General features: G+C 43.7%; 1 protein-coding gene across 5 annotated transcripts; it reads right to left on the reverse strand.

Annotated features, from left to right (window-relative positions):
- Positions 1-22,926: 22,926 nt before the first annotated feature.
- Positions 22,927-55,387, reverse strand: TFAP2B (transcription factor AP-2 beta). 5 transcript variants are annotated; one of them, XM_056344624.1, is made up of 9 exons: positions 55,172-55,387; positions 49,821-50,279; positions 44,516-44,576; positions 36,718-36,792; positions 36,234-36,453; positions 33,437-33,555; positions 30,738-30,879; positions 28,410-28,669; positions 22,927-27,039 (listed from the first exon to the last, which is right to left on the reverse strand). In XM_056344624.1, the coding sequence occupies exons 1-9, from the start codon at positions 55,250-55,252 to the stop codon at positions 26,999-27,001; spliced, it is 1,458 nt and encodes a 485-aa protein (XP_056200599.1). In that variant the 5' UTR covers positions 55,253-55,387; the 3' UTR covers positions 22,927-26,998. The 5 variants fall into 5 exon arrangements, with proteins under 5 accessions (XP_056200599.1, XP_056200600.1, XP_056200603.1 ...); XM_056344625.1 differs by having other exon boundaries at positions 22,927-28,669; XM_056344628.1 differs by lacking the exon at positions 36,718-36,792 and adding an exon at positions 51,512-51,538 and having other exon boundaries at positions 22,927-28,669; positions 55,172-55,386.
- Between the last annotated feature and the right edge of the window lie 16,702 nt (positions 55,388-72,089).

The following is a 72,089-nucleotide window of genomic DNA, read 5'->3' on the forward strand; positions in this document are numbered from 1 at the left end:
CAGGTTAAAAGAGACCCATGGTTTAAGGTACTGGTGCTCAGCATTTCTTTGAAAATCACAACCATTCCATTAGTTCCCTTTAAGATGAGGGCCTACAGCAATATTCAGGTACTGAAAAAAAAAAAAATAAAATTTCAAGGATCCTCAAGAGAGCACAAGACATGATTTTCAAGGAAAGGCAAAAGGCTTCTGCAGCCCTCTGAAAATCCCACCATTCTTCCAGAGTATAATCCTTGACAGCAATACTTTGCTACCCCCCAAGATTTCAGCATGATTTGTGATGCTCAGCAGTTTTGAAGAGATCCTCAGACAGTAGGGACAGAGAGGGGCAGTGATTATAATGTCAGTGGAGTTGTGAAGGGACCAAGATCCATCCCTGTCCTGTATTATTGCCTTTCCTCGTGATCTCAAATAGGATGTTAGGCCTGATTTCTTAATACACTTTAATTTCCATCGAATTTGATTGTCCTAACGCCCTCAGCAACATGTTGTGAAGATAACTACACTGAAGATTGTCCAGCTTCTGTGGCAAGAAGTCATACATAACTATTGTAAATCAAACACGGTCAAACAGAGAAATCCTTTGTATTGTCTCATTTAAATAAAATGGAAAGCTTAGGTGGAATTCATCTTACCTGAGCGTGTTTAAAGTCTTGAAGACTTAAGTTATACTAATTTACTACTTAATATTTATAGTAAGCACTATATATAACTATATATATAATAGTTAGTTACTACTAACATGCATACCTAAAGTGTAGTGATTACCTGAAGTAATAACTGCAAGTTCCTTGACTAAGAGAGAAAAACAGGCACTTCCAGAGAGTTGGTCATCTCAGCTCTGTTAAATTCTTCCTTTTGGTCTATTTATCTCAGGAATTACCTGTCTTCTCCACTGGATACAAAGGGAACCCAGAGCAACCTCCTTAGATTTTAGACTTCTAACTTGCAGACACCTAAATTCCACCTTAAAAAAGCACTGAGGCATAATTTAACGTTTTAAACTCTAACCAGAAAGAAGGCTGCAAGCATCTTCTAGTAAATATTTACAATAAAATTTTTGTTCATTAAAAACTACATTTTTTAAGAAAAAAAATTAAGAATGAATGCATTACATTTTATGTTTTATGGGTCTACAAGGAGCTAACAGAATGTAACATTTTGACTAAAGATTTTTTTTAAGGGCAATCAAACCAAATGGATATTAAATGAGGATACTGTAAACACATTCATAAAATATTATTTCTTTGTACATGTGCACTATCTTTATTGTTGCCATATACCTGAGTATTAGCATTTTTGCCTCTAACTCTTACAAAATCTCAGAGTGCTTTATAGTGATTAATTAATTAATTATAGCTCAAACTCATTTTCTTGGATAGAAAACTACCTGATGGGTTCCCTGAGGCACAGAGTCCCTTATGGTTAGAGAACAAGTGGGTGGAAAAATTAAATCTTTTTACCTCCTGCTTTACCCCCAAGAAGACACTTATATAGGGCACCACAGGGCTCAGGCTACAATTTTTCATCCCAACCAGTTTGACCAGTTACCTGTAGATATTCTGAGGCTTCATGTCACCATGCATTCATGAAACGAAGAGCAGCTTCACACTCCAACAAGCACATGGTTTTAAAATAAATAGATACTTCACCCCTGTTTATGAAAGCCAACAGGAATTTGGAGACAAACTAGCATTTCATTTCTTAAAGAACTGGAGATTCCTCAATGCATTTAAGGTGCTTAGATTTCTGGAGCACACATGAAACTCATCTCACTAACACCTATTAAGGGTAGCGCTAATCACACTTAGGTCTGTGTTAGGCACCTGGAACCAACCAGTTATCTGGCTTCTGTGTATGGGTTCAGTACAAAAGAGGTAGGAACCTCCAGACAGTGATTTATTCAGTCCTAAAACAGGTTGCCAGTTGGTTAACCAAGATGAGGTGTCTAATCTATAGACAACCAACATGAAGTGAGCTTAATCCCTTCATAAACAGTCAGCTACTGCTATAATGCAAGTCTTACCCAAATTAAATCAGTCTTTTTTAGTACCAAGTCGACCAGACTACTTGTTTCAAGCCCAAATAAACATCTCCGGTAACAACCAAAACCAAATGTGAGAATTACCAACATAAACGCTCATTTCGATGAAAAAATAAAACCCTGTTTTCTAAGGCTGTTTGGCTTAAATCAAACACCCAGCTAACCCTTGAACCAGCACTGGGAAGTTTCCATTCCAATGAGAGCTCTAGGAACACATGCCAACAACCTACACTCTATCCCCAGTTGGCAGGACGTTGGCAGAGATACAAAAAAACATGTTAACAATGATGCTTTTTTTCTATATATACAGTAAACCTTATGTGTATCAACATACTTGTTTAAACAGCTTTTTGAATCTGACTCACAATCTTCATGAATACATAAAAAGTTCCAGATGTTAAAATGTCCCAGGACGTGCATTTTAACCAACTTTGTTCTGCATTTGTAGCCTGACATGCGAAGGGGGCATATTGATTAGAATTACTGGCATACTTACTGCTTCAGTTTTCCTGCTTCCTACTGAGTGGTATTTGCCAAGGAATGACTAGTCTTTGTACTATTTATTCCTAGCTCAGTGCTCTTGGGATCCTGGATGCTTTGGAAATTCCCTTTTCATCAGTAGCTGGAAAGCTAAAAAAGAAAAAAGGAGGGGGAAAGCAGTCTGAGACTTCACAGGTGCAATAAGGGAGAGGTCGAGGGGAGGAAAAGAAGAGGGTGAGAGAGAAAATCCATTTTCCTTTCTCTGTCATCACAGGTACTGAGCAGATCTGTGCTCAGCTGCAGCTCACCATTGGCATGTCCATCGCAAAGCCCTTCACACTGGTGCAAAGTCACTGTTTGCTTTAACTCTTACCCATTATTAAATTTAAGACCCAGAATCCCCTGTAGCCATTTGCTTTTATTAACAGTGAGCATGTGTGCACCGCCAGAAAATCCAAGGCCTGGGAGAAATAGACTGCAGAATGTTGCAGCTTCAGAGAAAGCCCATTAGAAGCCAGGTATCCTGGATAATTTGCATGGGAATTATCATAAGGTCTTAGTGGAGCTGAAAAAATGGATTTTGTGACTGTTTCTGACCTTGCTTGTATTGATGTTATACCAGTGCCACTTTGCTGATTTCAGTTTAGCTACTTCTGAACACGAAGAAATAAAGTTTAGATGCATTTTTCTGAGGTGCTTCCATTATTCTGTTTTTTAAAATGAAGAAGCACTTAGCTGCAGGTCCATAAAGGTTTGATGGAGCCTGTGCTCCTCTGTACTGACTAGGATCTTAGAACGTTATCCAGATCATTTACTACAAACACTCAAAACAGGCATCACAAAAAGCAGCAGGTATTCACTAGACAGGGTAATCCAAATGATGACATTTAGGCTACCTGACAAGTCAGCAGGCACCATCAGGGCTGATAAAGAGCTCTCCAGGGACTGTGTACAGGTTTTACTCTATGACTTTTCAGTGCATAGATGACAACAGGAACTCAGGAGTCTTCCATCCGAGCGCACAAGCCAGCTGCAGAGCTTTTTTCCCTCTTGTTCCCCTGGTTCCATAAATTTTGCATTCCTTCCTGCAGAACAGCTTACACCTAGTAGCAGGAATGGAGGATAAATCCCTATTCCTTTCCTTTTCCTCCTTTGCATCAAATCTCAGGCTACAGAAGAGTTCTTTGTGTGGAAGATGCTTCCTGGTCAGGGGGATCAGTGTCTTCTTCAGGGCCATAATGTTTTAGCCAAACTCACTCTGGCAGAGTTAGGCACAATCTGTGCAAGGCTGGCTTTTGGGGACCTGACACCACAAAGAAGGCACAGCGACAGTTGGCTCAGCAGAGACACGCACAGCTCTGGGTATCATCTGAAATAAATGAGATACAAGCAGCCGGGAGGTGGTTGGAGCTACACAGACTTGGCCACAACTTTGAGTGTATGGCATTTTTCATTTGGCCTCTGAACTCAAGCTTCTGGGGTATCAGATTAAAATTAAATGCAAGCATGAGCTGGCACCCTTTCTATGCTCCACTGACAATGTTGACTACTTCCATAGTAGGACATTTAATACTTGGAGTGCCCATAGGCACCTGCATGTTAAATACAACATTCAAGTGCCTTAACCTCTAACTGAATCCCACCTCTCTTTAACTCTACTTTATGTATCAGCATGCTTGGTTTCATCTGGCACTGGACTGTAGGCAGTGCCTAAATACAGGCACAGGATTTAGGTATCGTCCAAGTGGTGCGAATGTGGCCTTGTGCCCCATGAATTTGGCTATTGGTGCCAGAGAAAGGATGGATGTGGGAGAGATGATGGAGAATATTGTAGCAATATAATTAATGCTCAAAGACTGGAGATGTACAAAAGCTTGAGTAGCTCAAAGCCTTTGGCTTTGTAATGATTAGGTTAGCAATGTAACCAAAGGCAACTCAAACACTAAAGATATTTATTCAGATTGGAGGTGTTAACCTGGAAGCACAGGAAGAGTGAATTCACCTCAGCTAACTTTAGCCCTCAGAAAGTTAGACATCTGTCTACACTATTTAATAATTTCCTCTTATAGTCAGTGAAGAAAGGCGCAAACCTCTAGAAATGGCCTAATCCGTCCCAGTACGAGTGAGATGAACTGCTCTCTGGAGGATCCTGGCTGCTTCCATTGGCTATTGAAAGATGATCAACAGCTTAGACAACTAGTTTATATTAGGCACCTACCGTCTAGACGCTTAACATTACATGAGACTAATCTACCCCCCAGATATTCAGTATCTCTTTAGAAATCCCATGAGTGTTGTTGCAGTAACAAATAGTGCTTTTTCATATTTATGCTTCCCAGAAGCAAGTTTTCATTTGCTAGTGTATCTCTTTTCCTTCAACAATGATTCATTGTCATTCTCCTCTTCCCCTGTTTAAACACATGTATATGCGTGTGTATATGCATATACATAGTATACGTATGAACTAATTGTAACTGTGTATGTAATGCAACATGGATGTATTTTATGGCTTTTTTTGTTTTGTTTTGTTTGGTCTCTTATGCACAGAAAACTGGGAAATCTGACAGTCTCCAAGTTCCTGCATGCGAATTCTAGGCATGGGATACTTTTTGTGTTACCTATTGACCATGGGAAACTTCTGGAACTCAAAAGCTTCACCAAAATATTGATTTTATATGCTTAAGGGTTATTTTTAAATCACAGTCTTCCAGGTGCTGTAGTTAGCTTGTTCTGGGATACTGAAGTCATATTAACTTTTGAACCCGTCTCATCTTTTCCTCCAAACTTAGTCAGCTGAGGCTTTTAAAGTTCACACTTAAAATTAACCTCTTGTCTATTGAGTCTTATAAATGTCCTAATTTATAGTTTGTGGTTCTGACCTACCGTCAGTGACTGTCAGCTGCACAGCTGAAATAATCGGCTTTTTTCAGCATTTGAAACCAGAAGAAGAAAAAAGAGAGGAAAAAAGCTGATGATACATATACAGTCTGTTTGTATCCTAATAATATCAGATGGACTTTTTTGCAGGAAAATAAATTACCAGATAAATAGCTTGCTTGGATACTAAACAGATTAGCCCTTCATGCCATTTAAAGGAAGAAAACTACTTTGTAACAGGAAAATTATTTTTATATCTCCTATCTCACCTGGTGCATTTCCCTTCCATTCTACTGATAATTTCAACATACTTTTTATGAAGAGCAATTCCAGACCCCATTATTGTTCCAAGCTCTGACATTCACATAGGAAATGAAAAACTGCCCTAACCTTCCTTCCTGCTCATAAAGTCCTGGAAGAGGTGGATAAGACCACAGAATCTTTTGACTTAGGGTACAATTTTTTCTGCATTTGCATAAATCCCCCAGGCAGGCAGGAAGAGACAATATTTCAAACCCAATCCCAAATATTTCATTTGGAGCAGTTATCTCATAATTACAGAGCTGCTGCCAATTAGCAAAAAAAGAAATTTGTAGAATAATTTTGTGCTGTTAGACATGGAGGAAGGGATGGGGCTGATGGGCTTTAGAATGTATTGTATGTAGATATACAGCCCTGAACTGAAATGGGCAATGCCACAGAGTGACCAGTGATTTCTTAGCCTGGAGGGTACACATACCCTGTACACATCAATTGAAACACCTTTTCCTCGTGAAGATGTTTTTTGTTGTGGGACAACCATTGCTGCCACAGTGATTTAATAGAACAACGCAATATTATAGGCAATCTGAGGCACAGACTTTATTCACCCACAAAAAATTCACAGAGAATTTAGAGAGAATATAATTATCTTTGGCAGGGGATTAGTGTCCACATGCAGAACTTCCCTGGGAGCCTGACAACTGCAGAGAAAAAAAAAAAAAAAGCCTTTCCTTTAACATCACCTGAAACACAATGTCTGCAATAGCAAGCACCCCCAATGTCATGTGGCTCCAGAATATAGTGAGATGAAGAGGAGTACCTCTGGGCCATCTGCAACTCCTGCTGAGCAACAGCTTTCTCTTAAAACATCTCAGACTCCCCATTCCTTCACCAGCAGATCAAACTTTGTGGTCATTGCTATGTCATGTCTTATTCTTAAAGGTTTCCAACCCACTCAGTTGCTTGTTTGCACACATGCTACTTAGATTTGTAGAACTGATAAAAATGCAGGCTGCTCAAGACTTTGGCAGATGAACACAAAGCCATGGTACACGGACATGAGGATGGGGCAGGAGGCAAGACTGAAGAACTCTTCCACCTTTGCCATATATTTACCATTTATGAACCAGACATGTCTTGTGATATCTCTTCAAATAAAGAACCTCCATGGCATTTCCTGCAAGTGAAAAATTGAGGGTGTTTTTCCCCACTTTAACATCAAACCCTGTCCCTGGATATGAGGTCAGGGTTCCCTTTAAAAAAGTCATTATTTGCCTTTTGGCCAAACAAATATGTGAAGCATTATCTCACTCACAGAAAAGGTCCACTCATCGCTTCTCAGGCTCAGGGATGAGGAAGACACCTCTAAAAGCACAGCTATGTCTACAGCAGGTTACAAGTGGAGCTGACATAAGCATAGGAAGGTTCCTGTCCTCTGTGCCTTGCTAGCAGCTCCAGTGCAAGCTCCTTACAACCACTTAATGTGCCTATATACCACATTCATGCACAAGCGCTCCAGCTTTGCATGGAGATTTGGTGTCAGAAGGATGAGCAAATGTAACCTTCAATGTCACCTCAAGGGCAACCCGAATGAACAGCACAAATTATCAGCTGTTACTGTATGAGATCCCTGATGCAGAAGAAGTACCACGTCACCACTGCTTGACAGTCAACTCACTTATGTCATGGTTCCAGAGTGCTTGAAATGAGCTGGTTCTCTGGATGTGGTTGGATAAGAGATGGAGAAACTCTGTAATTTCTCAGACACTGCACGGTATATAACTAAGTAGGTTCATTCATGCAGTGGGTTGAGGATGTTGAAGGTCATAACCAGTACAAATCTGATGACTGCAAATATGTCAAAGCAGGGACGATAAGACTCCTGCCTGTTAGCCTTCCCTAACTAAAGAAAGTCCACCTGTAAGTGTTTCCAACCCTACCCCTGGTGGTGGGTTTCTGCCTACTAAATCCCTGGCCTTATGTGGTCATAATCGGAATTTGACTTGGTTACTTCCAAGAAATCCTCTTTTTTCCATACATATTGTACAGGGAAAGTTATTTACACATGACAATAATAAAATCACAACCTTAAAAGAAATCCTTATGACACATTGATTCTGACTCATCCCAAATGACAAGGGTGTGCCCTTAAAAACTTCAGGAACATTCTGTGTTGCTTCAAGAGGGCAGCAATATAAATCAATTACTTTACAGCGGACAGCACTGAAGAAATTAAGGCCAGGCCCTGTTCCTACTGAAATCAATTAGAATTTTGCTACCAACTGAAATGAAAGCTGAATCAGACTTCATAACTACTTTTCTGAGTACTTTAATAGCCAACCCTGTGTTTTTATAATGTCTGTATTTAAATAGCTTATTCATTTAACAACATCCTTTCTCTTTTATTTATGTTACAAATAAACAGAAAATGTTGAGCTGATGCCTAAACAGGAAAAAAAAAAGTAAATATTTGCTACAGTAACAACTAAAAAGTAGGATTCACCTCTGGCCCTGCATTTGTTAAGGATAAATTGGGTCCAGGAATTTTTATTGCACTCACTATAAAACAGACCACACACTAGTTTCTTTTAGAAATATTTAATCAGGGCTTTAAAATCATTTGCATGGCTCCTAGGACCTGTAGCACCTTGGGATGTACAGAGGGTATCTACCAAAAAGGCTCACCACTTTCCCTTCTGATCTGTTCAGAAAAATACAATTACTGGTACCATTACAAAGAGGTGAGTACTGGAGGCATCTCCTACCACCAGCCTGACACCAGAAGGTGTGATATTGTCTACGTTTACATCAAAGTCAAGCAAATGAAGAATAATCTGCCCCATATGGATACCGATATGACTAGATTGTGCCATTTGGGCCTGATGCCAAGCAAGTAGGGCCTGATAGCTCCAAGCTGTCTGCTGTAGAGGACAGATTTATAATTCCTTATGTTAGAAATATAATTTGAGTTTCCTACTGTTTGGGTCTTCTTGTCTTTTTTTTTTTTTTTTAATGTCCAGAAAGGATCATCAGAATAGACACAACCTGGCATACTTATCTTCTGTCTTGTGAAGCTTTTCCAATGTCTTTTCCACATCTCCAGGCAAAATGACAGTTGGCTAAGTGCCACCCTGCATTTTTTTAAATAGACTATGAAAGCAAAGGAAAAATAAAATGGAGGTGGAAAAAAAAGAAGGAAGAGCAATGAAAACAGGGAAATAAGATCTAAAATAATATAATTCACAAACAGGGAGAAGATTCAGAGGTTGCTAGGATAGACTAATTTTTTCACATTTTAATTCAAGTTAGTCAAAAGAATGGAAGAATTGAGATGGAAAGACCAAGAAATTCTTGCAGCTGTTACTACTGCTCTTCCCCAGATCCAGGCCACACTTCCCCTCTTCCTTGTTCACTGCATTGTGTTCTCCTGCTACCTGGCAGAGCAATGAGTTAGTTAATGTTGGAAGGCAAGCCAAGGTAATAGCTGTTGTTCTATACAAATGCTAGATGTTGGTTTTACCATGTGAAAACCGCTGCTCCATTGATCTCACCAGATGAAAAGGGAGCCTGGCATGCCTGGGCTGGGGATACAGCCCGAGCAGTCAAGCTGAAGTCACACATGTACTGTTGCATAGGTGCTGAAGCACTGTGCCAAGGCAAGGTCTACAAATGCAATGTATAGTTTCAAACCATGGGTCATGGCCAGCCTGTGGAAAACTTGCTCGTGTTTCAGCCTGTGTTGTTAACCAGGGAGATTTGAGGGAAGGAGGCAATCCTGTCCCTGTTCCTAGTGAGGCTGCCAAAAGCTCCTGCTGCAGTTTACATCTCCAGAGATCATTGGGGAAAAAACATCTCACAAATTTTCGGCTGATGAGTGCATCAGGAAGGCCCTTGCCTGTCTCACTGCCACCATTCACACCCAGAGTTACAGTCTCTAATAACCTTTCACATGGCCTGAGAAAGGCCTGGCCAGTTCCTCTATTTTTCCCGTAACAAGAGAGAGCAGGAGAAACTTTGGAGTTTATGGACACAATAATCTCATTAAAGCTTCACCGTGGCTTCCAGAAGTTTTAATAAACCAGCTGGTTAATCACAATAATATCCCTCCCCCCTTCACTTTATGGAAAGATCCTGCGGTCAGGAAATATAAAACTCTCAACACGTTGACCACAGCGAGGATTACAGCCTCATGCAGTGACACTTTTCCAACTGTAGATCTTGTGTGCTGCACAAACCTCAAACAACCTCATAAACAAGTTTGAAGCAGACCTAACGCCAGGCTTGCCAAGGAGAACATCAAGAGTGATTCTGTTAATGAGGTCTGGCTGGAGCTGAAACACCTCTCCTAAGTGTGTTATTTTTAATCAAGTCATTTCCAGCAGGAACCTTTATAGAAGTGTGCAGTGATTCATTCCTTAAAATTTACACTTGAAGGCCCCAGTCTTGGGCCACTGATGTCACTGAAAGCTTTAGCAGTGACGGATGGGTGTTGAATCAGATACCACGAGCTCGACACTCAGTGACTTAACACCCACAGATCAGACTAGAACTCATGTCCTCAGACTCTCGTACCTCAGAGGGAAGGCTGGGAGAGAGATCCAAGAGCTCACCTCTATGACAGATGAGGAGGTTAATAACAAATCAGATAACTGTTCTTGCATTGCCTCACCACTGTCCTGAGCTGAGCTAACGTGCCACCTGCCTGAGGCTCACAAGTGGGGTGCTCCTGAGCACCACGAGGGGGGCCAGTCCAGTAAGTGTGCTCTGACCTGAGCAGGGTGGGTGAGCAACAAGGGGTGTCACTTCCAGTTCATGACCATTTTTATTCAGAGTGTAGCTGAATGGGCTATGAAGATGATTAGAGGGACAGGGGCATCTCTCTGATGAGGAAAGGCTGAGAGAGATGGGCCTGTTTAGCCTGGAGAGGAGAAGGCTGAGAGTGGACCTTGTCAACATCTACAAATATCTCAAGGGTGGGTGTCGAGGGGGTGGAGCCAGGCTCTTTTCAGTGGTGCCCAGCAACAGGACAAAGGGCAATGGGCACAAACTGCAGCACAGGGAGCACCATTGGAATATGAGGTAGAACTTGTTTTTTTGAGGGTGATGAAGCACCAGAACAGGCTTCCCAGAGAGCTGGTGGAGTCTCCTTCTCTGAAGACATACAAAACCCACCTGGATGTGACTGTGCAACGTGCTCTAGGAGAACCTGCTTTAGCAGAGAGTTGGACTAAATGATCTCCAGAGGTCCCTTCCAACCCTGACCATTCTGTGATTCCGTGAAGCAGGAGCTGCTTTTGCCCAGGAAGAAGATTTAAGGTTAGTGTCCTGCTCCTCTTGAAAGATTTCAGGCCCCTGTCTCCCAACAAAGTCCCTTAAAACACCAGGCTATTTTAGAAAAAGATGAAAGAAAAAAGTAGAAAAAAAAGTCTCGCTCCCTCATGCTGTGATTACGCTACTGTGAAACCAGGAATGAGGAAATAGGAGGGAGTATGATTTCCCTTCAGATAGTGATTTTGCATCCTAGACCTGCCTCCATATCACAAATGGTGGCACATGTTAAATGTGGAGACTACATTCAAAGACCTTCTGCTATCAGTAAACATTGCATTCCTCCTATCAAAGCCTACAAATCCAAGCAGAGCATGACCAAGCACCTGAGACCGTGTCAGAGCAAAGTGGACATGGTGAGCACCTCTGTGACTCTAAAGATACTGTGAAAGCTGAACTCATGCCTTACCAATATAGCCCTCAAAGGCTGAATCCTCCTAGGTCAAACATGCTACAATTTAAATCCGCTTAGGCAAAGAAGCACAAGACAAGGAAGGAGTAATGTCTACAGAGACTTCTGGGGAAGTGCAGAATCTGAAGACCTCAAAGTGCTTCTCAGCATCAAACAAGTAGCAACGATCATCTTTTTACCACTTATTTGTGGCTAATTTAGCAACTGTGTCAGACGTGCCTTCTTAGTTCATTCAGCGTATCACTAAGCATAAAAAGCAACTCAACATCTCCTTTGAGTCCTCTTAGTGCCTGTCATCCCTGTCCATCGAGACACAAAGACATACGGATGATGTTCATCCAGGCCATCTAGATACGTGTGTCAGGACGGCGCAAGGCAGCTGCTGGAAGACACTCTCTCTACCCGCATAGAGGGAACCTCTGCAACTTAAACAGGTGTCTACCCTATCGACAAGTAAAATCTAGTGAGATTAACTTCAGTCTCTTAGTAAACAACCAGAATATGGCTCTCTTTCCCCATTTATATATATAAAAAATGAGGGATAGAGCAACTGTTCCAGCAGAGCTGAGAAAATACTGCACTTTCCCCCTCACTCCCATGCCATGCCTCTACTCACTGAGCCATGTTGTTTCTCTAACGGTTTTCTACTCCTGGAAATTTACTATTTCTGGATAATGGTTCCCAAGTAGTTGTTTAATTAAAGCCCCCATGTAGCCAATTTTATTCCAGAATTCTGGAATAGCTATTCTGGTAAATTCTGAAGTGTCGAGAAGCCCTAAGGCATGTGAAGAGAAGTGTGTGCCTGTCTCAATGAGAAGCTGTTAAAAGGAAGGTGAAAATAATAAGAAACTTGCTTATATTGGTAAATGGCAATGAGAGTGTTGCTGGTAGCATCATTTTAAATCATTCTGGCACACAAACAACTAGAGCTGTACAACTAGTTTAGAGGGGGAAAGAAGGATTGAATTAATTCAACTTCTTTTTAGATTCACACGTGGTCTTTAAGGTTACAATTTAGTCATTATTTGAACTCTCATTCCAAATAATTTCTTTGAGGCATCTTGGTCTCAAGCCTATGAGTTGTTCATTGTATATGTTTGATATATGAAAATCAAGCTGGGCTAATTAGTTTTGATTAGATGCATAGTTTATGATGTGTTAGTTCTTTGCCTTGATTGGGTTAATTTAGTTCTTAGAAACACGTGTTACATGTGAAAAAGGTATTTTCAAATACCTTTGCCACAAATATCCTCTAACACTGATTGGAAATTCCTCGTTTGTACAAACTTTCCTGCAGTAAACTTGAAGGCTAAACTGCATGTAAAAAAATTAATTCACTGGGAGCATGAACACAGCAGAAAATACGTATAGGATTTTATGTGAGCAAGTAGTCAGTGTTTTGTAGACTAGCCCAGCACCATTCACTATTGGGTTCATTAACTGCATCCACTAATTTTGTAGTCCTTGTTCCTGGTACTGAGCACTTACTCATGCATGTTCAGCTGCAGTAAAGTCAACGGGATTGCTTGTGACTTTGAGCACACCAGCAGAAGGGCCACCCCAGCTAACACCACAGTTTAGAAAAGCCAGGCTGCATTTTGATTACACCCCACACGCTCACCTCTCACACGCCTTGCTCCAAAAGCAGGCTTTCAACTGATCTCTTGCGGTCCTACTGCTGCCGCCCTGCTTTCTGCGAGTCCGACTGCACACCAGCTCCACTGCATGCACACCCAGCCACACTCACCTTCAGCTTCAATTATGCCCTCTTCTCTCCACTAACATGTACTCACCCAGACACTTTCACATTTGGTTACATACCCAACTTCTGGCACTCACATTTGGTTATGCTTAGAGTGTTACACCCACACTTAATTACAATCACACCCTCACACTCCACATCCAGTTACACCATCAGTGCTGCCTACCTTCCCCCACACTCAATTATAATCACATGTGATTAAAGCTGCAATTCTGCACCTACGGTATAATCCTTCACTGGCATTCGCATCCAGTTATGCTCAACAGCCTTCCCTGGGATGCACGTCTGCTCGTCACATTCATGCATGCATGGAAACACCAGATTTCTTCTTTCATTGTGACAGTAGAGTGGGTTTTACTTTTTCTTTCAGCAACACAAACACCACTCACTTCTTACCGAGGAACATAATAATCTCCCGGTCCTATGCATCCCAGAAAATCACTTTGAGCCCTTATTTTATACCTCCTGCAGAATGTATGCTATGGTTGGGTTTATTTTAGTACCTAGTAGGAATTGAAATCAAGGTGCCATTTCACAAAATGCCAGGCACTTGAAACAAAAGACAGTTCCAACCCTAAAGAGATTAGGCTGTATCTATCAGCTGGAGAAAATGACAAGAGTTTCTTACGGAGGAATATGAAGGTTACCTACTCAATGCCCTGTTGGATTTATGGAGATGTTATAAAAGCAAATTACTGATATTCCTTAACACGTGGCCAACTACTCACCACTGCAGTGACTCGCTGTCCAAGCAGCCTGCAGTCGTCTGAGACAATCTGTATGTATAGTCTCTTCTGCATGACCGCACGGCCATCTTTTGCAGTTTGCTAATGGCAATGTGCAGGTGAAATCCTTCTTCTTCTAAAGTCAACAAAAAGGTTGTTTCAGTGACCTGTCAGGTCTTCCTGATGATAAGATCCACCACAGAGGTGTGTAAAGCCCACACAAATGCTAACAAGAAATCCGGGCTGCTATGGGACTGTTTTCACCAGATAAATTTAATTTCAGGAACACTAACCATAGTCATCACCATTAATATAAGATCAGAAAAAACAGAGAACAGAAAAAATATTGTGCATAGACACTTTAGAGGTGCAAACAAAGCAAGCATCATCTGTACCAACCCATGTGCACCCAGATGCACAGACATCTTATTTTTTCCCGTATTTAAAAGCCACAGTCAGTCTGAACCAGACTTAAGAGGAAGCTCTGATAATCTGAAGTAATTTCTAAAGCAGGTTTTCATTTAAAAGGATAAGGCAAAGCTCTGACTAAGAAGCCAATTTTCCAATTGCGCATTCCTGACAGGCACTTGGACTTGGGTTTTCTTAATCAAGACATAAAATGAGAGTCACACCAGTTCTTCTAGAAAGAATGGCAGGTAAAGGGTTGGGCGGTGGGATAGAGAAAGAAGAAAATAAAAATAAAAATAACAAAACCAAAACCACCCAAACCTAAAAAAATACCCTGCAGGATAAGACAGACTCTATGGATAAGTGCCGGCCGCCACAATAGGATACATATGGCCCGTTCAAAGATGCCTTTGCAGGGAGCCAGGCCACAAATAAAACAAGACATGTGGTGTGGGGTTGAATTGGCCACTTTTTTATTAAATAAACAATTGATCCAAATCAAGTAACTCTAAATCATTTAGGAGGTCTTTGTTGATCCTGACCAGAACTAATACGTGCAGATAAAGACTTGCACTTGGTCTAATAATTACCATTCCCTGCACAGCTACCACCCGTCAGAAATCCCACTTCTGTGTATCTCAAGGAGGCAGGAGAGAAGATGAGAGAGAAGACAGGGAGGGACACAGAGAGGAGGAACAATCTCTTTTCACCATCCAAGCATCTTAAGCAGTGTCTGAATCTGAACAGATACAAATGACAAAGACATGGGGGGACCAGTCTCAGTGTTATGGGGCTGGCACCCCCATTCTGTGCCTACCACCATGTGTTGTGCCCAGTGTTGCATGCAGGGAGAGCTAAAATACCATGACTGCTCCTACCATAATTCTTGGCAAAGTTGACAGGAGGGGCTTAGGAAAGTTAAGAAGGGCAAAATGCATCCTACAGTTCATTCGTGGAAAGATTAAAAGCCAGATCTTTGCTGCAACCTGATGACATTAAAGACATTCTTTCTAACGGAAACTATAACACAACACAAGGAAATTGGAAGGTATTTCACCACAGCAGTTGTCATAATCAACAAAGATGAAAAGGGCAACACAGAAAGAATATTTTGACTAAAAGTCTTGCAAAATTTTCCTATTTGAAGGGGATGAGGTTAGGGCTAGGCTGCTGTGAATACTCCCACTTTCACTCATGTGATTATTGTGGCTGCAGGTAAGTTATTTTGCTCCACTGGTCTTGGATGACTTTCATTAAGTCAGAGACCTTTTGGTCAACATTTTTCAAAGCTCTATTGACTTCTTGCTCCTCATTCTTTTTCAGGACCCCATATTTTAACCATCTTGGAGAAGGAAACCTTTCCTTAGAAGACATGCAAAATGTCACCATTTCATAGGACAGTCTCATCTACCCTGCAAAAATGGAAGCATTTGGGAAAATGCAGTTTGATCCTGATGTAACTGAAATAACACCTGTGAGTTTCTGCCATACACAAGGGAAGGATTAGGGTGAAAAAACAAAGGGCTGGGTTCAGAGGAGTGAAAAGCATGATGATGACAAGAAGGATTACTATTATGTCATTTGCTACTAACATGAAAAATAGTTTGAATGGTGTCACCACCTAGGACGTGTAGTCTTCAGCTGGTGATCAGTCAGTGCTAGAGATGAAGGTGGTGTCAAAATACGAAAAATGCCTTCAAAGTAGTGGTTTTCTGTAGTCCTGATCCCGATGGACCAGTCCCAGCCCTGAGGGTCCCTCAGGGTCTCAGCAGTGTTCCTGTGGCACCATCGGCATCCCAGTGCTCACTTAACCTTCTCTTGTGAGTGTTTTTGTGGATTTACACCCAAAATGATCCAGACCTGACGTTTGTGGTGGGTTCATTTCCTATGGAGTAAAAGCAGGGGGAAAAAAGCCAGCAGCACTATCTGTGCCATTATTAAAATCAAAACGATAACCAGGATAGATCAGAGAGAAACTTTACAATAAAAAGATCCCAATTAAGATTTTGGGCTTACACCTCTCAAACAGCTTGTGGGAAAATAGTAATAGCGACAACAATAAACACAGGAGCAACAAAAATGTGGGATCCCAATGCCTGCGCCCACAGTGAGAATAAAAAATGCAAAGCCTGGGCCACCTCGCCTTTAATTTCCTAACTGCTGTTTTGTAAGGCTGTGTCATGCTTCTCAGTTCAAACACGCTTTGGCTCTTTATTATTCATGGGCCTTTTTCTCAGTCAGTGGTGTTGAATAATAAAACAGCCCAGGATCAAATGGGCCAATTCTCCACGCCTGACACCAACTGCTACTGTTCGCTGGGCTCTGCCAAGCGTTGCCTCTGATAATGAGTGGGATTTGGTTAAACAGTAAATTAATGAATAATGAAATATCCAGGTTGATCAGTTAGAGAGCACGCTTGCTTTGCCCCTGGCCAAATGCTGGGGGCAGAAATTACTCTCAAACGGCACTTGCCTGTGTGCTGGGCTGGGTAACTATTTTACAGCCTATTGCTTGACAGGATGTTGGGGAGGGGGCGAGGGGAAGGGGGGAGGTCGGGGAAGCAAAGCGGGCAGGGCAAGGTCCTTATCACCCCGCACGGAGGGGAGAAGGGGCCGGTCTGGGGCCGTGCGGACCCTCACTAGGAGGGGGAGAGGGTAGAAGAGCTGAAGGGACTCGGTGGGGGGAAGGATGGGCTCCCCTCTAGGTCTTCCTCACTCCCAGCTTCAGCAGGGGGTTACTTCAGCAGGGGCTTACCTTGACCCTGGCTATCGCTGGGGTTAACCCAACATTTCTCTCCCCTCCCCCCCCCCCTTCCCCGCCCCCGCATCAGTGTCAAGCCTCGCCCCGCAGCAGCCTCCTCCAAGCGCGGTCCCGAGCTGGGCCAACCCTCCTGGCAGGGGTCGTAGCCCAGCCCGCAGCAAGAGCCTCCCGGAGCCGTGTGTCAGGTGGTTTTGGCAAATTTTCACGGGATGGGGCAACAGCTTATAAACAGAGAACTGGAGAAAGCGATGCAGCAAGGAGAAAACACCCCCGTAGTCTTCATTTTCTGCACCGGGAGAGATAAGTAGCTGTAAAATATTTCCCGCAGGTCAGTAGCACAAGCACGTATATATGTACACAAACACACACGCACGGTTTGCACAGCTGGAGGAGGGGGGGAAAGCCCTGCTTGGCTTTCACACTCACCCTCCAGAACTGCTCAGCACCCAGCCGGGGGGGGATGGGGGGGGGGGGGGGGGGGGTGGGTAGTGAGGGGTTGAGTGGGGGTATTGCTCCATCGAGAAACCCGCTCGAATTACCACCTTTTTTCTCCCAGAAGGGAAACTCTCCGTAACCAACTCAGGGGTTCGTTTAAATGATTATTCTGTCCAAACTTTCCAAACAACCCCCAGCTTTTCCAGCCGAGCCCAGAGCAAGGAGGGAGGCGGGGGGGGGGGGGGGGGGGATAAATAAATAAATAAATAAAAAAGGAGGCGGGGGGGGGGGGGTGGGGAGGTGCGGGTGAGGAAACCTCGCTGATCCCAAAATACGAGTTTACATGTCGGGGCTCAGTTACTTTGGCTTGTCTCATGTTAAAGAAGCCTCTGGAGCACAGGGAGGGAGGAGGTCCCTGTCCGCCTCGGCCAGCGCCCCGTGTCCCCCCACTCCGAGCACAGGGAAAGGCTCCGGGGTCCTGCCATGGCAAGGTCCCGGGAGAGCAGGACCGGAGGGGCTCTGAGGATGCTCTCCTTCCCTTCCTCAGCCTTCCTCACTCATCTTGCCTGCAGCGTTTGGCGAGGGCGGCTCCCCGGGGCAGGTTAGCGCCGCTGTATGCTTTGCTTGTCAAACAAAACCATCTCCCACATTCACCTTCAAATGTTGATATTAAGTCCCAGAACTTTTCGTTTTTAAGTATTTCCCGCTCGCTTTAGACCAGTTTTAAAGAGATTTTTAAATCCAGCCTATTTCCATGAAAAGCATTTTTGGATAAAAATTCGCAGCTCTTCCACCACCAACCCACCCTTCCCATCGTTACCAGTTACTGGACTGTGATTTTTCTATGCAGAGCTGGAAACGGATTCCCTTTTTCCCAGCCAAAACAGGATCCACTCTGCACTGAAATAAAGCCGAGGATGGGGCAGACCGGGGCTTACTGTCATCCCGATGCTGCTCCCAGCTCTGGGAAAGAGCTGCAAACAGCTTTCGGTGGATTCACTGGGAGTTTTACAGGAGCAAAGGCTGTCAGGTGATGCTCTGTGCACCAAGAGCCAGGTAAACTATTGTTTGAGCTGGTTTCTTCCTGGTACTTTGATGGATTTTTGCAAGGGGGAGAAATGTCCACACGCGTTTCATTCACCTCGGCGTTTTAATCGAGTAAAACCTACGGATGTAACTACAACTGTACCCAATGCTCTTTGTAAAGCTCAACACGCACTAATTTATCACCTGAAAAGAACTAAACGTTTCTGCTTTAAAGGACATGTTCTTCTCGACCTGAGGAAAGCCCCCTCCTCGCCTGGCGTCAGAAGGTGGCGGCTATTCCGCGCACGCCACTGTTTATTTAATAGCACTAACAACCACCGTCACAGCACCCCCGGGAGGTCCCACCGCACCGGGGACCGCTCAGGATGGTGTTTGCTTTCAAAACACCTTGCCAAGCGTTACACCCGGTTTTGTTGTTTGGATTGTTGTTGGGGTGGTTGGTTGTTGTTTCTTTCTTGATTTTTGGGTTGGAGGGGTTTTTGTTTGGGGTTTTTGTTGTTGTTGGGTTTTCTGGGGTTTTTTGTTTGTTTGTTTTTGTGGGGATTTTTTCATTTGCCCCATCCCGGGCAGATCTGGATGGTAAAAGGATTATTGTCTGTGAAAATTCGGGTGAAAAATACACACGCAAAGGCACACGCACACATACTCCTTTCATCCGAGTGTTGTTTTGAGGAAACCCCGAAGTAATTGCGTAAGATTCTGGGGTTTTTTTCGCCTTCATATTAAAGAGAGAGTATAAAGACACTATTAACTTGTGAATCCCCAGTGACTCCCTTCTCCCCTGCTCCGAACGTGTCCCCCAGCAGAGGGGTGGCTGGCTGGCAGGGAGGTGGGGGCAGCCCTTCCCCGCTGCCCCGGGGCGCAAGATCAGGCCCGGCCGGGCGGGGAAGAGGGGGCTCCGCGGGGGGGGGCGCGGAGGGCAGAGCCCCGGGCTGGGGGCAGCGCGCCGGGCAGGACCAGCCCTTGGCCGCGGCTGGAGCCCGTTGCAAGGGTTTCATTCCGAAGGCAAAACCCAAGAGTATTTTTCTTTTCCCTTAACTGATCCAAGTCAGTAGCGGTGTGGGGATGGGACCGGCTGCGCACGACGAAGCAGAGCGACGTGAGGTTGTGACACACAGTGTCCTAGGCCGGCTGTGCACGGACACACATACAGCTACGGGGGGAAATATGTGTGGGTGCCTGTTTGCGAGACAGACAGAGAAAACAATGGAATTCAGTGAATATATTGGTACTGGGGATTATTTAAGACATTTGACTAGTTCCATCATAGGGACACCAGATGTTATTTATGAGGTCTCATATAAATGTGGGCCATACCATGCAGGTGGGGAGGGAAAAGGGAAAAAGAAAAAAGGAAGAAAAAAAAAAGGCAAAAGGAAGAAAGAAAAAGGAGTTCACCCCAAAGGGATGAAAGACAAAAATTATGTTTATGACTATATAAATCAAGGTGAAGTTTCGTAATGGAAAGTAGAACTGCCTAGAGTTTGAAAAAGAGAATGGGGCAAGGAGAGCCGGAGAGAAGGTCCCTGCTGGTCATGACTGGGAAAGCAGATCATAGCATCAGATCGGTGGGGAGGGGAAGTTTCGATGAGCCAGGTTACTGCTGCTATTCATTTATTTTTAACCTTAGTTGGGGGAAAAGCTAGAAGAGGAGAAAGACCAGGAGGTAGAAAGAGAAGAAGGGGAAGAAAAAGAAGAAGGGGAAGAAAGAGAGAAAGAAAGAGAGAAAGAGAGAAAGAAAGAGAGAAAGAAAGAAAGAAAGAAAGAAAGAGAGAAAGAGAGAAAGAAAGAAAGAAAGAAAGAGAGAAAGAAAGAAAGAAAGAGAGAAAGAGAGAAAGAAAGAGAGAAAGAGAGAAAAAGAGAAAGAAAGAAAGAAGAAAGAGAGAAGAGAGAAAGGAGGAAAGAAAGAAAGAGAGAAAGAAAGAAAGAGAAAGAAAGAGAGAAAGAGAGAAAGAAAGAAAGAAAGAAAGAGAAGAAAGAGAGAAGAGAGAAAGGAGGAAAGAAGGAAGGAAGAAGGAAAGAAGGAGAGAAGGAAAGAAGGAAGGGAAGAAAGAAGGAAATAAAAGGAAAAGAAAAAAAGAAGGGAAGAAGGAAAGAAAGAAAAGGAAAAGAAAGCGAGTATCTGATCTTGGCTTGTTGAAGACCGTTGGGGAGGTGCGGTGGAGCAGAGATCAGCAGGAATATTTCTCCTTCCCTGCCACTACCCCTGCAGCCCCGCCGGTGTGCCCCCCACCCCAGCACCGCTACCTGCCCGCGGGGGGAGCAGGAGGAGAGCCCGGCCCCGGGGGAGGCAGGGCTCACCGGCAGCCTCCCGGAGCTGCTGGTTGTAGTTTATCATAAATATATACATATATGTGCCTTGAATTTGCAACCTTGACACTGTCGCCGTGAGCCTGGGAAGCTCGGGGTGAGACCTTCCTCGTCTCGTCGGGTCCCGTTTTAAAGGGAGCCCTCGGTTTCCACAAGCGGGTGCTTCTGCTGAGTTACAAAAGAGCTTTCCCTGGTGCATTTTTTTTTTTTTTTAATCCTCTTTTTACATAACTGTTGCACAGTTCTGGGACAACAGAGAAACTTCCTGATTCCCTCCTCGTCCCCCAACAACCCTCTCAGTCTCCGCCGGGAACTGCGAGAGCTGCGTTGAAAGGTTTCATGCAAAACGTATGCTGTACTAAAAATAATGTCATCGGTGCGATTAAAACAAAAGAAAACAAAACAAACTCAAAAAGCATGGCATGCACCCTGGCTTTTGGAAATCAGCTCCGGTGTCGCTGGGCTTCCCAGCACTCCCTGCCCACCGGCACCTTCCCCCCACCCCTGCCCGCAGCTGGGTCAGGGGGCTGGGGGAGGTTTGGGGGTCCCCACTCCTTGCCCTGCAAAGCCCCGGTAAAAAAGAGGAAAGGGCGGGGGGTGGGGGGATTCCCTTTTTTCTTTTGCTTGCAGCTCGGCTGCTCCCCCCACTTCATTTTCCCCCTGCTCGGACCTCGGGCGCTGCTGCCACCGTTCCGCTCCCCCCCTCCATCCCCACCCGCTCTCTTCATCCCGGGCCCCCCGAACTTGCTCCGGGCGGTTTTGCCATCACACCACGGAGGGAAAGTAGGTCACGGCTGAGTCCAAGCCTGGCTGAAGCCGAGGCAGCCGAGCCTCCAAAGCTTCCCCATAAAACAGACTTTGGGGTCCTCGTTTGCAACGTTGTTGGGGCTTTTTTATGATGATGATGATGATGATGATTTATTTTGGACACCTTGGACGATCAGCTGAGTCGGTTCCTGTAGTCCAAGCTGGAAGGAGAGGGAGAAGGGAGGTAGTTTGGGAGATGGAGGTGGGAATGGATTTAGTTTTTGCTGTTCCCCCACCCCCTTCGAGAGAAATGTTAAGTTGCAAAAACCGATCCACTGCCTGTTACAGCTCCTGCATCTCCCCGCCTGTCCTCTTAAACCACCACTGTCTCCAAAAACCAAAGGATAAAACCCAACCCAGAAAGTCTTCAGAGCGGGTATTCAGCTAAAACAGTTCACCGCAGTAAAGGAAATGCTTTAAACCGGTTTCCACCCTCCGGGTTCCCTGTTTGAGCACACGTGTGTGTTTGTTTTCAGGGTGACTGTGCGGACGGTTATATTGACAGTCCCTTTCCAGCCTCTGATTTACGGGGGGGAGAAGAACAACAAAAAAAAAAAAAAAAAGAAAGGTTCTTTCTATAACAACATTGAAAAAATTATTAATAATCCTGAGGCCCTAATCTTCCCAGTCTTCCCCCTCTCTTCCTTCACCCACTCGCAGGGCAAACCCCGAGTCACTCCGGAGTGGCTCCGGCTTAGCCCAGGGGATCCGGATCTCCTCTCAGCTCTGCTTCACGAGTGTCGATTACAAACCTAAATAAAGGCGATTTGGGAACGGAGGGGAGGGGAGGTGGAGGGGAAAAAAAAGTTGTTTTGGTTTGAATATTTCCTTTTGCTAATTAGCGGTGCTGCAACTGTAGACCTAAAGGTAGAAAATAATCCCGCGTTGTGAATACGAGCATCACTCCCCATCTGTATAGAAGAGCACACACACACTCACATCCATGAATACATAAGGGAAACATATAGTAACAGTAACACAGCGGGGGGCGGGAGGGGGAATGTTTCCTGATACTGAAGGCTTACATAACATTAATGGCTAATACTTTGAAAAGAAAAAAGGATTTGCTGCTAATTCAGCTGGTAAAAGCAAAATGAAACAAAAGCTCACGTTCACATGACATGAGGTTTATTATAGGTCTGCTTAGAATGAAGAGGTAAGAGTGGTAAAAATATGGACACTTTTGAGTCAGACAGAAATAAAATACCAACATTTCTGAGAAGCAATATTTATTGTCTTCTTTTTTTTTTTTTTTTTTTTTTACTGTAGAGACATGTCCTGAATTTCCCCAAAGCCTAGACTGGGAAAATAAAGACTTCTTGGTGTTATAAGTAAATCCGTCTGCAGAATCGAAGCAGCACCAACATTCAAAAAAACTGAAGAGGAAAATACAACAAAACACAACAATCTCTTTTTTTTTATTCTTATTCTTATTATTTATGTAAATCAGGTCATCACTGGACAAGAAACCAATTTCTACCCATTACCATAACAGCTTGTCTATAAAGAACAGAAAAGATTCAGATAGGATACTATCTAGTCAAGCGGGATTTTTTTTTGTTGGTTTTGTTTTTTTCTTTTTTATTTGTTTTTTTTTTTTTACTTTTTCTTTTTAAATTCCCCCACCCATTCACAGAGGTATAGATTCACAGATAAATAACCCAAAAACTACTTGCTCGCCATATTTACACATTCCCGTTAAATTAAGCATAAATAAATATATACAAACTCAATACTGAATGCCTCTCCACATTTCTTCTCAGGAAGAGTCGATAAACTGATATTTCTCACTGCATGGTCAGATTTTTCAAGAAGAGGGGGTTAAAGGGATAGTTTGGGGTATAAAAGGAGAATTATTTTTTTTCTACCATCTTTCCAGTTTCTCATTCGCTTTTTCAGAGCTTTGCATTTGTTTGGGTTTCATTTGGTTGTTTTGTTGGGGTTTTTTTTTCCTTTATTTCTCGCTGACACACAATGTTTTGTCTCTCTCGAAATGTTCAGGCGTTTGCCAGTGTGTTTGGGGATATTTTCTTTTACTTCTTCCCTTTGTATAAGAAAATATACTATTTGTAAAAAGCCTACGGTCTCTCACACAGGGAAGCCGGAGGGGGCAAGGGGGTTAGCCGGATCGATCTGGCAATGCTTACGGCAGCTGAAACGAGCACCAAATTCTCCGAGAAACGTATTAAAACAGAGCTGAACAGGTCTGCGTGATAAACTGGTCAGAAAGAGATGAGCAAGGGAAGGGAATAAGCCCTTTGGGCACAGCTAAAGGTCTTAAAACCATCCTCCCCCCTCCCCCCCAGCCCCAAATGCAAATTTGGGGGTTTTGGGGGAGGTTGGTCTGGGATGCAAAGGGACTTGAAACAGCTTCTCACAGAGAATTTCTATTAGGTGGGACAAAACACAACCCAATTTTAAAGAAATCATCGGGTTGTAAAAGGATTCCCATCAAACTGGCTTCTTGTTTCCTTCACACCTTGTGTGAATAACAACCAGGGAGAAAAACAAAACAAACAAAAAAGTCAGGGAACATACAAAACCAAAGATCTTTCCAACGGAAAATAGAGAATTGTTATTAAAAAAAAAAAAAAAAAAGTGAGACTAAAAATTAAATAAAATTTACAGCAACCCACCTGTTTGGTTTGAAAACAAACTTTTCATGGTCTCTCCTCAAACTTTTCCCTTGAGTTAAAAAGCAAAGCTGCCGTGTTAATCCTCCTGTTTATTGATTTATGATCCCGAGGAAACCAAATCTTTTAATAACTCGATTATCAGATAAACGTCTGAGGTGCCCCGCCGACACAAGTAATCGGGTTGGGAAAGTTCAGGGGAGCAGGAAAACACCTTCCAGTGGGAGGCTGGGCTTAGTTTTGGGGGGACCTCAGTCCTTCGCACTGCTAGGAGCCACCCAGGAACGGATATTTCCCTCTGGGACCAGCACTAGACTAGGGGGAAGAACAGAGATGGATACACTCCTGTGCCGTGTTTTCTCCCTGTTTGCATTTAAATCAGAAACCTCATGGAATTTTGTCTCCATACATTGGGGAGCAAATGTGGGGCATCCCACTGAAATCAATGGGAATCTTAATTGGCTTTATTTTGCCTGAGCGAAGCCCAGTCTGGCATTTGCAGTCTGTCTCTTCCAGGTAGAAGGCACGAGGGGCAGATCCAAAGTTGCCAGGAGTAAGCTGAAACTCTTCCCTCAACTTTCTCAAGGTTTAGGTCCTGGTCCAGGTGACCAAACCTGTGCCTAAGGGAGATTTTCAGCAACAGCAGAAGCAGGATTGGGCCCTCACACATGCATGAACATGTGCGTGTGTGTACAGGTCTTTCCCCAAGAAGTTGCAAGTGGTTCCCTCTCCTCATTCACACACAACGGTGGTGGGATACTGTCTTCTGCAGTTAAAAGGAGCATCCCCAGCATTCCCCCACAGACAAGGAAGGAGCATCCCCAACACCCCCACCCCCGCCAAGCCTTCAGCTGGAAGCTCTTGGGGTGGCAGGGAGCAGGACCCCATGTCCCTGCATGTGCAGCTTGGGAGGTGGAAGACAGAGCTAACTTGGGGTCTCCCCATCCGCAGCAGCCCCCACTGGGCTGGGTGATGTGGGGAGGCTGGACCCATGGGCTCCTCACCAAGGCAAAAGCAGAGGCCAGACAAAGCAACTGTCAACGCTTTGTGCTCTGCTTCAATAAAGAGAAGGTTCTCATCAGGCAGAGAAGGGAGATGTGCTTGCAGGTGGTACCAGTCATTCCTCCCCAGATACACACACACACACACATGTACTCCTTCCCTTTCCCACACATCACTGCTGGGGTATGCCCTGTGCTGGAGCTTGGGTGGTCCTTGCCCAGGGGCCTGCTGAAATTGGAAATGATTGGCAAAGGGTAGACTTTGGAGGTCCAGGGCCTGCCTGGGGGCTGCTTTTCAATCTGGGGGTCCCCTGCATACTGGTGAGGGATCCATGAGATCTACATTACCCAGGGATCCACACCTTCTCTGGTGACATCTGCAGGGGCATGCCAGTTACCAAACCCACTGCCAGGGTAGAAGAATGCCTCCAGCTCATCCCAGCAGCCCATGGAGAAGGCTGCCTGCCTCAGTTTCCCCCTTTTTTCATGTGACACTCTGCCCCACAGCACTCTGCCCCAGAAGCACCAAAGGTATGTGAATGAGGAGCAGTTCCAGAGGGGTCAGTGCTCCTTGGGTCTGGGTGATTCCTGGATTTCTATTGCCACATGCGTGTCCAGCACACATGTAGGGAACAAAAGCCAACCTTTGCTTGCTGCACAAAGATTTGAAAAGCAGAGCAGGCCAGTTCTCAGATAGCTAAGGACACTAAGGTGACAGTCAAGAGGCTCATTTACTTTTTTTCTTTCCCAAAAAAATTGTTGGGGGATGTTGAAAGTATTACTGAGTTATTACTCCCCACCATCCACTTTGCAAAGTATCTAGGAATTAAAACAAGGCTAAAGCTTCTCTTTTATTTCTCTCTGTCTCCCTTGCTTTGAGTTCAGGTGTGCCTGCTTGGGTTGGTGGGATTGAGTCCTGCAGCTTTAACAGGCATCCCGGGGGGAGGCCTGACCCCACTGGAGTTTTGCCAGCCACTCCAGGAGAGATTTACCCACACCCAGTAACTGTTCTGACATAAGCAAAAAGATGTGTTAGTGCACGAACCTTACCCCACTGAGAAACACATGCAATTACCCAATATGGCAGAATCCAAACAGAAATTCATATCCTTACACTTCAGCATTGTTTTTACCATAGAAGACAAAGAAATATATGTTAAAAAAAAAAAAAAGGAAAGACATCAGACTTCCCCTCCACCCCCTGCTGAATCATATGCATAAGACATCCTGTCAGACACCAAACCACTGAGAAAAACATTGGAGTTCAGAAGTTTTTTCCCCCTACCACACTGACTTGTTCTAAAGCAAGAGTCACAAGACATTTTTTTAAAAAAGCTTTCTAAGAGAAACAGATTTCCTCTGACTGAGCTCAGAAATCAGGATATTCCCTGGCAAGCCCTCCCCACTCCCATCACGAGGAGCCAGCTCACATGGCAGCCCTTTCCTCCCTGGGTACAAAACCCTAGTGCCAAGCAAGTGCGATAACATTCAACACAGCTCTTATTTTCTTTGCAGTTTTACACCTGGATTTCAACTTATATTTTTATCTCATTCAAATTATTCCCTTTGAGCTTCTTTAAAGAAGTGCACCTACAGAATTCGGAAACAACTGGCTTTGATTTGAAAAAGCAAAAAAAAAAAGAAAAGTATCAGAATATCAGAATTGTGGATTTTTTTTCTCTGTACCTGATATATTGTGTAGGGATCTCTAGTCCTCTTTGAAGAAGCTCATAAGCCAAGCGGGCAAAGCTTTAGGAAACAGAAGAAAATAAAATAGTGCATACTCCTGAGAAAGAATTACATACTCATATCACTCATTTTTTGTCGTTGTTAACAGTTCTTTAAAAATGGGGGAAGATATCTCTCACACACACATTACTCAAAGAAATTAAGGACTGAAACATTGGCATAGTTAGGAATATAAAACTCCCTAGAGAAAAAGAGGAGACCTCAGAAAATTAAGAACTCAGATAGTGTTGACATTTTACCAGACCTTACTTTCAAATTTTGCAACCCATTATAAACAAGGCATTTTACTGTCAAAGTACTAATTTACAAAGGTATGTTTGCATGCATGAATATGTGTGACTGCGCACACATATTTTATATATATATGTATATATCCATATATATTCATATATATATACAAACATACATAGGATACACACGCACCCCTATCAAGTTATGTATGTGCATACACATATGCACACACATAGGCACACACACGCCCATACACACCTGTAAACGCTGGTAATCTAAACAGAGTCTGTCTAGACCAGGAAAAATAAAAAAAATCTTAAAAAATAGAGTTAGCTAATTCAACCGAGCTATGACGACTTGAAACTTCCTATCTAATGGCATCTAACGTTAAGATGCTGCCACAAACGCAGCTTGAACTGGCTGGTGTTGATGACTTTGTGAGAGGTCTGGGTGCTCGCCTCCCCTCCTTTCCTAGTCTAGACAGAACCAGGGTGGTGAGATGAGATGGGAAGAGCTGAGGTGAATGAGGCAATGGGGTTGCTCAGAAAGGAACGCTCTGGAAGATCATTTTAGCTAGGGTGGAGACAGGACATCATTCAATTGAAAAAAATAAAAGAGAACAAAATAAAAATAATAGCAAGACAGACTGTGCAGCTCAAGAAATCAAAGCACTGACACCAAAAATGTTTCTCCGATTTCTTCCAATAAGTTATTCATGTCTTTTTTTATTATTATTATTAATAATTATTATTATATTTCCCTCCCCCTCAAATCATTATTTAAAAAATGTGAAAGAACAGAAGTGGGAAAAAAATCCTGGTGGTTGTCTTCACATGTTCCTGGCAAGAGACTCTGAACCACTGGTCTTGCGCCATTGTGCTCCTCTGATCTTAAATTATTGTCTTTCTTTTATGATTTTATTATTATTATTATTTTGTCCTACCTAATAGAATTCTTCCAAAGCCCAATCCAGTATTTTTAAAGCTAAAATTAAGACGGTTTTGTTTTAAAAGATTATCTCTCTCTTTTCTCCTTTTATTTACTTAACTTTTTTCTTTTCCTGTCTTTTTTTTTTTCCCCTCTCTCTCTCTCTCTCTCTCATTTTCTGTGTTTCTCTTCCTTGTCTCCAGTTTTACTACCTGGTCCTTCGCCAGATGTGTGCCTGTTAGCAGTGTTGTTGTTCAAGAACATCTTGTCCATGCCTTTGAGAGCTTCAGTCAGGTAGTTCTGAAGGGCCGTGAGGGCAGCGCAGATAGCGGGGGCCCCAAAGCCGTGAGTGATGAGGCTGAAGTGAGTCAAGCAGCTCTGAATGCCCGGTTCCAAAATAGGGGTGGGCCGGCTGTTTCCAATGGGCGTCCTGTCCTGGGCCAAGAGATCTGTAAATTCTTTACAAAGTTGCCTGCACGGAAGAGAGAAAAGCAAAGAGAGGAAGAGAGAGAGGAAAAAAAAGCAATGGTTAGGCTCATCCCACACTTCTCCTAGACAACCAAGGTTGAAGGGGCAGATTCAGGCCAGAGCTGATCCAAATAGCCAGGATAGGACCTTTTTGCCACCTTCTTTTCCCCCCCAACAGTGCTCGGGGACCGGTCACGGTGAGCCAACAGCTCCCCGCTCCAAATGATGCTCTTCAGGAGAAAGATTTCCACAACTGCAGGTTAACACCAGGTCTGGAGACAGAAATCTCTCCGACAGCTGCAAGCACTGTGAAAACCCCGTCCTGCTTGGCAGCTCTCAAAATAACCAGGCTGAAAGGGAGAGGTGCCATGGGTTTGCCAACCACCCACATTCCTGGAGGCCTGACCCTGGCTCTAAACAGCTCCCATCAGTGCTGTTCCTGGAGGAAAGCACAAGCACACAACAAGAGCTACTGGGTGGCACGGGAACATGGTGCAGGGAAGGGCCAAAACGGAGCCTCCTCTGAGGCTGCTCAGGCTGGGCCACCTTGTCAAGAAAGGTCAGGACTCTGGGACTCCATGCTGGCTTATTCATTGTATGAGCAGCAAAGCAAGCACTTCCTACTTCATTTTTGGGTGGTAGCACCCCAGTTAACACATCAGGGGTGACACCTGGCTTTTGTTTGCTTGCTCACACCTTTGAAAAATTAGATTTGATTTTTCTAATGAATTCACACGAACACACACACTTCCTTTTGCATTGCTCTGGTCCAAAAGGCCTTCAAAGTCAACAGGTACCCAGGCAACATAGAAACCCTGGGGGCTGGTGGGGTTCCCAAAGGAACAGTATCTTTGAGACAGATGTCTACCCAGAGACTGGAGAAAAAAGGGTTGGAATTAAAAAAAAAGATAAGAAAAAGAAAAAAATTTAAAAAGAAACCCTTAAAAAAGACATTCAGTGCTCATCCTCTGAAATTATCTGAAATTCCCAGTGGGTTAAAGGTTTCAGAGGGTGGGGAAAGATAAAGGTCTACTTCTATGTGCATTATCCATTAAGAAAGTGCAAGAGAGGAAACTTTGAATTTGGAGAACAAACAGTAATGAGTCCAACATTTTACATCTTCAAAGAGCAAAGCAGGGTCTGCGAGCAATTAAAGTTCTGGGACATTAATATCTTCTGACCCTGCGGAAAAGGGCAATCAAATTCCAATCACGTCTAAAAAACATCTGGACAAATTTGAGCAAATGATTTTTCAACCCTCCATATATTTCTTTAAATTACACTGTCATCAGAGACAAGCCACATCCCAGAGCATGAAATGAATGAGAGCTGTTTGGGCTGGGTGCTTTTTTTTTTTTTCCTTTCTTTCTCTTTTTTATTTCCCCCCCTTTTTTGGCCAGATAGATGAAGATGTGTGGAGACAGCACCCACTGCTGAGGCCCTGAGCAAACTATGAAGCACCCGGTTAGCAGCCTGGGAGGCACAGTCAAGTATAAATCACCACATACAGCACATCCACCGAGATAATCCCAAGGGAGATAGATGGGTGGGGAGGACCAAACTGAGGATCATTAGCAATATATGGTAGTGTCTTGGGGGGGGTGGGGTAGTGGGTGTGTCTTTTTTTTTTTTCCTTTTTTCAGATTTATTACATTGTATGGAAAAGATGTAATTTGGTAGCAGACAAACAGGTGTGTGTGAGCAGCTAAAGGGACAGACAGACATACATGCTGTGGAAGCAAAGCATAGATTTTTGGTCCCTTTTCCATAGAGATTTTTTAACTGGGGGTGGCCTGGAAACGCTGTACAGTAGCTAGGGAACAGTCACTTACACGCTCTATAGGGACAGCCTGTCCCACGCTGCAGAGGGACGCAGAGGCTATAGGGTCTAACCTGCCCATAGGGCGATACAAGCACCCTCTCCCCACCCCACCACCCCCCGCGGGGCCGTTGTAACTTAGGGACTGGAAATTCCGTCTGCTTTCCAAACAAGCTCCGAGGAAGGGTTTAAGGACAGGGAGGATTCTCTCGGGGGAAGGCAGAAAGAGGGGGGTAGTTAATTCGGCACTCACTTTGTAGCAAGCAGCATGTTTTTCCTGGAGTGGAGGTCGCTGGGGTCCGTGTGCTGTCTGTTCAGGTACTCCGAAACAGCTTTGGCTGGGAACTCCGTTTCGCAGATGTACCCAAAATCCCGAGCTAAATGAACGGCCTCACCTGAAGGGGACGAGAGGGGCATTAACACCTCCGGGCCGGCTCCGAGCCGCCCACCCCACTCCCCCCGGGCCCCCTTTGGAGCCCCCTTTGGAGCTAGGGCCGGGCTCCACGTACAGGTTTTTCCTCCATAAGCCCCGTTTTGGTGGCAGAAGTAAGTTGCTGGGACAAATTTTCAGTAGGTTTGTCTCTTATGATGCGCTTGTGGTGGTGTGTACCCATGACTGTGGGAAAAGGGGGGACACACATACACATACACACACACACACACACTCACTTTCACACTAACTGGGCCAAAAACCCCAACCAGGGGAAACTAGTTAAATTCCGAAAGACAGAAAGACCCAAACTTTTCTCAAGAGCAGAGAAACCATTCCTGTTGCAATACACCAGATCGTTGTCCAAAATTTTACAGATGTGGACATAGCGTTTAATACTAATGTAAATTCCTTGTGGGGCATTATATACACACTTATTTATACATGCACACGGAGTTACTCGTATCGTTATCACAATTATCGTCACATCTGTCAAATGATGGAGATAACCGCGTTTCGTCCGATGGAAATTATTAATCTGATTTTTTTAACCGACCATCATGCAACAGGAACTCTTCTCAGTGGAAAGACAGCAAGGAATGGCAACCTGTTCTGTGAAAAATAGTAATTATTCTAACTCTAATTCTAATTGTCACTTTTCCTGCCTGCCTGGTTTCAGGTTTCTTGCCTCCAGAGGTTCGTGTCATCCAACTCCTACTGATGTACTTCATGCCACAAGAAGAAGACAGTAACTGCAGAAAGGAGGAAAAGGGGGGGGGGGGGGGGGGGGGGGAAGGGGGGGAACCCTCAGACTCTAGGGGGATTCCACCAGATTATAGCTCAGACCCTCTAGAATAAAGCATTAAAACCTTTAAAGCACCGCCTGAGGGACCAGGGGGGAAGATTTCCAATACGCAAAACGGGTATGTCTAATAACTCCAGGACCACATTATTTTTAACGATCAGGAGTTGCTTTTCCAACGTCATCTTCTTCTTTCCAAGGCTTCTCGCTAATCACCAAAGCGTTAATGAAAGCGGGGATGGGGTGGTGTCCCCGCCGGACGGGCTCCGGGCGGGCAGCGCCCGGGGGGTGGCGGCCGGGGGTGGCCGCAGCGCTGCGCTCCGGGCGATGCCACAGCTGAAGCCTGGCTGATAGCAGGGGGGAGGGAAAAAGAAAATAAATTCAGCGGGTGCAGCTTCTTCCGAAAGGAGGGAGCTCTCTCAAGGTAAACTGTTGACTTGTAAGGAAATCAGGGGAGAGGAGGATAATGTACACCTTACTACATGCTTGACGCAAACCTCAGCATCGCTACACAGCCACGCAGCCTTTCGAACCCCAGACCAGCTTCGGGGAGGGGCTGATCCTCCTGGGAGTAGGATGCGCAGGTCTTCACACAGGCAACAGGGATGAAGCTGCACTAACCCCGGTGTTAAAGGGCAGTTGTCACACCCGAAATGCTTCGCGTCGCCTATTAGCGCGACCCTATATCCCGTAACCTACACCGTGCTTCGCACACCCGGTATAACCCCTATGCAGGTACCAGGAGAAGCTCCTTCCTATCAGCCCCCCGTCTCTTCGCGCTCCTGCCTTCAGCCCTGCATGCGGTAAGGGCTTATCGCTCGCACAACTCAATCAAAGGAGTGGAAAAGTTAATATCTAGCACAAATGTTTATGCATGGTTATATGCAGAAGAGATAAGTGGATTATTTATACGCCTCTCGGTGTGCATGTGTAATGCAGATACACATAACTCATAATTGCATCCATACTATTCCCGTTATGTTTTTTGGAGAAGGTCCAACTTCTCTTAGCATAAACACGCACATATCCTAAACATATTAGTGGCTCTAAATTTTACTTTTCGATACAGTAACAATAAATCAAAGAAGCACGCCGACCACCGAAATTATGTTAGCTGACTTGAAATGAGGGGAAACTTCATCGTCCCCTCCCTCCTTTCTCGGGAACAACCTGCCTTTGCGCAGTCCCAGCCACCTCCAGGTACACCGCCCTCTGCGACTCTGGAATTGTTCTGATTTCTTTAAGAAAAGATCGGTTCTGTATTATTTGTCCTCACTTGAGCGTCCTGTAGTGGCCGTAAAGAAGCTCGGGAGGAGCGAATTAACGGGAGGATGGAGCAGACGTGGAGTCGGAGAGCACAGGCTGGAAATCCATAGCAAGGAGGGACAGCCCTGCAGGGTCACACACTCACATCCACCCACGTGTAGGCACACACCCAACCTCATTCTTGCCACCAAGGGGGATCAACGACCCTCCAGCCAGTGAGTTCATTTTGGGGAGTGGGATCCTTAACCGTGGCAGTGTCCATCCTCACCCGCCCTGAATGTCACATCTGCAAGGGTTTTCCTACCTGATCCCCAAAGCTAATTTTTATGGGTGGGGGGTTTTAGGGATTTTTTTTTCGGGGGGGGGGGGGGTGATGGTGGTGGTGGTTCTTGGAATGTTAGGCAGGAGTCGGGAGCAGGCAGGGATGTGAAGAGAGCTGCGACCCTCGGCTTACCTTCCACCAGGGAGGTGAGTAAAGTGACATTTGCGGCCTTACGCCTGCCGGCTGGTAAATTCAAACCGATTTTTTCTAGCCTTTCTCGCAAAGATCTGCCCCCGTTTTTCGATTTGGCTCTAGAATTGCAAAGAAATTAACATCGTGATTAACCCCGCAGTGTTCCTGGAAGAAACGTTTAGTCTGTGCAGTCAGTAGAGCCTGGGAGGGTTTTCGCTCGACATTAAGGACTTGGGGGGGGTGTTGATTTCTGCTTGGGTTTGCTGAGTTTTGCTTCATTTCTCCCCAGGGGTGGGAGTGGGGATGAACCCACTTTTCTCCCTGTTTTATCCAGGGAAATCAAATAATGCCAGATAGCAATAATTAATGTACAGGGTTCTGATCTAAAGAGCAAACGGGTTCCTATAGTGCGAGGGGAACTGTATTAAGATGAAGAGATCGGTACAAAGGTAGAGGAGGAGAATTAAATCCTCATTTTATACCAAGAAAGAGCCTGAATGGGAAGGGGGGGGGGGGGGGGGGGAAGGAACAACAACAACCTGGGAGGTTCGAAGGGGAGAATGCGCGTGCCTGTGGATAAATAGAAAAGAAAGAAAAATATTTATTAAACCACTTGGTGCGTGTGTGTGAGCGTGTCCTTGCGCGGAAAGGCGATGCTGAGAGGGAGAGCTCACCTGAAGGCAGGGTGCGTTATAGAGAGGGAATTGGTTGCCTGGAGGAAGATTTGAATGTCTGTCGGAGGTTACTGATAAGGACAATAAAAGGATGAGTGAGCTATAGGCGGGAAAGACAGAGCTATTGTTCGGACGCCTATACATATGTAAATCCCCAGGGATAAAATCTTGCCACCTGCGAAATCAGGGAGAGTTTTGGCACCTGAGATCAAAGTCTATCCCAATTATCTCTTAGTTCTTACTTAAAAATTGTTTAAGAATTAGCAGTCACGCTTAACGAAAGGAAACCAGAAATGACAGAGAAGCCAGACTGGCTTCCCACGATCTTATATCAAAGTAAATAGGGCTAGATAGCAGAATTGCAACAGCTTTATATATTTCACCTGCTCTGAACCAAAAGCTTGTCTAAAATTTAGATTCGAGATAGGAATTGAAGTCAGCAGCAGCCAATGATTACGGCTTGGGCCATCTCCAGAAATCCACTGAAGTTCAATAATGATGTTTCTTTACCTTGATAATTGTATTTTCTACAATGTCTCTCTCAGATGTTCTCCCTGTTCCATTTGTAGTTGTACAGAATGAGCAGGCAGGTTAGCATCTGTAAGTAAAAATCTCTGCTGCTCTCACTGGCAAGGATCACAGCTGAGCAATGATTACAGACATTCACGTGGAACAGCATCTATTTTAGGAGACTCTGATTCTCACGTGTATTTTTGGGTGATTGACTGCATGTAGCAGGAATTTCCCCCTCCTCTGCAGACACGGAGCTGAAGCCCCTGAAATTCATCACAGAAATTTTCGCATGGAGGGGAAAAACAAAAAAAGGGGCAAAAAACCCCAAACAAAACACACATACACACACACACACACAAAAAAAAAAAACCACCAAAAACACCAAAATCAAACAACTTCATTTTAAAACACCTTACAGTCAACATTGCCCAATTGCTGCTACAGGGCTTGGCAAGTTATTTCCTCCTCTAAGACAAGCACCAACTTTTAAACATGAGCCGATATTTATTCAGGGTTAAATTAATTGAATTTTTTTCTGTCTCGAAGTTAAGCTTTGTTTTCCAGTCTGGCTTGTACCTCACATGTAGAAAATGAAGTCTTATCCCCTCTCAGCCTTCCACTGGCTAGAGTGAACTGGTATCTCATACCACATCGTGACTTCTTCCCTGCTCTGACCGGAGACGGAGCCTTAGCTCACCTTTCCTACAGACAAGTCGTACTGACTATTCACAGTCCTTCAGTCACTGCCAAGAAAAACAAAAGCCTTTCTCCTGTTAGTCTTTCCAGTTAGTGACCTCGGAGCTTAAATCCCTGTTGCTGGTACCTAAATGCACAACCTCGCACTTGATATGATGCGGTGGCAACCAGACCTCCAGGCTATCCCTTGCTCCTCGTTTTCCTCAGTACCACAATGTTAACTGTTTTGAGATCTTCAAGAAAATCCACAAGGACCTAAGTGGGTGATCTGCACAAATGTTAAATGTTAAAAAGCAAAGATCTGAAGACCAACTGTGAGTAATTCTTCTTGCAACCTTCTCTAGATGAAACACTAGGCCTCTGACATTCAAACTATCTGTTGATGGCTTTTCTTTAGTCAGGTACTTACCTACCTTACTGATTGCCTATTAATCCCCTTCCAATTTCAATGTCTTATATGACACCATACTAATCGCCTTATAGAGGAAGCCTCATGGATTTATCTAGGAAATCCCTAGGAATACATCAGGTCCTGAAATACACCCAATTCATAATTGCAACACGTCCATCGGGGCATTTTGTTTTGTCCATTTTCTAAGTGAGAAGTGTGGGGAGAAAGAGGAAAAATAGAAGCTGCCTGCATGTACAAGAGTGAAAATACTCTTGTTTCAGTTCCTTCATTTTGGGATTCTTTGATAGGAACTGTACAAGGCCAAATCTTCTCTAGCCTCCATATGTTCGCTTTCACTTCTGAATACAGCATGGTTTTGACCTTACCCTGAAAATTAACTCACATGCTATGGCGAGAAGATCAATGCGGATTTGCAATCACCTTTACCGTTGCCCAAATATTTCTGGTGCATGCATGGATGCCCAGACATGGGCATGGTCATGCACTCAGCCCAGCCTCTTACCTTCTAAGTACTCCTCCTAGGAGGGATGCATTCAGACACTCAGGAGGAGAAAGGCGTCTTTGAACTTCTCCCACAGTTACTTTGTACTTTGAAGTTGAACTAAGCAAAGACAAGCGGCCAGGTACCGAGCAAAACACCTCTCCGGTATTGACTGATATTCCACCCAGGAAGCCATCTTTATTCATCATCAAAGAAGTAACAGATTTTGGAGGAACTGGAACTGAGGAAAGAAGAGGGGAAGAGAGGGGAGAGAAACCATCATGCCATGAAGGAGCACAGGATAACCACAGTCTCTCTGACATGCACAGAACAGCAAAATGAAAGGGAATTTTGAACCTCCGGCTACCTCCAGCAACCTAAAGGGTGCTGCTCCCCCAACCTCTAGAAAACTGCTCCACGAATGATGGATGGAGAGAAGGGTGGTGCAGTACAGCCTCTATGCAGGGTTTGATCATTGGGAAATAAAATACATATTGGCAAGCACCTGGCAACTTTCGGGTTTGAGCCTGTGTCTCACCCAGAGCCCCCCGATGCCTTTTGTACAACGGACAGCGCCTTTCTGGAGGGGAAAAAAAAAAGGAAATTTTACTTTTTTTTGCTAATGTTTCCATTACTGCCAAGCTGAGCCAGGAATAAATTCACTACACGAAGGGAGTCGCTGTCTTAAATAAGTATCAAGGCTGGAGGATACAGCAACCAGAAGACAGCTCTGTTATTGCTTTGTGTTTTTATTAAGTCTGGTTTATGAAATAAAATGAGTCTTTTCCTGCAGAAAAATGAACACCAGGAAAAAAAAATAATAATCTGGTCTAGCCATGGCATTCGCCACCTTGGCCATATTGTGCTGTCCGTGAAGTAGTAGGAACTCTCCCAACCCTAAATAAAGCTGATCTAGTTACTGTAACACAAATTTAAAGGTAGTTGGGGGGGGTGTGGGGGTGTCAAAACAAAGCAATAAAGTGAAACTAACCAAAATAAACCCGCGTTATTCTGTCCACGATAAACCAAAACATTTCTTTTCTCTGAGAAACTAGTGAGGTTATTTTAAGAGTAACCAAGGGGATTATAACCAACAGATTCCTGTAATAGCAACCAGACACACTGAGAAATAAACAAAACAAAACAAAACAAAATTGGCTAAAGTAAAAATGAGCGCAATTCCCCCGTGACATGAATTTTGTTTACAAATGAACTTAAATAGCTGCCTCATAATTGTGTGTAACTGTTATGATTTACAGCAGGTGCTCTAATCAATCAATCAATCACTTTAATTTATAGGGAGCCTCGCTGCATTTTCCCAGTTGTTTCATTTCTGCAAGTAATTGATAACAAACCGTACTTAAGGTATGTTTTATGCAGGAGTTAATAAGAGCTGACAGCTGCTACTGCTGCTTCCTCTCGGAATCGCGGCAACACGCGTTTCCTTATAGAAAATATACTCCGAAACTGGGGGGTTTGCTGGTGGTAGAGTCCTGGCAGTCCAGCGGGCATGTTTCAGAGGAGAAGACTAATTGATTACACACCCTCGCCGAGCAGATCCTACTTCACAGTCTCCCATTTCCACTCAATCAATTGCAAAACCAATTCGGCAAATAATAGGGTTCTATTATGCACATATGCCAGCTATTTAGGTAGTTATAATACATGTCAGTTAAGTCATAAAACCCCTGTTTATTTGCAACGTATCTGGAGAATCAAACCATTAGGGTTGAGGGGATATTTAAGTCGTCTGGAGCTGCTAAACAATAAGATCGGGTATCCTAATATATTACCAAGTGCTAACTACTGGGCAATTGCCAATTTTATAACCTCAGTGTATGGAATAGACACAACCGTGTTTCACTGTTTTTATTACAGATCATTTCCTACTGCCAGACCAGACCCCCACAATAAAAGCTCTATAACAGCTAAAAACCAAAAGGCATGTCGATTTTAGATATACATATTGCTTCGTATGCCTTGTATATAGTCTCCAGTATAAACAAATTATTTTGAGTAGCTTTACTTCAGGGAATCGGGAAGTGGAATGGATTCCTATTTCTCTATTATTTTAGTTAGGCACTTTATGCAGCTCATAAAGGTGGTTTCAAATAGTTTGAGAACGGCACAGAAACAGTTATAAAAGAGTTAGAGGCCCGCTTCTGCTTTAGTTGCTATTAATAGGATTTTTTTTTCCATTGATTCTATAGGAAAAGACTCGTTTTGAGTATCAGAGGTAATGCTGGCAGAAAAAGAACAAATCTCTCCCCACCACGATACATACATATATCTCTTATTTCATGCACGATGTTCTGCAACATTATTCAAGTAAGGCATCAAGAAAAAGTTTGTTTGTTTTAAAAAGGGTTAGATTAAAGCAGTACCACCAGACAGATTTTCATTACTGACATTTTTTTCCTCGGACAAACACATGGGCTCCGTGGTTCGAGTACACCTTTGCAGTGGCTATTTTTAGTGACCAGTTTATCAGGTCACTGGCCAGTGAACTGAGAAATTAAACAAGAGGCAGCAATTCCACGAACATCTGATCTTAGTCCAAACTCACTAAAGAGAAAGAGACCCGTGCAACGCTTAAATGCTCCTCACCCCACTCGCTTTGGCCTTTTGGAGCACTCATTACATTAGTTAGCCTTTGAAATATGGATTTCCACGTGCTTAGTATTCCCCCCCACCCCACCCCCTTGCAAATTGCTTTTGGGAAGCAGGCTGGCTCCCTTCCCTGCTATCCTGGGAGCTCCACAGCTTTTCCTCCTACCACTGCCTCCCCGACAAGGACCATATGAACATACCCATCGGTTGGAGTCTAATAACTCTAAACCCATTTTAGAAGCTTACCAGGCGGTGTAAGCATATCTATTGCAATTTCATAGCTTCAGAGAGATGTATTCTATCTAGACTCTATATCTTCTGTAAATTACCTAATGCTGCCTCAAAAAAAGTGTTTGCCATGGAATGAATTATCTCTATCTATATCATATCTATATGTTTATCATGGCTATAGCTTTTCGGATACAGCCGACATTACCAGAGATAATATAACGTGGCAGCTTTAGCGGGTGAAGAGAGATGCACGTCCGCGTGTGCAGCTGCATCTGGCAAATCCCTGCGTGTATGTAAATAAACTATAACGCAGGGTGTATTTTTAGTCGATGTCAACTTTCCCAGTTGGTTTGGGATTGCCATAACTGCTGAAATGATACAGAGTAACACACACGTACATCTCGCAGCGTCCCCACCAGTTCTGCTTCAACTTTTTCCCATTTAGGCCTTGTTATCCCCAGAAGAAACCGTTCCATTTTCTTTCACTCCCGAACTCTATTTGCTGTGTGCATGTGAGCACCCACAAACACGAGTCCCCCTTCCAACATCTCTGCCACTCTTTCTTTTCTTTTTCTTTTCTTTCTTTCTTTCTCTCTTTCTTTCTTTCTCTCTTTCTCTCTTTCTCTCTCTCTTTCTCTCCTTTCTTTCTTTCTTTCTTTCTCTTTTTCCTCCCCGTTCTCCTTTTCTAGCCCTTTTTTCCTCTCCCTCTCTTCTCCTGTGGTTACTTCCAGCCTCTTTGTCATTCCTCCCCCTTCCATTTCTCTTCAGCTTATCAATAAACCGGGAGAGCAACAGTAGCCGCTTGATTTGTTAGTAATTATAAGCCTACTGTTCCTGCAACGGGATCTCTAGATGAGTGAGATCGCTTTAAAACGACAGCAGGAAATGGTGGGGAAATGGAGCATGGCGAAACTCAGTGTGAAGCTTTCAGTTCTTTACATGTTTACAATTTTCTGTGCATACATTAAGTCTTAGGAGTTGGGTGGTTGTGTTTGGTGGTTGGGTTGTTTTTTGGTTTTGGGTTTTTTTTTTTCTTGGTGGTGGCTCTCTGTTGGGTTGCTCTCCACAAACGCGTGGAAATGTGCACAAATACAGGCGCACAAGAGGAAATTGAAAGAAACGGGCATTTCAGCAATGCTAAATATCAACAAATAAATAGAATTATGTCCTGAAAATAGCTGAATAATAAGGCTGTAAGCGATGGATATGGTTGCAATAAACCTGGTGGATAATATGATAGTCGTTCAGTCAATCAATCAATTAGAAGAAATTTTTCTTACTACCAAATGTCATGGGCAAACTTATTACTAATCAGCTACCAAACTGCCTTCAAATCTCTTTATTTTCTTTTAAATCTACCTAGCGGGCCTGAAATGAGTTAAAAGTTCTTTGTCCCTTATAACAACAGGACTTTATTGTAAGTAGTGATTTCGTCTGACTTGGTAGCCAAACCTAGAAAGTCCGGGGACAGTGTCTCACCCATTGTCCACCCACCCGCCCCCGCCCCAACCCGCTTCTTATTTCAATTTTAACGAACAAAGGCAACAAATGTGTGTTCGTGTCCCCTTCCCTCCTGTCCCCCCCATCTCCTCCTCTTCCCCCCCGCCCCCCTTCCCCACTGCAGTCCCTTTCCCCTGAAAGCCGGGGCTAAATTTCAAAGTGAAATGTATTCCCTCGAAATTGTTTTGCATTCAATTAAAGGGGATCATAAGGTTCAACGTGTAAACCAGGAACAGGCACGAAGCAGAGTGGCAGCGAAGCAACATCACCGATTCCCAGCTCCATCACCTGGAAAGCTGAGGCCAGGGTGGTTTTCAGTTAATCATTTATCCGTATACTTCAAGAAGAGGTGGGAAGGAATCTTATGCTGTATTAGTTAAGAGTTAAAAAAAAAAAAAAAAAAACAAAACAAAAAACCAGAAAACAAAAAAACCCACAAAAACAAGACACCTCCTTTCATATGTTTCTTTAAAACAGTGTGAACAATACAGCGTGTTTGCAAGGAGACAATGAACGAAGGTGTCGGGGTTAAGATGGCCTTTCGTGCTCCATCAGACGTGAGCGTGCAGGCGATCGTCAGAAACAGCTGAAAGTAAATAAGTACATCAGAATAATTTTAAGGTCACTGACTGTGCCCCAGAGTCACAAAAAATTAACTTGGGACTCGGGCCACGCAGGATTTTGCAAGAGGACAACTTCTTTCGCCATAGACGATGCCAAGAAAATTTCAGATGAGCAGTTGACATAGGGACCCGATCTTTTTATTCCTGACACAAGGAAAAACTTCCCTGCGTTTCGGCAGAAATTGGGGGAAAGGCCTCCAAACGTGCAGCCGGTAAGCTCTTAAAGCCGAGTTAAATCTGATATTAATGCTCTTGGTGATTATTATCATCTTGATGATTTATCTGGCTCCCTCCCTCCCACTTCCACCGCCCAAATCTTAATGGAACTAGGAGTTAACGATGATTTTTTAATGTCTCGTTGCATTTTTAGACTGTTAATGTACCGCATCCTTCTCATTATTAGTTTATTGATTGTTCATTGACCAGCCCCCTTCAAATCGTATTAACCACCCTCTGCCAGTTTAGATTAGGAGAGTTTAAAAAGCACCTTTCATTATTTCACCGCCACCACCACCCACCACAGTAGAGTTCAGGCTTGGTAGCTTAATGCTCGCTCTAATGGGGCAGCTAAGAGACGAGGGGCCACGGTCCCTGCCTATTGCATTAATAGCTCAAAGGGGGCTAATACAGAAAATTAGCCTTAAACGAGCTCTGGAGATCTCCAAATGAAAGAGCCATTTATCACGCTGGCTACCTTCACTCCACTCGTTTGCTCTCTCTACTGGGAACAACTCATTTCCTCTTAACTAAATTACTTCAGAAATGTCAAGTAAGCTCAGATAGCAAACATAACAAGAGACTGGGTATATGTAATCTATCGTGCGGGATCGATACGTGAGATAAATCGATAGCAGCCTATGAATCCCTGTATAATTTCCTTAATATTTTGGCAACCCTTTTGCATAGACAATTCCCTCTGCAGGCCTCCAAGACTATAAAGAAATAGACACTTGCAGTCTGAATGATATAATTAAGTTTAGACTACACACACACACACACCCCCCCATGCTTTTTTCTATGACGTTGTAATTAAAGCATTTTAGGCACCAAGCTAGGTTTGGATGAAATCGACCCCCTTCAACATTCGTGTAGCAAATATGCATCGCAGGGAGTGCTCCTCTGCACAAAAATCAGCCAGTAGTGTCCTGTCTATCTATCTATGCCATCCGCCTGCAATAACGACTTACAGAGCTGAAATAACTTATTCTTACTTCAAAGTACATCCTCACAGCTACAAACTGCAGGGAACAAAGCGAAATTGATCCTGAACCCTCTCTGTGTTGCTCCTTCTCTCGTCCTGATTAAATATTGTCGGCCACAAATGTGACCCACTATTTATTACCCATTTCTCGTCCTCCGCACCCAGGAAAGTCGCTGTGCAAAAAGAACCAGAGCTCACGATATTCCTTTATGCTGCAAAGTTTCTTGGAGCTCAGCATCACTTCTTAGAAAGCAAATGCCGCTACAGTGACTTTAAAACAGTTGCAGAGGGATCTCAGGATCTTTTTCAGTAACCTAATTTCCAAAGTGCATATATATCTGTTCATCACGGATAAAATCAGAGCATCTCTTCTTATGGCTGCAAACTGGCACATGTATTCCCACCTATATGGGATTCTTTATGTGGCAGCTGCTCGACGTGGGGCCGTTGCAATGCCCATACGCAATAAACACACCTAAATCTATACCTAATACACATAATTATTATCATTCCCATTGTAGTGCTACGCGCGGTCGTAACTGTGCCACCCAGCCCGCCCGTTAAACGTCTCTGCTGTCCTCGTCATCTGAAGGAGGGAGAGACACCGGGGGGAGGGGGCTTAAAAAAAGAGCATTTTGGGCCGGGTGATAAACAGAAGAGTGTTCTGCGAAAAAAATCCAGGTTGGGAAAGGAAAATGCGAGCACGGAGCAACGTTAGAAAGGAGTCTCTCGCCCACAAATCAAGCACCAATTAATCAAATACACCCAAGAGGAAACATCGTGTATGAGGTGTCAAGAGGGGATGGGGAGGGGAGGAGCGGGGAGGAGGGGGGGGGAAGAGAAAAATACAACCAGAAACCATCAGGTTACAGACCCTGAGCACAAAACCTACCGCACGTTCAACCTGAACTAAAACTGGAGAAACAACTCTTTCTTTTTTTTTTTTTTTTTTTTTTTTTTTTAAGTAATTTTCTGCTTCTCAAAACCACCTTCGGCTTTTCAACCGGTGGTCATAAATGATGCTGCTAAACGGTCTTCAAGTTTTCATCTGTCCTCCCTCAAATAACTAGACCTTGATCGTGTGTGTGAGAGACTGTACACGAGGCTTTAAATTAAAAAACAATAAATACACGGAAGGACCTCATGCTGCCTTGAACACATTTTAAATAAACACCCTCCCTGTTATTTTGCTTTATGTTCTAGAAGATCATCTCTATTAAAGTATTTGTGCGCATTTGACAAATAATAAGGTCCTGGAGATAAGTGCTGTTGATAGCAAGCATAAGGGACAGCATTTCTAAGCCTCATCTCTGGTACTTAAAATTGAATCTAGAAATAGAAACTCCTTAGATAATTAAAGATAGCTCTCCCTACATTTGCAGTGTGTGATCTGTTTAATGTCTATCAGCATAACACAACACTAATCGCCAAGCATCTTCGAGTGACTGTCAGAGAAATGTAAAAAAATTAAGCAGCTGCAATACGCCCAAAATGAGTTATTGTAATTACATTTAATTAGTTTAATTAGTTAATTATTTTGCTTACAGCTGTACAAGAGACTGCAAACATTTGTTAATATCACATTCCCTTTAACAGTATGGGGTGATTCTGCAGTTACACTAAATCATGTGCGCATATGTAGAAAGATTTAAAAAATGGGCATGGGGAAGGGGGGATTCTTGGAGGAAGGGGGGAAGGAGGTCGGGGCTGCCTTTCCACAGGCATTGCTTTCTCTCCCCTTCACGTTTGCATTCGCCTGGGAAATGCCTTTAAGCCCCAAAGGGAATCAACCCTCTTCCCCCATTACAAGCCAAGGGGTCCCCATCGAGGACTATGGGGGAGCGGGCGGGGGGAGGAGAGGAGGGGACCCGTGGAAACTGCTTTTGAGCACGGGGTGCTCCATTAGAGAGCATTTGTGTAATTAAACCCTTCGAAGGCCGGGGGAGGAGGGGGTAGAAACTTTTCCTTTCGCGTATCTTCCCTTTTCCCTTCCATCTAGCTGTCCCTCCGATCAACTATCCATCTTGCTGCCATGTATGCCTGCTTCCCGGGTAAATTAATTGCCCCAAAGTAAAAATATATCATGAAGATATTGCTACACAGTAAAAGTTTGTCTAGCTTGTTGGAATAATGCATACCTTTTTTAATGACAGACTGGTCCAATAAGTTCATACCGCTGTTATTGGCATCTTCAACTGACTGTGGATATAAAAACATCACTATTCAAATTGACTGGATATTAAAGAATCGCGTACATAAATCATGTCATTCCAAACTGGAGTTTCTGTTATTTCCATTTATATTAATTCACTAGGGGAGGAGGCGGTTTTGTTGTTGTTATTATTGTTATTATTATTCCCCCAAATCGACAAGGAAATGAAATTCTTACAAATTATATAGTCTTCTAATAAAAAAAGAGGTGTGAAGCATATGGGGTGCAATACTGGTTTTGTTATCTTATAAAACATAGATATCACATAGACTTCTTTGCATTCGATAAAGCTTTATATTTCTTCCTTTGAAAATCTGGCAATTTGGCAACATCTGCAAGATCTATTGCATGACATAAATGAACACGATTAAGACCAACTTAAATTCTCCCTCCCCTTACATTCCCACCCCCTCCCCCTTCCCTTCCACCACCACCACCACCCCCTTTTTTTTTTTTTTTTTTTGGTTTGTTTGTTTGTTTAACCCTGCTCCATCTTAATAATTCAAGGGCCATTTACTTTTTATATATAATAGTTTACATTATGTACTTTTAATTAAAGCCTGAGCAATTCGGAGTGCAGCGCAACGCCCACATCGTATAGGGTACAAGGAGAAAGAGATTTACAGCTCCCGAGGTTGCCTACATGTCCTGAGTCAGGGGGAACTGGAATATACATTATCACAAGGATGAACTATTAAACTGATTGCCTAGAAAAAGTCTCCCCATTTCCCTTTCAAAGCCTTCCTTCCCCCCCCCCCCCGTTTTCTTGCTTTTCTCGCTTTTTCGGCCGGCTTAGGAGCACACCTGTTATTATGGCATTAACTTCTCCAGCAGGGAAGAGAACAAAGACGGGCACAGAGGACAGAGCAAATGTTGGGTTTCATTTCTCAACACGAAAGTGGACTCTACCAAAACCAACCAACCAACCAAAAATTACCGCTGGATCTGCGGTCGGCACAGCAAAATCATTTCCCAAAGAGAAGAGGTGTCATAAGGGCAATTTATTGCAGAATTAGGACAGCTGCCGGTTTAGGGTAAATTCTGGGTTTCAGAGAAAGGGAGGACCTGTGGGCTTCTTGCTTTTATTATTTTATTTTTCTCATTACTATTTAGGGTTTGGGTTTTTTCGGGTTGTTGCATATTTGGGGAGTTGTCACATTTTTTCCCTGATAAGGAAAATGCCTTTACAGCAAAGCAATGATTTTCTTCGCTATTATTTTAACTTTATCTTTGCTACAGCGAAAGGCTGAGCTTATCCGGATCCAGCCCTTATCTCCGGTTCTCTCTGCTCAGCAGAGACGTTCCAGGCGGAATATGATTTAAGAGAAAATTACATCTCACAAAAATGTGACGGAACAATATTTTCCTTTCATTTTCCTGGAATACACACTCAAACGGGGCGCACAGACACACACACGCAGAGCGGTTCCTTATACTGTGTATTTGTGCATGGCTGTGTCTCTCTCTCTCTCATAATCAATAGGCTACATACCTAAAGGGCACAAAATAAAATTACAAAGTCTTCCCTCCTTTCCCTGAGTAGCTCCCAAAGAGGGATGATGAGCAAATCCCGCAGCCCGCTGGAGTGCATCGTGCTGCACCTCCATGGCACAGAATTGCAGGTAAATATGAAACGCCATCTTTCCTGTTCTCTTTAATTTTTTTTTCCTTTTTTTTTTTTTTTTTTTTCCGCCCTCCTTATCTCACCTTATCTCTGGAGTAGATGGCTGTGCCCACGCTTTATGCGTGTGCGTGCACTCCGCTCGCTCCATCAGCAACGTGGGTTAGTTGTTGTAGTTAATGAGAAGACTCCTGTCTGATTTTCTATCTAATTACGCCCTCCTGCTGGGTTTTTGTACAGGATATTCGCTCAGCATGCTGGCAGTTAATAGTCACAGAGAGGATCGTAAAGATTTAATTAGGACTGCATGCGGAAACGTGGAAAAACAACTCAGACTTTTAATTACTAGACTTCTTTAGTTAAAAGTGATACCAGGGGTTACTTTATAAGAGACTTGAGTGTTTTGGTGCAACTTAACTTTCCGTGTCTCTAGCTAGCACGTAGGAGCGGGGACGGCAGAGTGAGTGAGGAGGAGTAGTAGGAGGAGTGGAGGTGTGTGTGCAGGGAGGGGAAAGGTGATGAGTTTCAAGATATACTTGGAAAATCTAGTGAGGAAGATTCCCGTCCCTCCCCTTCTCCAATAATCTGATAGCATGGAGCTGCCTCTATACCATAGATATCCACCACATTCGACAGCCATGGATCTGTCTGAGAGAAAACCTCAAAAACTGATCAAACTGATCTTTTTGTTTCTCTTTAAAGAGTCTAAAGAACCGGAATTATCCCCTGCATATTTTCTTTATTGTATATTTTACTAGTATAACACTATTTTTCCCTAGCCGGGGTGGGGTGGGGGGAGGGTAATATCTGGGGTTGCAGTGTGGGGTTTTTTTTCTTTTTTTCAGAGTCCCTATTAGATGATGCAAATTTGTTTTCAATAAGTAGGTCTTGGCTTCTCTGTGCCCTGTCTGAGGGCTGTAAATTGCAGATTTAAAATTCCTCTCGAAAGGGGCAGCCATAGCAATACAATACGTCCTGTTTACAATAACAGAGCACTATCGCGTTACAATCACTTAATTCTAGCTCCGGACAATGGCTCACACATGGCCTGGATTTGGTGTTTATAAAATAACCACCGTTTCTTTCCGTCACGCACTCTCTTCCTCTGCCTCATTCTCCCTTGTCAGCCCAACCCATTCTCATGGCACGAATTTGATCAGATATGCATAAGCCAAAGGGACCCATCTTTATACAACTATATACCTAGCTATCGGTTCAACTTTTTGGACTACTGGAAAAACAAAAAAAAAACAAACAAAAAACAAACCCCAAACAAACCCAGACTCTGAAGCTATTTGAGCCCCTTCCTGGAAATTCTCTGTAGTATTCGTGGATAATATGTTTATGTCACCTAAACAGGAATCCCTCTAGCTCCTTGCATCTAGAATAAATCCATATTAAAAATCAAGGCGGGAAACTGCCCAACTTCAGCTGTCACTGGTGTGGGGAAGAACAGAAACCGCTGAACGGTAGGAGCGAGTGCTGGGCTTCTTTCCCTCCAGCCTGTGTTAACTTGCAGTTCTTCCTTCACGTGTTTCTCCTTGGGATACCCTCCTCTCTCTCTCCCCCTCCTCCTCAGCGTGAGCCCAAACTTTCAGAAATAAAAGGCCTGTTCCATTTCCCACGGCCTCAGCACCCTAAAGCAAGAATCCCAGCCCTGCTGGCCCACAGCCTCGTCTGTTCCGACCCATCTCCATCCCATCCCCTCCCATCCCACCCCACCCGACCCCGGCCCGGGCCCGGGCGAGCGGGTGGCGGGGCGGCCGCGGGCGCAGCGCTGCGCTGCGCTCGGAGCCGTCGGGGGGAGGCACTTTCCGTCCGTGCTGTGCCCTGCCCGCAGCAGGGGTGGTTTATTGGAAAAGAGAGGGAGACCTGCTTTATTTGAGCTGAGCAGGACTTTTCCTTCTTTCCTCTTTTCTTCCTTTCTCTCTCACTTTCTCCCTCTCTCCCTTTCCTTCTTTCTTTCTCCTCCTCCTCTCTCTCTTTATCTCTCTCTCCTTTTTCTTTCTCCTTTCACTCTTTCTCCTTTTATCTTTCTCTCTTTTTTTTTAACCTCTTTCCCTTCCCTTCTCTTTCTTTCTTTCTTTCTCACAGGAGCACAACAATTACCAGGTTTTCTTCTGGGAAAGTGTAAATATCAAAGCACAAACAGCACTTAACGCCTATCGGTTGTAGAGAGAAAGGAGAGCGATCCCCTTTCTGCCTTCACAGGGGCAAAACTCGCCTTGACCTGCAAGCCAGTTTCTGTGAGCCAGGAATGCGAGACGAGACCTGCACATCACGCCCGTGGGGGTCAAGGGCTGCCCCCGGGTCTCAAAACCAGCTTGGAAACCCGCAGAAACCAGCCACCCGACGGCCACTGAGCTTGGAGGCAGAGGCAAATCCAAAGAGAAATCCCTTCCTATTTCTAAAGCAACTCACCCCAGCAAAGCTCGGAGATTTTCCCCTGAAGCCCTAAGACAAGCCTCAAGCCAATGCAATACAGCTTCCCACCCCACCCCACCCCCCCCCCCCCCCGCCACATCTCTGTCCCTGATTCCTATAATGTTCAGCAGGATCTTTTTTCACGGCTTTTTTTTTTTTTTTTTTCTCAGCCTCCTCTTTTCTCCTTTCCCTTTCCCCTTTCTTTAACTTTGAAGTCCGTATCTCATCCAGTGGTCCATATCTTTACTTATCCCAAGCCTAAATATGGATGTGTGATACTTAAATTTGGCGGAAAAAAAAGGAACGGGGGAGGGGGGACACCCCCAAATCCTGACTAATAAAGCCTCATGCAGGACCTGGACCCTGGAGGCTCCGGCTCGGGGGTCCCCACCAGCTAGCCATGCCCTGCTCCAGCAAGGTGCAAACCACCCCAGCACAGAAGCTGTTAAAGACCTTTCTGTTTTTAGGAAATAACACGTGATGATGAGTTTCGCGTGGGATAGAAGAGGGCTGGGAAATACTGTCCTTTGAGCACGGTGAAACTCCTTTGTTACCCAAAAGAGAGAATAAGCCTATTTAAAATCAGTGCTACCCTACCAACTATACTTTAAAAAAAAAGGGGGGGGGGGGGGGGAAGCTTGTTCCTGATCACCGGTTATTGCTTTTGGTTTGGGTTTGTTTACATTTTCCCTCCCTCCCGGATAAAAAAATGTAGTAATTGGACAGTTTCATCAAAATCCCTGAACTGCAGGAAATTGGTTGGGGGGGTGGGAGGGGTGGGTGGGGGGCGAAGGGAGCTGAGATTGCATGGGAAATAACTGGAATTTGAAAAGCCAGGCTTAAACTCTGCCAGCTTTTGAAACACGTGGAATATTTGGAGCAGTATGTCTGCCATCCCCTTGCACTCTGCTGGCTTGCCGTGCAGTGGAGGCTGTACAGAGCACAGCCTGTGCGTGACAGCGATGAAATAAATTCTCCTAGCGAAAAAAAAAAAAAAAGAAAAAAAAAAAGAAAGGGGAGAGAGGGGGGAGTATGACAGTTATAACCCCAGCGCGGAAAAAGGATGGTAACCACCACCCCCACCACCCCCAGTACTGCTGTAAAAGCCTCACTGACAATTCCTAGCCGAGGGCTGGGTCTGCAGCCTGGAAGGCATTACCCAGGAGAAAGAACCTCTGTGCCTTACCTGGACCTCCTCCATCCCTGGGTGTCCGATGCCATGCAGAGAAAGGCTGTCCCCCATGCCGGAGTCAAGGCCATGGTGAGCTGAGTGCAGGAGGACATCTGGCCTCCGTACTGAGTGGTAGTCCCGCCTGGGGTCCAGTCCCGAGAGCTGGGGCAGGGCGGCCCGAGGCTGTGGCAGCAGTGACCCGGTTTCTGATCCCACCTCTTGCCTCTGCCTCTGTCCCCAGGGGTGCTGCTGGGGTTGATGCAAGGGGTTTAGGGAGTAGGGGTCATTGACATGGGAGTAAGGGTCCTGGCTTTGGTGGTAAGGAAGAGGCTGGTAGGGGGGTGGGAAATAAGGCGGCTGGAAATCCGAGGATGGGGTGTGAGAGAGCGGAGGAGCGCTGGAGTAGGGTCCCTGGGAGACGGATCCCAGCTGGGACAGCCTGGAACTGTGGCTGGGCACTCCATCATGCCGGTCCTACAAGCGGAATGAAAGAAAAACAACAAAAAAAGAGGACCTTTAAAAAAAATAAAAAGGAAAAGGCGCACAAACCCATCCCAAAATAAAATACAAATGTAAACAGTTGTAAAGTAGGGTTGAGACGTGCCCCCTTCCCCTACCGCGGATTAGAAATGTTCCAGCGTTTCGCCCCCAGGTCGTGTGTATTCCCAGTAACTATCAAGAAGGGGGAAGGGGGGGTGGGGTGGGGGTGCGTGTGAGGGAGAAATGCTAACTATCATAATTAAAAATGTAGGACTAGTGCTCTATATGCGTGTATGATCTGTGACTTCAGTCCAGTAATACGATTCCCCCTCCAGCAGCCCCCCAAATAAAACCAAAGGTAAAAAAAAGAAATAAAAAAATTTAAGAACCCCCAAACCACCCATCCTTCCAAACAATCCACTCCTTGTGCTGCCTAAAGTTTCCAAACATCTGTTTATTCCCCCTGCTGAAGTCCTGAAACTCAAAATCAGAAACCCATCTTCACGTGGAAAAGACCAAAAAGAAAGTTGCACTTCTCGGAGGACTCCGAGGTAAGAAGTTGTGCCAAAAGGGACTTGGGAAAAAAAAAAAACCAAAATAAAAATCACAGGGTCTCTTTGTATGAAGAGAATCCACCCCATTAAAAAAAATATTAAAAAATCAAATAAAGTTAAAATGAAACATAGGTATTGAACAAATCCAGTCGCTATGAATTTCTGCAGCAACTTCCAGTGTCTTTTGTCTCCTTTTCCAATATTATATTCCGGAGAATGGGGTGGGGGTTAATTGTAATGAAAAGTCTTTGGGGTGGGGGGGGGACGACGTGTGTGTGTGTGTGTGTGTGTGTGTAGGCTTCAGAGAAAAGGTGGGAGAGGAGTTTTGTGGAACTCCACCGCGCTGAAGCTGCGAGGCTAAAGTAAACAAGAAAAATATCTATTCCACAAAGTGTAGTTCAAACCCCCACAAGCAATGGCACACATGATTTAGAAAAAAAAAAAAAAGAAAAAGAAAAAAAGTTTTTTCCCCCCTGCTCTCCCCCCCAAACTCCCCTAGCTCAAATCGAGAACACACAATGCAAAAAGGGAGAAGCAGCTGCAAGCCTCCTCCAATTATTGTGCTAAATTACCAAGCCAAAGGCGTTTAAAAAGAGAGAGAGGGAGAGAGAGAGACAACAGATCGAGAGAGAGAGAACATGCAATTCTAGTACAACATGGATCCAAACTCACCATGGCGGAATAGGTGTGGACTAACATCTGGAAATAAAAAAAGTCTTGTAATAGCTAAAAATAAAATAATGGTGATAATACTAATAATTGGAGGGAAAAATATCAAGGAGATCTGCAAAGGGACGTGTTGGACACAGGAGAACAGCTTGAGATATTTCGAAGTCTATCCATCAAAGAAAAAAAAAAAAAAAAAAAAAAAAAGACCAATGCCCCCAAAACCGAGCCTGGAAACCTCTATCTACATATATGATTTACCCCTCCCTCTCTGGGTTCCCCCCTACCCCCCCCCCCTTTTTTTTTTTTTTTTTTTTTCCTTTGAGCTCCCAAATACAATCCTCTTCAACCCAAGGCTAGGCTCAGACTGCTCCGCTACCCCTTCCTCCCTTTCCTTCTCTACACCGCCTCATAATAATTGATATTCATGACTATTAATATTACACGACTACTTTAAAGGGAGAATGCAGGACCAAATGGAGCGTGAAGCTGGCAGCCAGCTCGAGAGCTCCCCTACTATTGTAAATGACGTTCATTCAGTGGAGAATTACTAGATGTAATCAGACGAGGGGGGCTGGCAGAAGCAGAGTTTGGGGAGAGGGAGAGGGGGGAAAAAGTTTAGCAAGGAAGAGGCATAACTTCAATTAACTCGAGCGGAGGAAGATGCGGAAAGTAGACACTGCTGAGCTGGAGCAAGGAAGTGAGTTGAAGCAATGCTAGAGGCGAAGAAAAAAAATTTCCTTTTTTTTTTTTAACATTTAATTATACAATCCTAATACGAGGAATTGATTGCCTTTGGTGCTTTTGTTCTTGTAGTCGTTTGTTGTTGGTTTGTTTGTTGGTTTTTTTTTTTTTAAAAAAAAACTAATAATGAAGGAAAAGAGGTTTTTCTAATCCTTTCCTTTTCCTTTTTTTTTTTTTTTAAAAAAAAAGAAATGGAAGAAGAAATGTGCAGTCACTACAATATACGTCTATTTACAGCGAAGATTAAGCCCTTCTGGTGCATGTTACAGATCGTATTTAATCGCAATAGCCAAATAAATACTTGAATCTGCGTTGAGTTGGGGTTCACATTTTCTCAACCCTGTTCCTCCCGCCCAATATGAAAAGAATAAATATATATGTACATATATCTCCCGATTTTCACCCAAATGTAAAATGTATGCAGTGAATTTTAAAGGATAGTAAATTTATAGTTTTGAGGCAAAGCCAGGGGCGATATAAAACCTTTTTGATGTTGCAGGAACCCGTTCAACTGGACTGTCTGCCATTTCTGTTAAAGTTCAACTTACGTTCCTTCCTAAATAGACTCACACTTCCCAGAGCAGCACACACCCCCCCCCGCGCGCGCGCACACACACACACTTTTGTTTTAAGAACAGACTCAGTTTAAGTGGCTGAGACGCCCCTACTAATGTGTTGTTATTTATAATTCGGAAAGAAGAGAGAAAAACGATATATATATATATTAAAGATAAATCTGGAGGGCTTCAGCTCTTAAAAAAAATTAACAACAATTTTTCCCTCTCTCTTTTTTTTTTCTTTTTTTTTTTTTTTTTAAGGCTACACGTTACAAAACGTCTTGGAGCGCACCCCACGGTTAGGGTATACCCTGCCCGCGGCCAAATCCCACCCAACTGCTCCCCCAAGTCTGCCTCTCTCCCACGGCAATGTGGAAACACGAGTGTCCGTAAAAAGCACAGCGGCTTAGAAAACCCCTTCAAAAGGAGGGTAGACAAAAAAAAAAAAAAAGAAAAAAAGAAAGAAATCCCCGACCTCACTGGCCAGGGAGGGGAGATGTTTTGTCGCCTGCTGCTGCGGGCAGAGACAATGGCCGGGCTGCGCCTGGGGATGGGGAGGGAAAAGCAGCGAGGGCTCAGCGGGCTGGGGATCGCCGGCGGGACACACACACACGCACACACACACGCCGGGCTGTGCCTATTCTGCATATGCTGGGTTTTGCCAGTTGATAATTAGCTTGACGGCAGCTTTTGGGAGTGGAGACATTTCTCCCGTGCGGCCGGCGGATCCCCACCCCACTGCCCTCCGTCCCGTCCCGTCCCTTCCCCGGCCGGGCAGAGCCGGAGCTGTGCCCTCCTTCTGCCTCTTTCTCCGCTTTTCTCAGGAGTTTCCCCGCTGTAAGTGCGAACGAGCTCCCGGACGAGGGGGGCTGCTGCGCCGCCGCGGGGCTGGGGCCGGCGGAGCCCCGACGGCGCTTCACCGGGCGGCGCTCCCGGCCGCCCCTAACCCTGCCCGGTACACGGTACCCAGACCCTGCCCGGTACCGGACCCTGCCCGGCCACTGCCCAGCCCGTGCCCGGTACCCAGCCCCTGCCGCGTACCCAGCCCCTGCCTGGTACCGTGCCCTGCCCGACCCCTACCCGGTACCCGGCTCCTGCACGGTACCCAGCCCCTGTCTGTCCCCTGCCCAGCCCCTGCCCGGCACCAGCCCCTGCCCGTCACCAGCCCCTGCCCGGCACCGGCTCCCGCCCGACCCCTGCCCGGCACCCAGCCCCCGCCCGCCCCCTGCCCGGTACTGGCCCCTGCCCGTCCCCTGCCCACGGAGCAGCCCCCGCGCTGGAGCTGGCGGCTTGCACCCTTCTGAACCATCTCCCCGCCGCTATCACTGTGCAAATGCCAGCCCCAAATTAAAAAAAACGAAAGAATACAAATGAAAATACAATTTTGCAGAGAGCCTTTCCTCACACATCTTTCCCTCCCACCCCCTTTTCGGAGCAAATCCAGCACGCTGGATAACTTACAAGAAATGCAGTCGCGGCTCCCGTTTGGGAAAGATCCGGCTGAGGAAACCGTGCAAAATTAGGAAAGGTTTCGCGGTGTTTGCGCTGTGGGTTTTTTTCCCCTTCAAAGCCCCCACCCCACCCCCCACCCCCCACCTTGGTCTGCTTTTTGACCTCGAAAATAACGCGGAAGTCTGAATAAAGCCCACAACTTTTCGTGTCCGCGGACTCTGCGGAGCTGCCTTTGAATGTGTCAGTTCGGGTGTGTGTACTCACATACGTGCAAGAATGTATGTGCCGCTTAATTAATGCGAGTATATGTATACGTGCACATCTTATCTATCGGTATATAGGCATAAAAAGTCATAAAAAACGTATCCGATTGTGAAAAGAAGAAAAAGAAAAAAATTTTCTAAATTCTGGTGGAACTTAGCTTGGAATTGCAAAATAAAAAATAAAAGAAAGAAAGAATAGAAAGAAATATATCCAATCCCTGAATACCAGATGCTGTTTCTCTTCAATTTTCAGCTCTTTTTTTTTTCTTAACGTTTGTCCATATTTAATCGAATTATATTCAATTTGAGGTCTAAACAATCAAACTCTTGCCTTTAAGTTGCCTCATTCCAACCCCCAGATCATTTCTTTGATGTTTTAAATCGCATCAAACAGCTTTTCCATGAAAAAAAAAAAAAAAAGTTTAGGGCTTGGCATAGTGAATACAAATACACAAATAAATAAGCATTTAAGCATTTACTCTTGGTTTCCCGTCTCTATGCTTGTGTGTGTTGGTGTATGCGTGTCTATTTCTGCCTATATGTATATGTAGAGCTATATATGTATTATATTGTCATGCCTGTATCTATATACTAGATGTATATTTAAATATACATATACTCTCTTACTCATATGCATATTATATACTCACCTCATAGATATCTTCATACTTGACATTTTCAACCAGTTTCCAGAGCATGATGGCAGGCTGTTCTCTAGGAGGTGAGTGCATTCATGTGAAGAGCAGATGTCTGGATTCTCAGTACTTCTCTGTCTGTAATGATCCATCTATAATTGGAAATGGGGGACAGACACCAAATCCGACGTTCCTCTTCCATCGCAACTTATATCTGTTGTCTGAAACAATAGGCTGCCGAAGTCTACCTCAATCGGATAGTAAAAAACATTATCTGTTACATAGTTACATATATCTACAGACATATAAGCGACTAGATATATACATATACACACATATATAGACTTAGGCATATAAAGCTATATACATACACACAACTGCACATACACAGACCTACATATGCATGCACATAAACACATGTATATCTTCGAACATGTAACTTTTTTCCATGTACAGGTATATATAAATTGACATAATTATGCATGTAAATTACCTATATTCTTGCCTATGCAGGCACATGTATACTACACGTTACATATACATGTATACATACAAACCTGGTCAATGTATATAAATGCATATTTGTGTATATATTTATACATCTACACATATATATATGGTTATACAGTGATCACATGTCTTACGTGGTGCATATATCTGCTATTTTAGTAGATGGATAGATGGATGGATAGAGAGATAGAATGGAGAAATTAATGAATATTTCTTCGATGGTATTTATATTAAAATAAATAATAAGTTGCCTCTGCACTAGGCGATTCATCATTTACAACGAGATATTACGCTTTTCCCCACATGCAATATGCTTTTATTTACATGTCCAGAAATTATCCTCTCATATGCAGTAAAACACCAAAACAGCGTCTCATCAAGCACATTCAAGCAGATCTAAAAGGAGTGAATTTAGATCAATGATTTCCATTTGAAAGCCTTACGTTTCAGACTTGGACTGTATATTTTATAACTTGGAAACACTTTCTCTGGGAAAAAAAAAACAACAAAAAAAAGAGAAGACCAGGAAAAAAACAAAAAGGAGTTTAGCAAACCCTTCTCTGCACACGTTTGAATAGCGATTAGCTACTTTCTGAAAAGGGTTGAAAACAGAGTTGGGTTTGTGCATTTCCCGGGTAGCCCTTGGTTTGGAAGGGGAGAGGAGGAGTTGGACCATTTTTAACCTTTATTTTTTTTTTCCCCCAGGCAAACCTTCCTTCGCATTGTCCTTTTTTTTTTTATTTTTTTTTTTTTTATAGCACGTTGTACCGCAAAGAGACAACCTATTCTGCAGGCGAGCAGAGCCCATCTCTGACTTTGAAAAGAAACAACTGAGCTTTGCAGTGGGCTGGTGCACCCGGGGGGTGGGGGTGGGGTGGAAGGGAAAAAAAGAGAGACACTGAGGCAGAGAGACAGAGAGAAAGAAGGTGTTTCTAAATTCAAGGTCCTGTCTCTGGAAATTTTAAGCTCTGACTGTAAGGTTCCTACAAATCTTTGTTAGTCTGCATGGGCTCCTATGGGAAAATACATACTGTCCTTTGTACTTTCAAAGGTCCTACAGGTAAAGGCGCATATATATATATATACACAATCTCGAAAACGGTCGAACTTCATCAGAAGACACTTCTGGTGGTGTTTGGTTGGCTGGTGGGAAGGGTGGGCTTTTCTGTTTCTGTTCGCTTTGGGCTCAAATTAAAGCAGAAAGCATAAATTCATCCCTTTCCCCTTCAGCCTCTATAGCTCCCCCCTTCCAAAATGTACATCTTCTACTAAAAATTCAACCCTCGAAAGGCAAGACACAAATAACAACCAGATATTGTAACAGGAGCTGGACAACGGTCTTGCTGGAAGTTGTTGAAGCAGACAGGAGTTTTTTTTTTTCTCATCACAGACACCGCTGCGCAGAGGAGGAGCAGAAAAGGGCACATCTTTTAAGTGGGTTGGACAGATGATTTCAACCAAAGCACTCGTGTAAAAAACGCTGAAAAAGGAGAAAGGATGCATGCTGTTTGCATGTGGAGGTGCAGAGATACCCATGCAGCCACCCCACACATGCTCTCATGAGCTTATAGATCTGTATGGCCCTCTTAGAAAAAAACCAGGCTCATAAAGGGACACTGTCATCAGTAAAGTCTTTTGAGTCATGTCCTGGGAGGCTGGCACAGGGCAGAGTGAATGTGCTTCGTGACAGCTCATGCTTTACAATTCCGTGGCACCCTGAATTAGATATGCTCTCTGTGCTGGGGGAGGGGAGAGGAGGGGGGGAAAAAGAAAAAAAAAGAAAAAAAAGCTAAATTAAACTTGCCTACCGCTGACTCTTTGCTAACAGAACGGCATAGACACTCTTTGCTAACAGAATGGCATAGACAGTAAATTCTTACTTTCAAATCCCACTATTACTACGTTTCGCTCGCACTTGCGAAACGTGAAAAACGTGTCTCAAGCGATCATTTAGGAAATTAAACTGAACAAAGGTCCTTCGCGTTCCGGGGGCTTGTTTTGCACCCCCCACCCCCGCAGCCTCCTGAAGTCCAATTTAGTAATTTCTAACAGGAAGCCTCGCACCAATTTATACCTGAAATGTGCAATAAACCCTGGGGTCCAAAAATGCGAGGCGCATACTCAGAACTGACCATTACAAGCTACAGTTTCAAACCTAAACAGATTTAAATAAAAAAAAAAAAAGAAAGAAAGGTGGTGTGGTGGGGAAGCAGAGTTTTTTTGGCAGTTTGGGAGATTGCAAAAGGACGGGAAAAACCCGAAAGCCTTGTTGTTTTCAGCGGTGAGCGGGGCAGCCGCGATTGCAAAGGAATATTTTATGTTTTTTAAAAAAGAATATTAATAGTAATAATGATAAAAAAGATAGCTTTCCAGCGCGGCCCGGCTGTGCCGGGGGAGCCCCCCGCCGGGCAGCCGCAGCGGGGCCGGGCCCTGGCCCCGCGGCCGCGGCGGCGTTGAGCGGGGCGGCGGCGCCCCCTGATGGGGCTGCCCTCCCGCAGCAGCTCCCTTCGCACCGCCCCCCCCCCCCCTCCCCCGCCACAGGGCGGGTACACACAGCCACACACCGCCCCTGCTAGCGGTGATGCCGGTGTCAGTGTTTCTGCCGGTAGGATAAAGCAGCAGGTTCTCATTTACACCGATTTTGTATACCCCCCTCCCCAACAGTCCGCTCAGTGTTTGAACCTCCACGCCATAATTAAAACAAATCCGGTAGCCACCGCTTTTAAAGGCGGTGTTGTAGCCTGGGTGAAATATCCGACTCATCTCAACGAGCTGGCTGTTAAGGGCCCTGGGAGGAAGAGGACCTGCAGCACCGTGATGGCCACTTCGGTGAGAAGTCAGAAAAAACCACAACCCCAAACCCAATCTTAATTCAACAAGTTATGCTTCTCTCATGTCATACGATGTTTCCTAGATGATGTGTTTGGTTTTTTTTTTTAACTTTGCCTGCACCTAGTCAAGATCCTGCTTTCGGAAACGGGCTTTCAATCCGGCTCTGACTTTCAAACCCAGCGTGGTTTATCTAATAAAGCATATCCCCCTCTGCATCCAGCCCGCAGAAAATCCAGCGCTCGTTCGAGTTTAAAATAAATCCCATTTATCCCAGCGCCCTCTGCTGCCCGCTGCTCGCCCGCACGGCAGGCCGGCTTGCTGGCACTTGGAACTGGAAAATTCAGTCTTTTTGGACGTTTGATACCGTTTCTTGTCAGCTACCTTTTTTTAAAATTTTTTTTTCTTTTTTTCCCTGACACTTTTCTTACATATGTTCTCACGTGTATTTCAGAATTCAGGATTTTTTTATTATGAAGCTTCTTTGCATTTTGATTCACAGGCGCAAAAACAAATCATCTAACATCACGGTTATCTCAAAATGTAGCTTAAAATTTGCTAAATAAATAAATAAATAAAATTTATTCATGGTTCTACAAAAATCATTGCTTTCCTGTGCATTTTATACCTTTTCTTTCTGGATAGTAGCAAAACTCATTTCTTAAAATAAATCCAGCTTCCTATATTGTGTGCTGGAAAATCTAGTTTCCCTATTACATCTGCAGACATAACCAGGGTTTTTCATAGAATGGTTTGGGTTGGAAAGGACCTTTAAAGGTCACCTAGTCCAACCCCCCTGGCAATGAGCAGGGACATCTTCCAACAGATCTGGTTGCTCAGAGCCCCGTCCAACCTGACCTTGAATGTTCCCAGGGATGGGGCATCTCCCACCTCTCTGGGCAACCTGTGCCAGTTTCACCACCCTCATTATAAGAAGTTTCTTCCTTATATCTAGTCTGAATCTACCTTCTTTCAGTTTAAAACCATTCCCCCTTCTCCTATTGCTATAGGCCCTGTTAAAAAGTCTGTCCCTATCATTTCACATTTTCCCAAAACTACAAGTACTCATTCTTCATAAAGGGATGTCACCAAGCCCTCTCACTGCTGCCTGCTCTCATAGATGCCAGGAGCAGTTTGTAGCAAGCCAGGAAAGCTCAACCATGTGCTGAGCCCCTATGGACAGGCCCAAACTGTTTGCCACATTTAATAACATTGTGGGGAAGAGTCTGCAGGCTTTCCTATCAGTGGTGACCTCCCTGGGACACCCTTTGCCACAGCCACTTTCAGGCTGTTCCCAAAGCCAGGATCAGGGTGCAGGAGTCACCTCTGGGCATCAGGACCCACTTCCCACTGCCCTGGGGCTGCTGACGTCCCAGCACCATGGCTTGCAGCCAGAGAGGACAGGGCAGAGACAGTAACTCCACCTGAAAAGCCTTCCCTAAGAAGGGCTCTGAAACATCCTAGTAACCATGCGTAGGAGCAAGCAGGCTAGAAAGGGCTGGCATGACCGTTTCAACCATCCGTACCACCCACCCATGAAAAGAAGAGGCAGAAATATCTTCCTGAAGTCAAGTGGAGTCTTCCCGGTGATTCCTGACCATTTCTATGAGAGGAAGAGAGTAAAAAAGCCCTGCAGCAGAGAGCCTCAGCAATGAACCACCAACCCAAGAGTCACCAAACAGAAATCCCACTAGCTGGCTTGTTGCCTCTGTCTCTCTCCCATTTTTAAGAGCATGTTTATAATGACGTCTGTTAAACTCAAGGAAGGCTTTAGACGACTTTTTTCTAGGAAGACCTGGGTCCTGTTAGCAAGTAATTCTTAGTATGTTTGAAGATATTTAGGCTGTTTTCTGGAGGGTATTTCTGCTGTCTTTGCAGAAAACCTTTGGGTTTTCTCTTTGTCTTTCCCTTCTGCATCTGGGTCTCTTGGGATGGTGAGGAATTGCAAGGGATGAGTGACAACAAGGAATTTAGGACAATCAGGGACAACCCTATAGAAATTTCAGTCCTTACCACAAGAAGACACTGAAGTCACCCTTGGTAAATATTTCCAGCAGAGAGAGAGGACACTCTGCTGTTTACTTTTGGCCGCAACTGTAAAATCATCAAACGGCTGGAAAATTGCAGAGAGGAGAAAAATTAAAAGAAAAGAGTAGGTGGCTAGAGAAGAAATTTAAAAACAACATCTCAGCAATTTGGTATTTTTTTTTAGGATGAGAGTATTCTCAAATATGAAGAAGCAGATAGCTCCAAATCAAACAGCATGATACAAAACATCAAAGTTTGTTTTGAGTTAGTAATAACAAATATATGCACTCATAGCCAGCTGAGCCACACTGATACAGTCTGAAAGATAGTCATGTTGAGGAGAACCCTGTTCCCTGTTTGGTGAAACAATTAAAGTTTTGGATTTCATAGAATCATAGAATCATTTAGGCTGGAAAAGACCCTTAAGATCATCAAGTCCAACCATAAACCTAACAGTGCCAAGTCCATCACTAAACCATGTCCCTAAGCACCACATTTACACATCTTGTAAATACCTCTAGGGATGGTGAGTCCACCACCTCCCTGGGCAGCCTGTTCCAATGCTTGATAACCCTTTCAGTGAAGAAATATTTTCCTAATATCCAATCTAAACCTCTCCTGGCACAACCTGAGGCCGTTTCCTCTTGTCCTGTTACTTGTTACTTTGGGAAAAAAGACCAACACCCACCTCGCTACCACCTCCTTTCACAATCCCAGTTCCCTCAGCCACTCCTCATCAGCCTTGTGCTCCAGACCCTTCACCAGCCTCATTGCCCTTCTCTGGACACACTGAAGCACCTCAATGTCTTTCTTGGAGTGAGGGGCCCAAAACTGAACACACTGATTCATCTAATCATGACAAAAAATAAGGTCAGTTGTCACTCATCTAGCTATGGTACTCACTCAGCCACCAGCCTTTGATAGCAGGAGTCCCAATTTATACAGCCCAGGATACGGTTGGCTCTCCAGGTTGTGACTGCACATTGCTGGCTCATGTCCAGTTTTTCCCAGTCTAGTTCTCCCAGACTAAGCCTTGCACAGCCTGTAGGCTATTTGGAAAAGGGGCCCTTGCCAAGTGTTGTCTGTATTATGATACTGAGGAGAACTCTGATATCCAAGTTTAATTATGTACCCTACTCATGTCTCGGAGTTTTATCCCTCTGTATTACCTGTTTTTTCACAAGAAACCTGGGTACATGATGTCAACAAGGACATGGGCCTTGAAATAATGTGGTGGGATGCCTCACCAAACACCTAGATGCAGCTTTGGCATCCCCTCTTCAGAACTGTTCTACATGCTCCAAACTCTTTAGAGCAGGAATGATGATCAGATCTCCAAGGATAGGAATGAAGAGCATTTCAGGCCTTTTTTATCATGCCACTATCTCTTAATTTTTGATTTGGTCTGAGGTAGGTGCTCAACTTAAGACAAGGGCAGTGAACTTTAATTAGGTGCTTGGCTTCCTAAGGCAGAGAGTGCAAAGGCTTGCTCATGTCTTACCATCCCTTCATATGAGCTTGGGTTACTCCACATTCCTGGCTTGTGTCTCCTTGTCTTAGGACCCAAAACTCCCTTTGCTTTTTAAACAGGAATCCTGAGTGCTAACTTCATGCCTTTCCATGATTGACAGGAAAAGCAGGACTTAGGTGATGCAACATTGAAGTCTTTAGGAGCGATCTGCCACTGGGTGATTTATCCTTCGTAACACGAAGGGGAGTCTGGGGAGTCCCGAGAATTTCTGTCACAGCTGCAGGGTTATCCTTCCTCTTCCATCCACCTTTTGAAAGTGAATTAGTCCTTTCTAAACCCACTTCCTCCTAGAAGCCAAACAAAACACACTGAAAGGTTGTTAAACTTGTGTCCTTAAAAATTTCAAACTAAATGTATAAGGATATCTTTCAGTTTCCTCAACTGCAATATTGATGCTTACATTTGGAACCAGCCTGTTCATGTGAATAAAGCATATACTTTTTATTTCTTTATTGTTCCTATTCCCAAACAAACCCCCCTGTATTTAACCAGAGTCACATAATCAAGGACAGGCAAACTGCAGCCGTTAAAGGGAGGTCTCCATTTTATGGAATGCTTAATACGACAGAAGGTTAGGAGATTCCATTTTTATTCATTTAATTTAATTCAGCTGTGTTTATGTGGATACAAATTGTTTGAATGTGATTTGGCTGAAAAATAATCTTTAAGTTGTATTTACACAAGGAAATGCACTCCTCAGGTTTTAAGTCACAGCCTGTAGAGCAAATTATCTATGATCAAGATAGAGCATTTAAATTTTGTGGCAGGACAGAGTTAATCAGTTTTAAGGAAAGAGAAGAAGAATTAAAGATCTGGCATGTTATCTGATTTGAGAATATTTTTTTCCCTCCAGTATCACCCTCCCTCCCTTTCTTTTTAATTCCTCCACTCTCTTAATTTGCTTTCTGGCAGTAGGCACTCAGATAATACGACCATAGGCAATGCTTTAGGGAGTTAAAAGAATTCTGGGTGCATGAAAGGAGACACAGCGAATTGAGCAAACTGTATCTACAGGGGAAATGTATTTCAGGCTCCCCAAATTACTCATAACATATGCAGAGTCACACCATTCCCTGGATGCTTCCTTCAGTTTGCTCCTATACTGTGCTGTGGCCATCAGGGACTTCAGCCCAAGTAATAGTGGGGTCCAAAGTTACAATTCTCATTAATTGTGGTTTTAAGGGCTTAAGTCTTTCCCTTCCCTTCCCTTCCCTTCCCTTCCCTTCCCTTCCCTTCCCTTCCCTTCCCTTCCCTTCCCTTCCCTTCCCTTCCCTTCCCTTCCCTTCCCTTCCCTTCCCTTCCCTTCCCTTCCCTTCCCTTCCCTTCCCTTCCCTTCCCTTCCCCCTAGGTTAATAAATAAAACAGTGACAAGGGACATTTCTGGATGCTCAGTTTCCCTATTGATACACAGTTCACAGCATCCTGGCGTGGTTTTGGCCCATGTCAGCAAATCTGGGCAGCTTCCAGGCACAGTTTGGGAGCCGGCAAAGACCAGACACTATTCCCAGTAGGCAGACTGGATGTGACCATCCTGGCTTAGAGACGGGATTTAATAATATGGATACAAGCTATTCTGTGCCAGTTAGACTCATGGCACGTAGTTCAGGTACAGTCCAAAAAATTAGGCACAAACTTGTTTGAATTAGGTTAACTGCATCCTCACTGCTTTCCATGCGATGTTCATTCTGAAGACAGAATATTATATTAATATTAATATAAACATGCAATTTAGAGTTGTAAACCTAAGGTAATTGTATATCAATGCTTTCATTATTATAAATGCACAAACACAATAAAAATCAATGTTTCCTTCCTAAAGGGCATGGGAATGAGCAGGTGTAAATGAATCATTTTAATAGCTCTGAAATTAAACATTTTGTCCTCCAACATCAAAATAAGAAAGTTGAAAATTCAAATTTTAGCCTCTCTCCCACCTGGAGTTTTGAAATTAATGTCTAATCATTTGATTTGGCTACCAGAAGGGAACCTATGTTGCAAAAACTTTCAAGTACCCACACTTTGGTAATCAGATTTGTTTCAGAATACCTTCCCAAAAAGGTAATAATAGTGTTCCATAAAAAAAGGCTCACAGAATCACTGCTCCATTTTGCCAACCCTGGTCTTCATTACTGAAGTTCCACATGGTAATTTTCACCTTCAACTATAAAATTAAAAGTTTCCACCTACTTTTGTTTCAGGGGCTGAGTTTTATTACCTGATGAAATCAGAAGAGCAGTTTCACCATTCCCTGAATGACCAACCTTGTTTCAACATGTTTTAAGACATATATATCAATGTATATATTTAAATCTGATAACTAGGGTTGTTTCTAAGTTTATGATGAATCTGTTAGACTTAAATGAAAACATAACCCAGAAATATCCTTTAAAACACATGGGATGTAAAAGAAGGGACCTTAATCCGTGTAGTGGAGAGGTGACTGGAATTCAGAATGGTTCCCTCTCCCAGCCCTCCTTGTATTGCTCCCATGTGCATGACCTTGGGCCAGACCAGATTCTTTACCGCAGCTCTGTTCTGGCTTGCCTTGTTCTCTTTTAATCATCAGCCCTTATCACACAATTAATTAAAAGGAACCGGATCACATCCTAGAGGTGTGAACATCAGGAAGATGGTTGGCTGACAAAAAATAAAAGGATCAATGTTGCAGCAGCAAGAACAGCATTCAGCAAAGTTCCCTGGTGCATCAAAATCCCTCTGTAGGATCTCTTGTGCAGATGAATGGCGACGCCTGTTTGGTCAGCTTCTCTCATTCCCTAGGGGTTTCAATTTGTGCATTTTCTGAATATGGAATTAGTATAAAGTAGAGCAGCCGATCTGTCTTGTGTAAGTCATGAAAATACCCACAGATAGACCAGGAAGTGGGGGACAGTCACAGCTTCATGGAAACAAAAGCTGCAATTGCTCAGTTAATGTAACTAACTGCAGAGCACGGGCCAGAAAATCTCCGTGGATTAACTTGAATGAGCTGGAGTGTACCTTGTAGAAGAATTAATAATACTGCCTTGGTTTTACTTTTTAAAGCCATGGATGTAAAATCTTTGCCTAACTTAATTAATTGTTCCTTTCTTAATCACTATCTCTGATAAAGATACAAATCTGTTTTCCTGTTCTGGGTTTTCTTGAACTTGAATCTTAAACCAGTAAAATCTTCTGGCTGGGTGTATCTGTAAACCCTTTTCAGTTCTCTGCATCACCTTGTCATTAAGATGAATAAATTAAGCTTGTTGTGTCTTTTATTATATGATAGATTATTTTATACTTCAAAGAATCACAGAATCCAGGAATGGTTGAAATTGGAAGGGACTTTTGGAGGTCATCTCCTCATGCAGGGCCACTAAGACCCAGCTGCTCAGGACCATGTCCAGATGACTTCTGAATGTTGTCAGAGAGGGAAACTACACAACCTTCCTGGACAACCTGTGCCAGTGCTTGGCCACCCCCACAGAAAAAAAGTGTTTCCTGACATCCAGAGGGAACCTGCTGTGTGTGCCCGTGGCCTCTGGTCCTGGCACTGGGCACCACTGAAAAGAGCCTGGATCCATCCTCCTTGCACCCTCCCTTCAGGTATTTATATACATTGATATGATCCCCCTCAGAGACTTCTCTTCTCCAGGCTGAACTGTCACAACCCTTTCAGCATTTCCCCATGGGAGATACTCCAGACTCATCTCAGTGGCCCTTCATTGGACTCTCTCCAGTATGTTCATGTCTGTTTTGGACTGGGGAGCCCAGAACTGGACACAGCACTCCAGGTGTGATCTTACCCATGCTGAGTAGAAGGGAAGGATCATCTCCCACCTGCTTCTAACACTCCTCCTAACGTGGCCCAGGATACCATTTTGCCACTTTTGTGGGAAGAGCACATTGTTGGCTGACCTCCAACTTGGTGTCTACCAGGAGCCCTAGGTCATTTTCTGCAAAGCTTCAGGCAATGCTTTGGCGTGACATCATTGATGTCACTTTATCCAGTTTACCAACATCTTTCTTGAAAGGGACAGATCGGAAAGGAGCATGATGTTCCACCTGCCATCACTTCACATCTGTGGCAGATGCCACATGACCTTCATGAATAAGTACATTATATATCCTTTTGTTTATTTAGACACAAGACACTCTTGCCCTTCTACCCTCAAGTTCAAGCTCATACTTAGTGGATTGTCACCTATGACCAACAATTTTCTTTCAGAGTCACCACTTTCCAGAGCAGACTCCACCATCTCATAGGGAAAAGATACGTATTTTCTTCTTAGGTATACAAATTTGTTTTCCCTCTATTAATAAGCTGTTTGCTGACATCCAGCTTCTTGAACAATCCAGGTCATGGTACATTTTTCCTTTTCGATTTTCCCATGATCTTTCAGCCACTTACAGATGTTATCATCAGTGATGTTATACACTCTCATTGATGAGAATATAAACTAATGTCAGGGCAGGAACTGAAACTTGAAACTCTATTAGGAATGTACATGTTTAGTCATTATTGTCTTTTCTACGTCCATTTCAGGTTCAAATAGATAACTTTAGATCCATTTAATGCATTTAGCATTTTGCCTAATTGTTGTAATTGTAATCAACATCCCTGTGGTTGCAAGTTAAATGTGTTCTAGAAGTCAATCAAATTTATAATCTCATTAAATGGAAGAAAAACAAGTTCATTTGACAGCTACTAATCATATCGATTAGTATTAATTATATTATCCTCCTTTAATTTTTTTCATTAATTGAGTCCTCAGTCGGATAATCCATTAGGGGGAACTGAACTGATACCAGACTGTTAAGCATTTATTTATGTGGATTCTGTTAAGCATTTATTTATGTGGATTTTTCAGTTAATATTTTTAAAATTTTAGGACCGAATTAGCTTCTGTGTTTCAACAAATTATAAACAAAGAAAGACTTATTTTTCAGACAGCTGATAATTTCTTTGAAAACTTCTCAAATTGTCATATTCTAATATAATGAGCAACCACAGATGAAGTTATCCTCTTGTTCTTATTTTTAAGAAATTTTGAATGAAATTTTAAGAACTTTAAAATGAAAAATATCACACAACAAACAGGAGGGTTTTTTTCTTATTCTTCAAGTTTTGTGACCCTAAAAGTCAAATGCAAACATGGCTTTCCATGATTTCAAATGGAGTACTGAAAACAGGTGTTAGATGTAAGGAAAAAAAAATACCACCTGGAAGACTGTGGAACATTTCCATTCCTTGGCCCCTCAGCATGGATATGAAATCAGAATAATCACTTATACTGATCTTACATATTGTCTGCAGAGCAAAAAGTGAAATACAGAAATAAGCCCTCATGAAAACTCTGCATGGATAACACACATCTGAATGTACAAGTGCTACAAATGGAAATTGGTGGATCAGTAATTATATATGGATGATTGGGAAACACCGTATTCCTCCTGGAAGGAGGCTGAGTGCTGCTCAGTGTTGTGGTCATACAGTGTGGTTGTAGGACAGGTTTTTGGTGAGGTGGGAGATATTGAATCCACATGTGGGTTTCAGGGGCTGAAGAGAATCCAGTTTTGTGGTCATCACTTTTGAGAATGGGAATTTTGGGGAATCATGAAGGGCTATTAAGACAGTAAACAGCTTGAGCACTGCCTTGTAATCTCTTACAATGCCAGAACAGCTCATGGCAAAATTTTGGCTTGGGCTAAATAGAAGTCTCCCAAGCATGGGGGAAAATGGGGTTGCACATGTCAGAGACCTTTCCTATTGTGCAGTCTGGATGCAACCACCTCTTTTTGGAGGGAAAAAGTCAGGCTGTATGAGTCTGCATACTTCACATTTGTGGGGAGTACAAGAAGAAATCCTACAGAATAAGGGGTAAAAATATTGCTAATAAACAGAGGTGTCTGGAATTAATCCTGGCACTATTGAAGTCAACGTGGGTTTTGTTACTGACTCAAGTAAAGGCCGCACAGGGTCACTAAAATAGCCCCAAGGTACTGAGTACCAGAAGTCAAGGATGCAGTGTGATATTGGAAAATAAAAGGAATTATCTCTCTTTTGGTGTATTCTGTATCTAGGTGAAAGGAAGAAACCAGGAGGTTGTCTTTGAACTGGCATTTAAAGGAGGTAAAAGAAAGCCCATTGTCCCCCATTGTAAATAATAGACACACATTATATTATTATCTTTAAATGTTATTTAGCAAATCAGACTTTTGTTTCTCATCCCTCATCATTAGAAGAAATCTTTTAGCATTTTTGTATATAAACACATTGGCCATAGTCTTCCTGGTATATTACTACTACTGCTGCTATTACTATTTTAATTTTTAGATTAGTCTTTTAACAGATCATCTTGCTTGACGATCATTGTCTCCACTTGAATAATATACACATTTAGTTTCTCTGTGAGGTGGGACCTTGATCTTAGGGTCAGCTCCAGTAGATGTGGCCTTCCACATGAACACCTTGGAGCCTGGGTATGTCTAGCTTATTGAGGTTTTCTCCAATCCTGGCAAGAAACCCTGAAATATGGAGCTGACAGATATGACATAGAACCTACAGGAGATCCATATCATTGTTCTGTAACACTTACTTTAGCATTATAAAATAGAACAGATGTGTAGTTTTCTTCAAAAGCTGATAAGTCATTGGTTTCTTCTGGCTTTGGCTTCATATTTTGCCCTCTTACCATTATCCTGGTTGACAGTGGCAGTAGCATGTTTGTCTGATCTAAATTATGTGCAGATATTTTATGGAAAGTTTTTAATAATCTTCCTCAGAACAGGCTGTCTTTTACTATACTTTGCACAAGGTTTTGAGATTATCTGTGCATCAGAAATAACTGATAGGAACATTTTATATAATGAAACGTAATCATATACTTTATAAAGTAGTAGGTAAGTGGCAAGAAGCTGCTTATGAAAGCTGAGTTCACAGACTTCTGAGAGAGGCTACCCAGTAGTTATTAACAACAGCTGAGACTGGATAGTAAAAAACCTTCTCCTACTGTCCTAAATTAATGAGTACTGAATAGAATCCAGCAAAAATTCTGACAGGCAGTTAATAAGATGATGTCTAAGCTGCAAACACATACCAATAAATATAGGCTGAAATATATTCACTGCCCCAAATGTTGTTTTTGTTGCTTGAAATAGCTGAAAGAGCATCTAGATCATCTGGTCCTGCTGCCTGTGTGTCTGGCAGGAAACACCATATGGCAGTGAACCCAGCACTTCCTTGGTTACTTGGTGGAAACACCTTTCCAGCACAGGCTAGGGACCATTCGCTGTCTGGTTTGTGGCTAAAGTTGAATTGTACAGGTACGACCAGACCATGACAGTTTTCCTTAGAACTGGAGATCAGTCCAAGCAAAAAAACCCAACCAACCAACCAACCAACCAACCAACCAAATGATTCAGAACTTTATCTGTGATTTCTTGGTTTCCCTCTGGTGTAGTTTTGCCAGGGGCTTGTTGGTTGTCATGAGGAACACTCTTCATGTGTAGAATCTTGCATGTGTCTCTGCAATGACCTTTTTTGAGGTGATTTGATTCTTAAGACAACAACCTTGAACCTAGCTAAGCAGGTTAATAACAGCTGAGAACCTGGAGCATAGGCTGTAATGCCAGCTGAGTAACCAATTGAAAATATTGTCCAGTCTGTTGGATGAATTGAACCTGTAAAACCGCAGGACAGGATGGACCACAGCTGTGATTGCTACAACTCTTTCTTCAAGGACACCAATTCAATTCTGAGCTGAACTAATGGTGATGAAAAGTTTCTCTAACTTTAACTGAAGGTGAGTTTAGTATTTTTTTCCTTTTTTTTTTTTCCTTTCTACTTAAAAGTTAGGCATTTAGTCAAACTAGTCTACCTTTACAGTCAATGGAGATGCTCTAAACAACCGGTCTAAATAGGTACCTGACCTCTATGTCTAATTTTAGAGACCTGTGCAAAGTCGTAGTTATGTTTAGGGGCTCAGTGAAAGGCAGATTAAAGGGAACTAAAAACTAATGCTGTGGTATTAATATAAAACAGGCAAAGGTCAGTCACATTTCTCTCCTCATTCTGCTCCAAAATGACAAGGCTGGATCCACAGAACCTTCTTTTGCTATCATGGTATACTGGGCTCATTAAGCAAGCATGGAGGATTTTTTGCTTACTCAAAACACTTGGTACCACCAGAAACATTATATTCTTCTGATGCAGTTTACAAAAGTGGTTTTGTCATATGGCATTTCTACTTTCAGTTTTCATTGATAGTGGTAAAGGGTGAGAACCTTCATCCTAATCCCTTTCAATCTGAATCAAAATTGTTATTTTGCTTTTTAAGCTGTTTTCCTGATGCATTTTCCCCTAGTTCGTTGTGCAACATTATTTTTGCTGGTAAATAAAGGGTTGTTTGTTTGCCTTTCATTTTTATTTTCACATCACAAGCAACTTTCAAGGGAAATTTTCTCCACTTATTTCCCAGATCCAGATTTTCCAAGTAAGGAGATAGTATCTTGGCATATTTCCAGCAGTTTATTCACAGAGAGTCCAATTCCACTAATATGCTCTCTATTGACCATTTGTAATTTTCTGTGTAGTTTTATTACTGACTTCACACTGTATATCAATTGGCAAAAGCTCAGTGGTTCATTAACATTTGTGTTAAACGCATTAATTAACACCCCCCCCCCCCCCCCCCCCCCCCCCCGTGAAAACTAGATAGCTCTAGGTCATAACAGTAACAGGACTCATCCTCTTGCCATTACATGTCCAGTCCAAGGCTTTAGATGCAGAAGTTGAGTTTTATAAGGTGATAAAGTTTTTGTGTATGTGCCACCAATACATTGGCTTGTACTGGCCCAGGTACCAAGATGTAACTAGATGCAAGGCAGCTGCTCTTTTCACAGTTTTATGTATTTATGGACTAGAGTATCTAAGGAATCAGAGTGAGACTGGAAAATGTAACACATCATCTCCACACAAGTGCATACAGGCTGGGCAGGATACCTTATTTATCTCAAAAGCTGTTAGGTCATGTGTGTGGTCAACTGGACTGAGCCCAAAGGGTTCACAGAATCACAGACTAGTTAACATTGGAAAGGGTGACTCAAGGTCATTCAGTCCATCTGCCCTACTGTCATCTTCAGCATGTTCCTCAGGGCCATGTCTTGTCAGCCTCTGAGTATCTTCAAGGATGGAGACTCCACAATCCATCTGCCCTACCTAAGAGTGTCATCTTGAGCACGTTCCTCAGGGCCATGTCTTGTCAGCCTCTGAGTATCTTCAAAGATGGAGACTCCACCAACCTCTCTGGGCCACTTAGTCCAGAGTTCAGATAAATTCACAGTAAAAATACTTTTCCTATGTTTTGGTGGGGTTTCTTGTGTTCCAATTTGTGCCCATCACCTCTTGTGCTGTCACTGGACATTACTGAGCAGAGTCTGGTTCTGTCTTGTTTACTTCCCCACCCCGCCTCCCATCAGGTATTTATATACATTGCTAAGATGGATCCACAAGGATCCGTGGGAAGCCCATTCTATTCTGAACTGGCAGATGGATACCAAGCAGAGTGTTCCTGGGCTGCTGAAATGGCAGCAGATGACTACGTGTGGGCCACTGAACCAAAACGGTTCAGTGGCCCACACGTGTGTAACTTCACAGATATAGTGAAGTTGTGAGACCTTGATCCTTCTGGAGAAGCAGTGGGAAGCCCGGCAGGATAGACAGGGCTGTCTAACATGTCACTTGATGTTTGTATGTGGGTGATTGATTCATGCCTCCGTTGTGTCTGTCGGTATGAAATGACAGCAAACTATGTCTTGATTGTCTTTGTGTGGGTCTGCCTGGTGTGCTAGATCCTAAATGAGCAGATCTCTGCCTCATGCTGTGGTGTAATCCTAGTAGTCCTTTCTCCAAAAGCTTGACATTTTGAGTTGCTTCGGGAACTCCATTTATAATTCAAATATATTTCCATTAAAAAAACACAACATGAACTTTGCCAAGAGCATAATGCCCTTTCTATTAAAGCTTGACGTTCTCAATAATCTCTTGTTCATGTC

This window comes from Falco biarmicus, chromosome 6, assembly GCF_023638135.1.
Source record: "Falco biarmicus isolate bFalBia1 chromosome 6, bFalBia1.pri, whole genome shotgun sequence".
NCBI lineage: Eukaryota > Metazoa > Chordata > Aves > Falconiformes > Falconidae > Falco > Falco biarmicus.

Bases quoted from the DNA above. Each gene is read 5' to 3' on its own strand.
- TFAP2B (XM_056344624.1), bottom strand. From the start codon at position 55,252: ATGCACTCACCTCCTAGAGAACAGCCTGCCATCATGCTCTGGAAACTG. The intron at 36,793-44,515 runs GTATGCATTATT...TTTCCCCTCCAG, and splicing joins CCAGTCTGTCATTAAAAAAG to AAAGGCGCTGTCCGTTGTAC. The intron at 33,556-36,233 runs GTAAGAGGCTGG...TTGCAATTCTAG, and splicing joins CTAGGAGGAGTACTTAGAAG to AGCCAAATCGAAAAACGGGG.